This window comes from Littorina saxatilis, linkage group LG3, assembly GCF_037325665.1.
Source record: "Littorina saxatilis isolate snail1 linkage group LG3, US_GU_Lsax_2.0, whole genome shotgun sequence".
Classification (NCBI taxonomy): Eukaryota; Metazoa; Mollusca; class Gastropoda; order Littorinimorpha; family Littorinidae; genus Littorina; species Littorina saxatilis.
The window spans coordinates 51,678,394-51,750,482 of record NC_090247.1 but is presented as its reverse complement, the minus strand read 5'-3'; the positions used below and the strand labels follow the sequence as shown (position 1 = coordinate 51,750,482).

General features: G+C 43.5%; 1 protein-coding gene across 1 annotated transcript; it reads right to left on the bottom strand.

Moving 5' to 3' along the window:
- Nucleotides 1-15,726: 15,726 nt before the first annotated feature.
- On the bottom strand, nucleotides 15,727-65,239 carry LOC138962606 (molluscan insulin-related peptide 7-like). The gene is made up of 3 exons (XM_070334480.1): nucleotides 65,196-65,239; nucleotides 48,185-48,471; nucleotides 15,727-16,452 (listed from the first exon to the last, which is right to left on the bottom strand). Exons 1-3 carry the CDS (start codon nucleotides 65,222-65,224, stop codon nucleotides 16,190-16,192), a joined length of 579 nt encoding a protein of 192 aa, XP_070190581.1. The 5' UTR covers nucleotides 65,225-65,239; the 3' UTR covers nucleotides 15,727-16,189.
- Nucleotides 65,240-72,089: the final 6,850 nt, after the last annotated feature.

The window sequence follows — 72,089 nt, the reverse complement described above, 5'->3', positions numbered from 1 at the left end:
TTTGTTAGTGTGATAAACATTTTTTATTCAACAACAAAAATGATTCAGTATAAATTCAACAAAGACATTAAATACAAAACTGGACCATATTACAATCCAAAGACTATTTCTTTCCATGAGTTGGACTTTGCTGTAACAGAAACAGAATCCATTCGCGTTAAAGTGCCTGACCCATTCCATTCTTACCTAAATCCCCCAATCAAAAATGATAGTGTTCCAAAGATGTGGAACTCTCACCCAATGCAGTTCTATCAGAATCAGTTAAACTTTGCAATATTCTGTGCAACCACAGGATGTGGAGTGTCCTATGCAGACCACATGAATAATTCAAACTTACTGACAAAGTGTGTGTACACATTTCACGTTTACTATCAGTGCAGGAGAATCTTGTCTGAACTTCAGGCACCAATGCCGCATGAAAAGAGCTGGAACCCATTCAACAATAGGATAAACATGAAAGTGTATGAGCGTCTCTGCAATGAATTCAATATAGATTTTAAGACCGACTTTAGGCAAAAGCAAGACAAAAACCATGGCATGGGAACACTATATTTATGGGGTGTCCACAGGAGGTATAATTTTGATTACTGGCCAGGTCATACATCTTTTTCTTCAAATGTGCAGGTACAGTTAGGATCAATAGAACAACAGCACCACAATGCATGGACTACTTTTATATTAGACACCGGCAAAGGTTTCACTGGATCAGGTGTTGAAAGGATCAATGAATCTATCCGAACATATGCGTGGTGCTTGCTAGGCTCGCAGGCACAGACACGATCAAACATACTGAGAACAAGCACAGGGTTTGGTGCGCAGAAACAGTTGTTATCAAATTTAGAAGATGTCATAAACTCTGCAGTTGATCTGCCTTCCAGCATCAAAAGGTATCAAGACTCTCTCCGTTATGCAAGATCAAAAGTTGACTTTGCTGTTGGTAACGGCCTTTACATGTTACCTTCTGATCTCCAGCTGCAGATTGGAACAATAACAAATTATAACAATGAAATCATTATTGCTAGTGACACCCAGCCGCTTGGAAAGGGTGAAGAACTGAATTCAGAAATCAGAACGATGTTACAGCCATATCACAATGAACAGAAACAAAGCGTGACAAGTGAAGATCACGCTGCAGGTGAAGATCATTCTGTCACTAGTGATGATCAAGCTGTTAGTATTAGTGATGATCATGAATCGCAGAAGACTGCTCTAGTAATTGGTGGAGTGGGTGTAGGCTTACGTTTGCTTTATTCTCGTTAGCAGAACACCCGCAATTAAAACTATTAGAGTCCAGAGATGTTCAGCCATGAAACCAACAACTTTACCTGCAAAAGATAACAGCCAGCTAACAATTGAACCAATGATTCCTGGAAGTGCATCCAAAGCTTTTGCTGCTAGTTTCTTTAATAGTTCTGCAATGTGTTTGAGTTGTTTCTTTACCCATCCCGGATCAGATGGAGATGAAGGTGAAGGTGGAGGTGGAGGTGTGACAGTGCCACCTGTGAATGTTAACACTAATGTGCTTATTGCAAATCCTAACGCAGTTAGTATACTAGCTATTGTGATTCCCTGCTCTCTGAAAAGCGTTCTAATTCTTTCAGCAACTCAACTCAACTCAACTCAACTCAAATTTTATTGGCTTCAATTTTCAAAGAAGAATTTGTCTTGCGCTTGGGAGAAAGTAAGAGTATAACATATAAAAACAGCATTCATATCACATTTCATGTATCACACACAGTAATCACTAGTATAAGCCTACAATTATCACATTTGTACCTGTATCATACATGCAAATAAATAGTATCACATTTCCACGTATCACACACAATATATACATTACATAACATACAGCAAGCTTCCATCTCCCGCGCCCCCCCCCCCCTCCCACACATACACATCCTCGCACGCGCGTCGACTCCACACAAATGACACCATCAGTCCATTAACTAAAATGCACAATGACTAGCAGTGGGCACATGACACTCAATACGTGCTCAACTAGACCTGCTAACTAAAATAATAACAGAAACAAAAACAAGGACTGGGCACAACATTTACACGTGTGTGACCTACTTACATCAGGTGCCTGTGATCTATAAATAACAATGATTGCGTTTAAAGTAAAACATGAATAATGCCGATGTTTACTAACAATGAATACATAACAACTAAGATAAGAATGTAAGTGCTTTCATAATATGATTATTTTATAAAACACAGTGGGGAAATTTGGAAAATAATTTTTGAGTCACTTGAGAAAAAGTGACTCTATGTAATCGGTCAGTGTTAGTCTGTCCGGCCGGCCGGCCGGCCGGCCGTCCGTAGACACCACCTTAACGTTGGACTTTTCTCGGAAACTATCAAAGCGATCCGGCTCATATTTTGTTTAGTCGTGACCTCCAATGACCTCTACACTTTAACGATGGTTTCGTTGACCTTTGACCTTTTTCAAGGTCACAGGTCAGCGTCAAAGGAAAAATTAGACATTTTATATCTTTGACAAAGTTCATCGGATGTGATTGAAACTTTGTAGGATTATTCTTTACATCAAAGTATTTACATCTGTAGCCTTTTACGAACGTTATCAGAAAAACAAGGGAGATAACTAGCCTTTTCTGTTCGGCAACACACAACTTAACGTTGGGCTTTTCTCGGAAACTATAAAAGTGACCGGGCTCAAATTTTATGTGAACGTGACTCCCAGTGACCTCTACACTTTGACGTCTGCTTTGGTGACCTTTGACCTTTTTCAAGGTCACAGGTATGTCTTGAAGGAAAAAAATTGAAATATCATATCTCTGAAACTATTCATCGGATTTGATTCAAACTTTATAGGATTATTCTTTACATCAAATTATTTACATCTGTATTGTGTTGTGAATAGCAATTTCTTCCTGTCCATCTGATGCCTCATATAATATTCAGAACTGCGAAAGTGACTCGATCGAGCATTTGCTCTTCTTGTTATACGGAACTGCGCACATCGAGTCGAGCTCTGTAGCGTGTGTGTTCGGAGGCAGGAGACACACATGGCTGTGGATATTAATTGTTCGGTGGATTAAAAATGATACCCCGACTTCGGCAGGGCAGAAGGAGGTACAAGACGGTGTGCTGTATTGCTGTGTGTGTGTGTGTGCTGTGCAGACATTCTGTGTTATGTGCATGTTCTATTCTAGTCTGTCCGTAGGCTTCCTCTGAGGGCCTATTGTGTACAAGGGGAGGTCACTTCCGCCTTATAAACAAACACATGTGGAGACCCACAGAAATACCATAGCATCGTAATGAAAGAGGGCAAAAATACTGATAACAGCAGGTAAGACAGGTCTAGGACATTATTTCTAGGACTGACTAAGCAATAGAACAACATCATGATCTTCATAAGCAAATGATAGCAAGAGTTGTGTCTTCGTAAAGGATTCTTTGAATTGTATTTTTTATTCTGCTGACCTGTGTTCTCAGTTGTTCTCTATTGTTACTTAGAACTTCTAACCTTATGGCTTTCTCCTCCTGCAAATTTTTTAAACGCTTAGAAATTCTGTTTTTTACTTCTTGTTCTAGGTTCAAATCATCAGCATCAGCAAGTTTTTGTTTCTCTTTGTTTATATCTTCATCCAGCTGACCTAGTTTTGACAGATTATTTGCTATTTCACCTCTGATGGTTTGTAGTGATTGATTAAGGGCTTCTATTTCTCTCATAGGTAATAGTTCATGTGGAGTCTTCAGTGAAGTTTCCTCAGAAAAAGAAGTCTCTATCTCTTGTATAAGTTGATCAGCCTCATCTGCAAGTTTATTAAGATCTTGCAATGGAACAGATTCTATTTGAGTAGCAGTTGGTAGTCCTAGTTCTGCTTTTTGAAGTAAGGAAACAACATGGGAAGGTGATGACCGTGTGCTAGGCACAATATCTAATTGCCTAAGTCGATTAGCAGTAAGTTTTTGTTTTAGTGAAACTTTTGATAGAAACTTAGCAGGATTAGATTTATATGTAAGTTGGACTTTTTCTCCTTTATCGCTAGTTGTATATAAATGATTTGCTTCCATTTTGAACTGGTTTGGATCTAAAACATCAGGTTCTTCTCCTAAACTTTTGTAGAAATCTCTAACTTTACCTTCCAGAAGTTCATGTCGTGCCACCTCATAATGCAGTGAATGATGGTAGGGAACCAAAGGGATTGCTTCGCTCATGTCGTCCGCTGGCTCAAATAAATCTTCAAATCCACCTTCTGCCATTTGTAACTTATTTTTTATTTTGAAAATAAAAAAAGATGGCACAATCGTTCGGTTCTGTTCTTGATCCTTACAGAAGGCTGAAAGAGCCTCTCGGGGTAAAAGGAATAAGGCAAACAGTTATAGTTACAAATAATCCTTCTACTATTGATCAGAATGAAATACTTACTGTTAGGTTTCCTAATCTAGGTAAGAACGATGTTATTGTACCAGGCACTGTAAGACTATCATTCAAATTAGAATTAGAATCTGGCTCAGATGAAAATAGGACTTTGGCTTATAATGTAGGAAGAGCAATTGTGAGGAAGATTACTGTCAAACTGGAAGGGCGGGAAGTGATGTCATTGAATAATGCAGATGTTTTTTTAGTTTACGCAGATAATTGGTTGACTGACAATGAAAAGAAAAACAGAGTGTTTCAAGGGATTCAGTCAGACAATGGGATAAAAGTTAGAATAGGAGCAGGAGATAAAGCTGACAATAACAAAAAAGATAACGCTGTCAATGTTGCTTTTGGAAACAAATTTTGTATTCCACTTGACTTTGAACTCATAAATTCACATCCTCCCTTCTATCAAGGAGCATTGCGTGACAGGCTGTCATACGACCTGACTTTCAATAGTTATGATCGTGTTATGCTTTCACAAGACCCGGAAGCAAAGTATAAGGTGTCTGGAATTTCTTTAGAGTTTGATGTTGTAAACCATCCTGAACTGGCTAGACTTATAGAAAATCAGTACAGTTCTAAGCTGCCTATCTATTATGAAAGAGTGTTGAATCACAGTACACTTTCAAAAAGCCAGGCTGATCCAATCTGGAACATTAACTTGAATACACCAGCTAGGTCAATGAAGGGAATACTTATGTTGTTTGAGGAACCAAAAGATTCATATGAAAGGCAAATAGAAAAGTTTTACAATCCACTAATCAATAGAGTATATTGCACAATTGAAGGGCAGCCAAACCAAATATTTGCTGCCATACCAACACTATGATGAAGCAAGAAAGTACTTTACTGGAGGAAGATTGAAAGACCCAACATCTGATCTTGTGGCTAAAGATCTACATTTACACGGTGTTGGCGTAGAAGATTTCTTGACAAATAAATATGCGTTATGGCTGGATCTCAGAACAACTGACGACAACAAACTGCATGGAAGTGGAAGGCGAATTGAAAACGGATCAGAAGGAATCACAATACAAATTGAAAAGGAAGTAGGGAGTAGTAGTAAATCAGTTAAGATCTACGTGTTTGTTGTGTCAGATGCGCAGTTAAACATCTCTGAAAGCAGATTACAGGATATTGTTTATTGAACGTGTTAAAATGAAGTATCTAGATTTTCTTCCAAAAGATCCACACTGTTCTTTGATTTGTGGGGCAACAGGTTGCGGCAAAACAAGATATGTTTTGGATTTATTACAGACTGTTTACATAAATCACTTTGAACACATAGTCATATTCTGTCCAACCATAAAGCATAACAGAACATACAAGGAGAGAAAATTCATATGGTCTGATCAAAATATATTTATTGTAAATCCTTCTGATCGTCTAAATGTTTGCTTGGAGCATTATTTCGATCTTTTTCAGAACACGCCAACACTGTTTATTATTGATGACTGTGCAGCAGAACGTGACATTGTTAGAAAGAAAAGTGCACTAGCAAAGCTTGCATTCAGTGGACGACATGCATTAATATCAGTTTGGATATTAACACAAAAATACAATGCAGTTCTGAAAGACTTTAGAGAGCAACTCAAAACAATAACATTGTTCTATTCAAAGGACCGTGACAGTTTTGAAGAGTGTCTTCGAGAAAATGATGTCATTGAAAACAAACAGGAGAGAGAAAGAATAAAGAATAATCTGAAATCTTCTAAGCACTCGAAACTGGTTTTAAAAACTGATCAACCAGTTCAGTATGTATGTTTGTAGAAATCCTTGCTAAGTTCTTGTCAAGTTCTTGTCAAGTTCTTGTCAAGTTCTTACTCAAGTTCTTGTCAAGTTCTTGTCAAGTTCTTACTAAGTTCTTACTAAGTTCTTGTCAAGTTCTTACTCAAGTTCTTGTTAAGTTCCTACCTAAGTTCTTGTTAAGTTCCTACCTAAGTTCTTGTTAAGTTCCTACCTAAGTTCTTACTCAAGTTTAATTACTAGATTTTTATTTTATTCTGCATCAAAATAAAATGAACTGTGATGAATTGCTGATGCAGACTGCTACAGATATTGAAATCTGTGACAGTAGGACTATACCTGATAAAAAAGAAAGATTGTATTCACTTGCTGTTTGTGGAAAAACAAAACACTACCTTGGGCAGCAGTTAACTGTGGAAGAAGTACAACATCTTTCCTCAGAAGATATAGAAAAGTATCATGGACGGTATGAATCAGTGCTTGGTTCTAAGATGGTTAGAAGTATTGGACAGACTGTTATAGGTTTGTACACAAAGATTTTTGGACATTTTACACCTCTCGACTCGGAGGAAGACTTAACACATGATCTAACTCATGACCCTGTTGTTTCCAAGTCCCTCGAATCTCTTGCCTGTGACCTGTATTATCGATTTGGTGCTTTATTAGTACCATTTGTTGCTGGATTAATTACTTTCAAACACATTAATTTTCAGAATAAAAAAGATGACAGATCAGTTGAAGCAGACAGTGGAGCAGACGAAAATACCAGAAGTGAACACAGTGACAAAGAAACCTGGTAGAGTAGAAGCAGGAAAAAAACTAGCCGAATGGAACAGACAAAAAAAGTTAAATCAAAAGGCAAAGCAGAACATTATGTCTGAAGTTGAGCAGACACCAAACATTCCTGAAGTGACTAAGGTCACACAAACTGATCAAGAATTAAAATCTTCATTTCTATCATACAGAAAAGTAGCTGTAGCAGCTGTTGTTGGAGGAGGTGGATACTTGCTTTACAAACTTTGGCAAGGCAAATATAAAGTGTCAGAAAAACCAAAATCAGAAACACCAAAATCAGAAACACCAAAACCAACAAACAAAGCAGTACAAACAATAAAAAAGCCCACAGTAGTACCTGCAGTGGATTCATTTCATATGGAATAATTTTAATATTTTAATTTTGATAACATAAAAATGAGTTCTGAAAAGACAATAGTTAATCTAGTTTATCACGCTGCAGTGATTGGAGGCTTGAGTGTAGGTTACACAATGCTGGGTAAAAGTCTCCTCAGAATGAAACCAGCCGACTTGGGAAAGTTAGACTTCGAAGACGGTGCTAAACTAATTGGTGTTGTGACAGCTTCCTTTGCAACAAAAGACTTCCTGGTGAAGCAAGGAATTATTCCAGAAAATATAAACATGTAAGACAATAAAATGGCTAGCTTGGTTATGATGGTGGGAGGTGCGATTGTAAATGCGCTTGCATTTTCTGGCAGCAACTATTTGTTTTCTAAACTGCAAAATGGTGAAGAGAGGGAAAGGCACAACAAAGCCATGGAACAACTGGCGAAAGCACAGGATGAATACGAGAAGAAACGAATTGCGCAGTTAGACTTTATGAATGATAAACTCAGGCAGCAAGGACATGCAAACAAAACCTTTGCCAATGTTGATGCAGCCATTCAAGAATACTATCTTGTAACTGGAAAGAAAATGAAGACAAGTGCTCCTCCAAAACTGGGTGACTTTTATCAGCCTTCAGAAGAGCAGAAGGTGGGCGAGATTGTTTTCATTGTTATTGGTATGGCTGTTGTTTACTTTATTGCGCGTGCTGTCAAATCTTAATATTCTGTCATTTAAAAAACCATGAGTGATGCTTTGTTATCTAAAATATATTATTCCCCAAAAGGATACTGGAAAGGAAGAACTGCTATTGACAAGCTCAGTGACGCAGCAGGTGTTTCTCAAGATACAGCAAAGAAATGGTTGTCAAAGCAGGCAGTTTGGCAGATCTATTTACCTGCACCAAGAAAAATTACACGACCACACTTTGTTAACATTAAACCGAATGACACTCATCAAATAGACCTGCTGTATTTACCGCATGACACAGTCAGAAGGAAGAAATATAAGTATGCACTGACTGTAGTTGATGTTGCAACAAGATACAAAGATGCTGAACCGTTGACAGAGAAAAGTGCTATAGCTACAGCTGTTGCCCTGCAAGAAATTTACAGACGTGGACCACTAAAGTATCCCAGAATGATTCAGTGCGATGATGGTAAGGAGTTTAAAGGAGCTGTCAACCAGCTTCTGTTAAAACATCATGTTACAGTGAAGAGAGGTATTCCAGGAAACCACAGGTCACAGGCTATTGTTGAGAGCTTTAACAAACAGTTGGCAGAAAAACTGTTTTCATATCAGTACCATCAGGAATTTTTGGACACAGAAAGTAAATTGCGTAACACTGAATGGGTCAAAAGATTACCATCAGTACTTAGAGCAATGAATCTGGAGGTATTTAAAGCTACAGGGTTAAGACCAGTTGATGCAATCAAACAGAAAACAATACCTGTTGCTCCAAAGTCAACAACACCAGTGGCATTACTACCTTTCAATCAGAAAGTCAGATATTTATATGCACCCGGTGAAGCTGAGGGTGACAGCAGGAAGCGTGCAACGGATCCAATCTGGAGTATTGACATTCATGAAATCAAGAGAGTAGTAGAGACAAATCCACCTATATATTACTTGAGAGAACCAGCACCGCAAAGAGCCTTTGTAAAAGAGGAATTACAATTAGTTCCACGTGGTACAAATGTTAAATGATTTTTTATTTCAGATTTTATAGTGTTAACAAAAATGGAAGCTCTGAGAAAGAATTCTAAGCAACTTCATTTTTTTAATTTATATTTTTATTTTGAGTTATAAAATCAAACTCACAGCGATGGAAGACTCTGTATTAGAATCTTTATCGACAGTATTTGACACCGTTGAATTACAAGTAACGGATCCTCAAAATGTGCAGTCCAGTGTGCAAGACGCCATTGAACAAATTCCAAACAATTTGTTGATTGAACCTCCAGTAAAAGTGCAGATAGTCAGTTTAATAAAATACAAAACAGTCAGTGATGAGGTGCTAGAAGTTCATGTTTCAACCAGACAACTAGCACTTAATTCTATGGCAGAATTGAATGGAAACTGGGCAGATGAAATGATGAAACGGTTTGAGCAAGCTGCAGAGGATGCAAAGATGAAAGGATCCGGATGGTCAGAAGGTGAAATTCTAAAAATAGAATTGAAGCTAAGTAAATTTGCCCCCATCAGAGGTAGAAGTTACATACCTTTACCTCCTGCTCTTGTCAAAAAACGTGCTGTGCTGAACATAAAGAATGATGATGACAAATGTTTTATGTGGTGTGTTCTGGCAAGACTGTACAGTGTAAAGAAAAATGCAGAAAGAGTGTCTAACTATCATGCATACAGAAATAAACTAAACTTTACTGGTATTGAATTTCCTGTCAGCATTACAAGCATTGACAAATTTGAACAGCAAAACAAACCCATCACCGTAAATGTTTACACGTGGGATGAGGAAGATGAACTGAAACCAGTCAGAATATCAAAGAACTCACCAACGATTGGTGATTGTGATACTAACCATGTTGACATGTTACTAATGACTGATGGTGTAAAATATCATTACACTTTGATTCGTACAATGAGTAGACTGATGGCGAGCACAAGCAATCACAATAGTAAACAAGACTTTTGTAGGCGATGTCTCTTGCGTATTCCATCAATTCATGCAGCACTTATACACAAGCAACATTGTAAGAGCGTTGATGATGCGGTTGTGAAGTTAACAACACCACCGCCAGACAGCAAAGTGTATTTTAAGAATGTATGCAAACTACAGAAAAGTCCTTATGTTGTTTATGCTGACTTTGAATCTATCATTGTGCCATATGAAGGACCTTTACCAAAAGACCTACCTAAAACAGTAACTCTAAGTAATCATCAAGTCTGTTCATATGCATTTATTGTTGTTAGTTCAGATGGTAAACATTCTAAACCGCAATTGTACAGAGGACCTAATGCAGCAAAGAACTTCTTACAGCAAATGAACCAAGTGCGAAATGACTGCTCCAAACAACTGAATCTTTCAGACATTGTTATGAAACCTGAAGACCAAGAACAGTTTAACTCTACCACACAGTGTTGGATATGCGAACAAAGTCTAACACCAAACACAGACAATCCAATAGTAAGAGATCATGATCATGTAAGTGGGCAGTTCCGAGGAGCAGCACACAGCAAATGTAATCTACAATTAAAGTTTGATCCTAAGACTTGGAAGCTTCCAATCTTCTTCCATAACTTGCGCGGTTATGATTCACATCTGATCATGCAGGCAGTAACTGATGAATACAAAGCAAGATGCATTGCGCAGTCTTCAGAAAAGTACATGGCCTTTACTCTGAATAGTTTATACTTCTACGATTCTGCTCAACATCTGATGGGAACACTTGAGTCTTTATCTTCATCACTAACTGCTTTCCCAATCACATGTAAGTACTTTGACAGTGACTTAGTTAGAAAGGGAGTCTATCCATATGAATACATGGATTCGTGGGAGAGGTTTGATGAAGATGAGTTACCACCAAAGGATGCTTACTTCTCACGGCTGAAGGGTAAAGGTATAAGTGACGAAGACTATGAACACGCTAAGACTGCATGGAATAAATTAGGATGTAATACAATGGGTGATTATCATGATCAATATTTGTTGGCTGATGTTTGTTTACTTGCAGATATATTTGAGAATTACAGAAGAACATGTATGAAGCACTACAATCTAGATCCTTCACATTACATATCTGCACCAGGCATGAGCTGGGATGCATTTCTTAGATTTACAGGAGTAAAGATTGACTTGCTATCAGATCTACCTACACTTCAGATGATTGAAAATGGACTACGTGGAGGAATCAGTATGGCTTCACACAATTACTGCAAAGCCAACAACAAATACTTGGACGACTTTGATCCTATGAAACCTTCTAATTACATCATGTATCTAGATGCAAACAATTTGTATGGTTGGGCAATGTGTCAGACGCTTCCACTTCGGAACTTTAAGATCTATTCAGGACCATTTTCACAATGTGTTGTGCTGACAATATTAAAAGCAGGCCCAGACAGTCGAAAGGGATGGATACTAGAAGTTGACTTAGACTATCCACTATCACTTCATGATCTACATAATGATTATCCTTTAGCGGCTGAGAGGTTAAAAGTAAACCCAAGAGAACCTCCAAAGCTGGTGCCCAATCTGTTTCACAAAAAGAAGTATGTGTGTCACTACAGACTGTTACAGTTTTACATTAGACATGGATTGATTTTGAAGGCTGTTCATCGTATAATTTTATTTGATCAAGAACAGTTTATGAAACCTTACATCATGAAAAACACAGAACTGAGAACCAAAGCCGCTGATGCATCAGAGAAAGACTTTTTTAAACTGATGAACAACAGTTGCTTTGGTAAGACAATGGAAAACCCACACAAGAGAAAGGATGTTAGACTTGTTACAAGAGAAAATGAGGCCATCAAGCTGACATCCAAACCACAGTATCAAGACTTTAAATACTTTCATGAACAGCTGTATGGTATCTTAATGAAAAAACTTGTAGTCAAGCTTGACAAACCAGTATTCATAGGCTTTACTGTGCTAGAGTTGTCAAAACTGTTGATGCTTGAGTTTTTGTATGATTATTTGAAACCAAGATATCCCAAATCGAGAGTACTTTACACAGACACAGATTCATTCTTACTTGACATTCCAGCGGATGACGTTTACAAAGATCTAGAAGCTGAAAGTCCTGCAGTAAAAGGAAAAGATTCTTTTTATGACACTTGCGACTACCCTAAAGAATCACCATTGCACTCAAATGTTAACAAGAAGGTTATTGGAAAGATGAAAGATGAAATGAATGGGAAGATAATTAAGGAGTATGTTGGATTGCGTGCAAAGATGTACAGTGTTGCAAGTGAGAAAGGGGTGGTTAAAAAAGCAAAGGGTGTAAGCAAACAGGTTGTAAAGTCGAGCATATCGCATGATAACTACAAGGAAGCACTGTTTCAGAAGCGAGTGTTTCACCATGACAACCCTAAGATCAGTTCCGCGCTTCATCAGATCAACACAACTATTGTAAACAAGAAATCTTTAGATGCTAATGACACAAAGCGCGTTTATTCATCACCAGAATATTCTTATGCAATTGGGCACTGGAGGACAAACGCGGCTTCAAATAGTCTGAGTGTGTAATAAGAATTTGTCAATCGGGAAAACCCGCTATGACAGCTTTGTTTTGACTGCAGCGGGGAAAAGGACGTTGCTTGCGTTGGGGAAGTGTTTGTGAAAGGGGAGTAGGCTTTGTTGAGTTTCAAAGCAGCCACCAAGTACACTTATCAAAAGCTTGAATCAAATAAACAAGTCAATTGAATAAGTTAACACTCGGCGGCCGCCCGAAGGCAGCCTTTGAAGCGAAGTAGAGCAGTGAAGCACGGCACGTTTTCCCAGCCGGATCCACCGGTTATTCTGAAAACATAAACAAAAAGAATGAAAACTTGTAGCTAAGGAGGCAGGGATGTCGTTAGCGTCGGACATTGGACATTTATCGATGAAAATCCCCAAATGTCCGATTCACATTGCCGCATGTCGGTCAGATGTCCTATCGTTTTAGTCTGAGCGTGGTCATTGTCCGATATGTACTCCATTCCTTCGGACAGCGCGATATTCGTTAATTTTCATTTCAAGATACAAATCTTCTAAAAGACCGAACGCTCTCGTGTTCAGCTGACACTGGAGTTGCCAGTGCAGATCTTTTCTTTTGTCGGGAATTCCCGAACCGTTTGCGGTATGCGCCGTTTGGGTATAACCGTCTATTATAGTGGATTATTTTTAGATCAGTGCATGCTGCAGGAGTACGGGAGACAACTCCAACTGACTAAATTTGTCGTCTGCTTTTGTTTTCGATACGAGACGAAGCACTGAATTATGCCGCTGAAAAAAAACCCTAAAGCCTGCAAAAGATCAGCATTAGATCAAACCGATCATTTTGTTTTTCAACTTTTATCCAAATCATGCAGTTTGTAATCAAAGTAAGAGCTCTGAAGTTGTTCATGTTGGTTTCTTTGTTGTGGTTTCTTTGAAACTAAACAAATACAACATAACACACACACTGTGTTGATGTATTTACTATATTATGTATGTGTTCTACAGCGCGCGCGCGTGGGTGTGCGTGTGTGTGTGTGCGTGTGTGTGTGGGCACATGACTTTGGAACAATTCCATGGAATGTGTTATAAGCTGTTTGGCGCAAATTCATAATGTCCTATTAGACTTTCTGAAAGCGGTCAAATGTCCTATTGATGCTGAAGAACTCAGGACATTTGTCCTATAGGTATGGATTTGTAGCAACATCCCTGAGGAGGGGAAATGCAGTTCCTCTACTTAGTTACAGGTAAACAAATGTATGCTATAGAGAGAAATAACACTGACCAATCCAGCTCATCGTTGCTAAGGGGGGGAAATGCAGTTCCTCTACTTAGTTACAGGTAAACAAATACATATTTAATAGTGCTATGCTAAAAATAAACCATTATGCTCATCGTTACTAAGGAGGGGAACTGCAGATCCCCTCGTTGGTTACCAGTAAACAAATGTATGAAATAGAGAGAAATAACACTTACCAATCCAAAAAGCTGCTTCCTCTTCATTGTTTTCCAAGGCTTGATGGATGTGCTTGCGAAGAGACAACATTGTTTTTATTGGAAGATTTAGTTGTTGGAATTTGGGATATGTCTTGAGAAGAATGCTTATGTTAATGAGATCTCTCGCCCATCTAGGTGTTATACGTAACACTTCTAAACAAACACCCTTGAATCTTCCAAAATGTCTACTCCTCAGCACTTCTAAATATTGTCCATAAACAACCACAATTTTTAGGGTATCTGTTGCTTTACTTTTGTATTGTTTTTCACAAACAAGAAGCTTTTGTTTGAGTTCCTCAATATCTGTTGTTCGGCTTGTACTAAACAACAAAGATTCGCTTGTTGAACCATCATAGTACAGATGATTTTTTAGACCCTCTAGGAGCTCCGACCCTCTAAGTGAAGTCAAGACTTTTGATTTCTTTCCCCGTTTGTTTTGGAAGGTAACAGGTATTGGCTTTTTGGGGAGATTTGCTTTCAATTCAAACTCTTCTGCAGCCTTATGTCCTCTCTCTTGGAAAATTGAATCAAGTTGTTTGTAAAATTCAAGAAGTTTTGTATGGTACTCAATGTGTTTTTTTAAACTCTCTAGTTTTTCAGTGTCAACATTCGGTAAATCAATCACCTCAAAGTCTTGACTGAGCCCAGTATGAAGTCCATGATCATCCTGCTCCATACTAGAAGAAGTGTCTGACTGTGATAAATTCCTAACTTCTTGTTCTGTTTGCTGATTCATATTTTCAGGAAGAATTAAATAAGTTGATTGTCTAGAATAATCCAACAGAGCTTGTTGTGCAGCGTTTGCTTCTCTAACTTCCTGGAGCTAACTCTATAGATTCTTGAGACAGGCAAAACACTTTTCTCACAGAAAACACGTCTTCACACCACCACAGCACCAGGAAAAATGACAAAATCACTATGCTATGTTACTATCAACACCAAGTGTTGGGCGGACGTGACGTAACTGTTGCTATTACATGATTTAATCTTGTCTTGCCATTGGAGGAATATAGAAGACAAGCTTGCAGGCCTCGCAAAACACACGCTGGCTCAGTGTTTGTCTTTACCAGATCAATACGGTAGTGTTGGCGACGACGGGCAGATTGGATCAAAACACACGCTGGCTGTTTCAGTGGAGAGCGTGTAAAGTGGCTCAACCAGTTAATATTTCAATGGAAACTAAATTTAGCGTTGTATAAGAGAACGGGAGAATGTACGTTCTGGGTTACTGATTCCGACAGACCCGGCATTGGTTCAAAACAACCTTACTTTACTGTATTTTTTTTGGTATGGATTTATGCAGTATTTTTCTGATTTTGTCGCATGTTTCATTTTAGTAAAAGTTTAGTCCAGAAGCCTATTTTGCGTTAATATTTAGGGTCTGTCGGAATCGGTGAGCCAGAACGTACATTCCCCCTTTCTCTACTGTGTGATCATGAAAAGAACAAAACAAATTTCAAAAGTTAAAGAATGATGGGTGAAAAAACCGAAACTGTGTCTATTTCTTCTCTGATTTTCGTTGTACTGATAAAACATATGAAACCTTTTCAACAATAAAAATGGGTGAGTCTCCGTTTAAAGTTCATCGAGATTTTACATTTTTCGAACAAAATAATGAGTGTCGTTCACTAGTAACGTTTTCAAGGAACTCTTTCAAGCACAAAATAAAATAACCTGGATAATTTTGTGATTGAGTATAGTGTTGATATATAAAGTTGTAAGTGAACTTACAAGTTCTTCAGATTTAATAAGCTAAGCTTTAATTAACTGCAATATATCATGGATTTCACGTACATCATTCTCCTAAAAGTTTGATAAGCATTATATGCAATGAGAACAGGCGATCAAGACTGCTGATAGTAATTTGCAATAGAGAAACAGAAATAAAGGCGAGAAGAGAAGCGTTTGATTACTGCCATTTTTAATCGTTGGAAAAGGAAAAAAATCAACTTGCATACTCGCAGTAATGATAAGTGATAGAAATTTACAGGACAAACAACACACACATTTTCTTGACTTGTTTTGAAGCGGTTAGCAAAGGGACCAACAAAAATCAACACGAAGCATGTATACCGATATATAACGTCCATTCCCCACAACCGGCGCGCCAGTAATTAGACCAAAGTCAACTTCAGGCAGTTGAAGAGATAGGCCATGGCAGTAACAGCGATAACAACATCTGCAAAAGGTCCAGGCGACCTTGGAGGCCCTAGGAGACCAGAAGGAGGCCCCAAGGAGGCCATGAAGTAGGCCTTGGGAAGCCTAGACCTGGAGGTCTAGCAGTAGCGAGCCAGGACGCTGGGGCGGCACTTGTTGAAACAGCAGTCGCAGACCACTCCGCGTTTCTGAACGTGGGGAAGTTCGTCGTAGGCTCTCTTGGCAGCAATGGCCCCACCCCGGGTAGCGGCGGAGGGCAGAGGTCTGGGCAGGGTGGATTTCATGCCGGGTAGCATGGACATGTAGAGCTTGCTCTCTTCCGTCGGAGCGACGGCGCCATCAAAGCCGCTCTTTTCTCTCTCGTCCTCGACTTCGTTATTTTCTGCAAAACGACAGATAGAAAGTGATACACGGTGACTGACCCACAAACAAAAATGGCGCCCACAAAAATGCTGATAACTCGTCCTCGACTTCATCTTTTTCTGCAAAACGACAGATAGATTTTGGTTTGGGATTTTGGTAAGGAAAGCACTTAATGCGGTTTGGATATGACTTTACAACTGCTTGTCTATACGTTGAAGACAACGCTCAGGGTTCCACGTTATTGATACTCGAAAATTTTTAATTAAATTTTCATTTGATTAATATACTTACCCGAATCACATAATAGCATTGACGCAGTCGAGATGCTAAGGTGCCTGAAAACGCTATCCCGTCTATAGTCTGAGGGAAGCAACCCAAGCAAAAAAGTAGCAAGCTTGCTACCCAGGGTTGCCTCCCGTAGCGTGAGTCACGCCACAGATCTCGTATCCAATACGAGACACCCTCATTCGACTTCTAGAATACATAGAAACTAAAAGCGGGGAAGGTGGGAGGGAATTACCTATGTGATTCGGGTAAGTATATTAATCAAATGAAAATTTAATTACATATTCTTACTCCGAATCACATAATAGCAGATAACTCCAACAAGGTGGTGGGTAAGATCAAAAAAGTTCAAACTCACTCTAAAGTTCTGGAGAGACATAAACCAGCTGCCGCCCAGGAAGGAATGGACCGAGACCCATCCTGACCGAGGGCAGCAATGTCTGCAGAACCTGATAAGACAAAATCCTAACGCCAGAAACTGTGCGCAGGACATCATCCAACCTCCTAGACCAAGAAGGCCAAGGAGGAGGCCTAGGCCCTGGAAAAGAGCTCGGGCCGAGCCAAGGGAAAGATAGCATATAGCTATGACAAGGCGGAGGGAAAGAAAATCCCCTGCCAAGAAACTGGCCCACTGCCAAAAGTCAGGAAAGGATCCCGTGAGAAAGAAACCTCTGACTCACTTTAAACCCTTGCCAGGAACTGGCCCACTGCCAAAAGACAGAAAACGGACCGAGAACCAACCTGATTGACAGCCGAGATGTCTCTCAGGCAAGAAATGCGAAAGACAACATCAGAGAGCCAGTAAGCTGTGCCCAGCACTTCTTCCAATCTTCTGAACCGTAAAACAGTCCGGAAAAGGACCCCAGTCTTGGAAAAACCCGACCAAGTAGGGGGAAGGACAAGCTGCCCCCCCCCCCCCCCTTAAATGGAAGGAAATGCTAATGCCCTGGAAAAGATCCGTGCGTAAGGTTACGGCTAAGCCCTGAAAAGGACCGACCCTCACGGAGACCATAAGGCAAACATGCCAAAGTAAGAAAACTTTGGGATGGAGTGAGGCCCGAAAGGCCTTTGAGAGAACAGTCAGCTCCAGAAGAGTGACCAAACTCCAAAAGGGAAAGAGAGAGACGCCTGAGTACCAAGTACCAGAGTCCAACTCAATGAGCAAAACTCAAGGGAGACGGTCACCAGTCGTCCCCTACCCATCCCTGCAAAAGCAGAGAGAGGGGTAAAATGGGGGCGAAGCGACCTATGGTAGTGCGTAAGCACCGGAAATGCGGACCCGCAGTGGCCAAATCCTAATGTGACCGGAGACCGGAAACAAAATGACAAAAGCCAGAGTGTTCGCAGAGCAGGCTGCTTGTAGGTAATTGAAAATGAATCAAAAAACCCAAAACATAAAGAACGAGGCTGGTAAGAAAAACGGAAAACCGTGAAGCGAACCAGCCATCAGACTCCCGAGACCAGAGTTCTCAGGAGAAAAACGTAATAGTCATAGTTGCAAGTGATAATAGGGTGACCAGGCCGGAAGCCCAACCTAGCAGAAATCGTCCCAACTCACCTCATGCAAGCATGATGGAGAGGAGGAAGAGACGAAATCCGCCGTCACAAGAACCAAAATGCCAAAGTCGCAACACGACGGGCAGGAGACTATAACACAGGCTAAGGCCGAGAGCCTTGCTGCCCGTAGGCCGGCCATTGTACCAAAGTACCCAAAGTACACCGGTACAGTAAGAAACAAAAGTTTCGGCCGCCAAAAAAGATGCTGGCCTAGAGGCCGGCACCGAGAAAACTGGAACATTAACTAGACCTCTGCCCACAAGGGGAGGAGTAGCCAAAAAACCTGAGAAAAAATGACAAGCCAAGAATGACTTCTCAAACATGCATTGCCCAGACAATGCACCCTCAGGAAATTCTGAATGTTACTTCCGAGGCCAACTCAAGTGAACCCTAAGTTTGGACGAAACACCAGAACGCGTCTGATCGCTAGAGAAAGACAGAGTCAGACTCGGCGAAAGACAAACCAGGACCAAGTCCAGAAGCTCGTGGCAAAGAGAAAACGGGGAAGCCCAAAGGCAGAACCCCCCTTTCAACGGAAATCGACCTCTCAGCACCCATACGCTGGGAAAAAGAAAGAATGTCGAAGCCCGAAGCCACAAGCACAAGGAAAGCAACAACCATCACCGCCAACGGATGAAATGGCTGTTGCTCCAGCCGAGGCTACAAACCCCGAAGCCCTAAGGCCAGCTGTTGTTCCAAAAACCCAGCGTACCTATGACGGCTGTGAAAGAAACAATCTCCCCTGTTACACCTGAGCTGAGGACTTAGGCTGCTTAGGCTGAGTCCGCTTAGGTATAGCCTGCTTAGGAGCGGCCTGCTTTTGCTGCTTTCAGATTCTGAAGCTCAAAAGAAGAGCACCGCTGCTCTCTGTTGGTCTCAATCCCCTGCTTCTGTCCTGAGAGGCCAGGCTGCCGGAGAGAGACCATCCACCAAGTGTGGAGAGGAGTGAGAACACTTCCTCCACGTCCTGCTCTTTACTAAGAGTAAAGGGCGCCAAGGAACCTGCCAGAGCGCGAGACCGCGCCCGCAGGAGAGTCTCGGAAATAGAACTGAGTTCCAAAAGTTGTCAGCCCCCTTCTTCAGAGAATAGGAGAGTCTGCCCATAGCGGCAGAACAGAATCCTTCCTCAACGACTTCGTAAGAAGCGAAAGAAGTTCCGGCGTGACCGGAAACGGCGTACGCGGATGGGCAAAGGACAACAGAAGGTTCCGAAACGACCTTGGCCAAGGCAACTTCCTCTGAGCCGCTAAGGGCACGAAGGAGGAAGCCTGCGCAGGAGCGGCAAGGTATTCCAATGCCAGCTCCGTAGCTGAACCATGAGGAACCAGCAACGGAACAGACCCCGGAGGCAACCCCCTGCCGAAGAGGGGGGCTTGGCGAAGAGGCGAGAAAGGTGAAAAGCTACTAAAGGTGATTTTTCAAACCGGAAGTAGCTGTTCTCTCTTTGCCAACCGGAAATCAGCCATCGCTGACGGACCGGACGCCGAAGGTGTGGCCGAAGACGAAGCTTCTTCCAGAAAATAGCGTGAAGTGACTTTCGCGGCAGCTTCCAGCGCAACCCTGAAGCTGGCCGGAGCCCCCACGAGCGTCTGCTCATCATCAACGGACCTGGAGTCCGAAGCGACAATGGAAGGGGATGGCTCAAAGCCAAAGGAACCCGACAAAGACGCTAAGAGAGGAGGCCAGAAGCCTGAAGTCCTTCCTGCTGGCAATCGATTGTGCTCATTCCCTAACTGAGAGGAGGAAGAGAGGAATCCATAGGGCAAGCCTTGTTCGAAATTCACCGGCGACCAAACGGAAGCAGCGGGAACTGAACCGGAAAATCCGGGAGGAGCCGGAAGTGCGGCAGCAACAGCAGCGCTATCCAAAGCTGGTGCTGAGCCACCTGCGAGCTGAAGCTCGGAACCCAAAGGTAGGCCGTAGGCCAGAACCGGAAGTGACAGTAACCTGTGCACTACCCGCTTGACCTACACTTCCTGCCAAGGCCGGAAGCAAAGCTGCCGGAAACGGCTGCTGTGCAAAGGGCAAAGCTCAAACCGGAAAGGGCCATGGGCTGCCCACACACCGATGAACTAACATTTCCGGCCGGAGCCGGAAGAGAAGCCGTCACGGACGACTGCTTACGTATAGCGCAGCTCAAGCCGGATGGGATAATTGTCTGTCCGCTTTCCAACGAGGCACTACTTCCGTGAACCGGAAGCGCAGCTGTCGCGTACGACTGCCGACGTAAGGCAAGGCTCGAACCGGACGTGACAGTAGCCTGTGCACTAACCAGTGAACCTACACTTCCGGCGGGAACCGGAAGAACAGCTGTCGCGGGCGACTGCTGCCGTAGGACAAGGCTCGAACCGGACGTGACAGTAGTCTGTGCACTAGCCGGTGAACCTCTACTTCCGGCCGAAGCTGGAAGCAGCTGTCGCGAACGACTGCTGACGTAAGGCGAAGCTCGAACCGGACGTGACAGTAGCCTGTGCACTAGCCGGTGAACCTCTTACTTCCGGCCGAAGCCGGAAGCAGCTGTCGCGGACGACTGCTGACGTAAGTCGAAGCTCGAACCGGACATGACAGTAGCCTGTGCACTAGCCGGTGAACCTCTTACTTCCACCCGAAGCTGGAAGCAGCTGTCGCGGACGACTGCTGACGTAAGTCGAAGCTCGAACCGGACGTGACAGTAGCCTGTGCACTAGCCAGTGAACCTCTTACTTCCGGCCGAAGCCGGAAGCAGCTGTCGCGGACGACTGCTGACGTAAGTCGAAGCTCGAACCGGACGTGACAGTAGTCTGTGCACTAGCCGGTGAACCTCTTACTTCCGGCCTAAGCTGGAAGCAGCTGTCGCGAGCGACTGCTGACGTAAGTCGAGGCTCAGCCGGATGGGACCATGGTCTGTCCACATTCCAGCGAGTCTCTCCTTCCGGGAACCGGAAGAGCAGCTGCCGTAAACGGCTGCTGTGAGCACATACCTTGTACTGGCCGCATCCCCAAAGGGACATGCTCAGGCACACTCCCGCAAGCGGGAGCCACCGAGTGCCGGCCAAGGAGAGAAGAGAGTCCCAGCCGGAGGAGTCCAGAGACATCACGTCCGCCGGAAGACTTCAAAGCTCTGGTGCCGAAAAACGATCCCGGAAATAGAGAAGAAGAGGAACCGTAAGGCTAAAAAAGGGCGCTTGCCCTTACCCTCCCTCGCAAAACATTAACCTCACTATCAGCCAAGCTGACAAGTGGTTAACGCAAACTACTGAAAATTTAGCTAAGTCCAGAACGGACCCAAAATTCAGCAGAATAATCAACTAGCAAAATTATAATAGCTTACGCAAGGCAGCTAAATAACAGCCTACCAAGTTAGTTTACAGTCCGATTTTCTTTGAAAAGACGTAAACACCTCAATAGAACACAACATGCTAGGATAAAAAACGGCTGCCAAAAGGCGGCCAACAACAAAGACTACTGTAAAATTCAAGTCCAGAAACAGAGGAAGAATTCTAGTAGAATAATAAACTTAGCGCTAGTACAATAGCTACTGAAAGCAGCTAAAATTAACCGCCTACCAAGATAGTTAAGCGTCCGAGCACGGACGAAAACGACTCAGTAGAAACACAGCGTGCTAGCCGAAAAGAACAACTACTGTAATTCGAAGACCATAACGGACCCGAAATTCAGCAGAATAATAAACTAGCAATAGAACAATAGCTACAAAAAGCAGCTAAAACTAACTTCCTACCAAGCAAGTTCACAGTCCGAGCACGGACGAAAACAACTCAGTAGAAACACCACGTGCTAGCAAAAAATGGCCACCAAAATGGCGACCAACAACAACAGCTACTGGAAAATTACAAGTCCAAACGGACACAAACAATTTCAGTAGAGCAAAAGAGTGCTCGAGTGCACTGAGCAAACGTTCAAAGTCCGAGCACGGACCCAAACATGTCAGTGTAAACAACACGTGCTAGTACAAAAAATGGCGACCAAAATGGAGGCCACAACAAGAAACCACTGAAGAAACTTCTGAGTCCAAAGGACGTAAAAAATTTTTCAGTAGAATCAATACAATGGTAAAATAAGGAACAATCTCACCAACTGGAAACCAGCTAGGAGAGGACGGGGAGCCGAGGCCGGAGGGCGTCAGGCTGACGCTCAAAAACGGCCAAGGAGCAAAGCGAAAAGACGACCTGTCTCTCTGGCTGAAAGGAGTCGAATGAGGGTGTCTCGTATTGGATACGAGATCTGTGGCGTGACTCACGCTACGGGAGGCAACCCTGGGTAGCAAGCTTGCTACTTTTTTGCTTGGGTTGCTTCCCTCAGACTATAGACGGGATAGCGTTTTCAGGCACCTTAGCATCTCGACTGCGTCAATGCTATTATGTGATTCGGAGTAAGAATATGTAATTTAATGCTGATTACAACCCTTGCGCTGGCGTAATTCCTTATATATATACACTCGAGCCAGAAGGTTAAGCAACTACCGTAAAATCCCTAGCATAAGCCCACCATCTAGCAAACGCCCACCCCCCACTTTGGGCCAAAAGTTGTGCACAGGGGTAACTACCTAGCAAACGCCCACCCTGATTTTTTCAAAGAGACTATAGGCTCACTTTCACCAGGATTTGTGCAGACTGTTCTAAAAGTCATCTTTTTCCCCTTCTTTACCTTTTCGTGTTTCTTTCCTTTTTTTCTTATTCTTTGTCCCCTCTCCTCACTCCCACCCATCGTTCATGTTTTTTCGAGTTTCTCTTCTCTTTTTTTCCCTAAGTTTGTGGGTTTTTCTTTCTCAGAAAGATTGGGCCTTTTGAAGACAAAATCCAAGTTCAGTTAACGTTTCATTTCCAAAGACGATCGTGTAATTTCTTCCCTGTACAGAAAGAAAGGGCTTCATTGATGTTGACATTTCGACATTTCATCAAGTTTCTTTTTCCCGGAATTGTGTTGTTATTGTTTGTCCTTGCAAAGGTCTGGCGATTTTCTTTTTACTCATAAATTTATATGAATGACTATGCTCGTGTTGTTTTCAGAAGAGCCAGTCCTTTTCTCTCTCTCTCTCTCTCTCACTCTCTCTCTCTCTCTCTCTCTCTCTCTCTCTCTCCACCCTCTCTCTCTCTCTCTCTCTCTCTCTCTCTCTCTCTCTCTCTCTCTCATGGTTGGCCTTCTTTGCCTCAAAGTCCTTTTTTTTCTTTTTTCCTTCACTTCTACTCACACGACCTAACTCACATGCTTTCTGGGTTTGTATTTACTCAATTACACGGTTGAGCACAACACTTACTTTGTGCAAAGGGGTCTATCCCTAGCAAACGCCCACCCCCCAATTTTGCCCTAAATCTGTGCACAGGGGGGTGGGCTTATGCTAGGGATTTTACGGTACTATCATCGGAATATTCCCACGTGAATAACCACAACAACCGACTGCAAAATTGACAACAGAAGACATGGTCATAATGGGTGAAGTACGTCCTCACGATTACAAGAACATTGCAAATATCTCATTTTTGATGTTTTGTTCGAGAGATACTAGAAGTTGATAAAGTCAAATAATAGACTTGAAGTCTTCATATCATTTTGGCATTGATAGAACAAAAGTAGAGACTGCAATAACCTTCAAGGAAAGGCCTTCGGAGGCTTGAATTAAAATTAAAAAAATTGAGAAAAAGAAGAAGTTGATAAAGGCTCAAGTCAAATAAAAGACTTGAAGACAAAGTCTTCCTTCATATCATTTTGGCATTAGTAGAAACAAAAGTGAAGACTACAACTTTCAAATTAAGGCTTTTGGAGGCTTGTATTAAAATACCACGAGCAACACACTTTAAACAAATCACTAGACAACAGGATGATACTTGTAGAAACATAAAAACCTCCAGATTGTTCGTACCAGAGCAAATCTCCGGAAGTGTGACTTCCGTTGTGGGTGAGATTGGCAAGACAAATGCCTATCTCGCCTGTTTCGTTAGGTAACGTACTCTACTCCAAGAGAGGCCAATTATGCTGGTTTTGAACGTGACTTCTGCTCCCCTTACAAGTGATTGAAAACAATGGAATGGACTCTGCTGCAAACGCTGCCCATGAGTATGACGGCTTACTAGTGCCAAATCCTGGAGTTATCATTATCCCGTGAAACTGAATAGTAATGAACAATGTCAGTTAGCGTTTTCACGTGTTAATTACTCATTTTCACGTGACCATTATTGATTTTCAGTTTTGGCTCTAGCAATCCGTCAGGAAGCGAGCCAAAACTGAAAATGAGTAATTTTCACGTGAAAATGTAAGTTGTAATTTTCTCTTAAAAATTAGTAATTTTTCACGTGATAACTACAATAATGTGGTTCTGGCACTAGTAAGCCGTCATACGTTAGTTATGCAATTATGTTGTGACGACGTGATGTCTGATAGTCTTCCGCGCTTTTAACTCTACAGAAGGTCTTCCGCGCTTTTAACTCTACAGAAGGTCTTCCGCGCTTTTAACTCTACAGAAGGTCTTCCGCGCTTTTTACTCTACAGAAGGAGTCTTCCCGCGCTCCTCAGCCCACGCCTTCCGACTTCCGGGCAACAGTGAACTGGACAATTCAATTGTTAATCAGTCGTTGTGTTGATTGCCATGTCAGTCCATCCCTCTTTTGTCACGTTCAGCACTCGATGCCGTAATTTCAATGTATTTTCAGGCATCAGAAGAAAAAAAAATCCTCCATAGCAATATTCTTCAATAATTATTCCTTTGAACAGCAATTTTACAAGAGATTTAAACTATTCTTATGATTCACCCTGTGTCTAATGTGTCTGAAAACACCTCCGCGCGGAGGGGTTTTGCAGCCAGCGCAGTGAAGTTAAAGAGGCAACATTTTCTCGGCTCGCGCAACAGTAAGCAGGATGTCTCTCGACTGGATTGTGTCGTGTCCAAAAAGAAAAGCAACTGAGTTCAAAAAGGGTTTATTTCAGATATGAATAAGATGTGCAGAAGCCCTTGCTTTTGATGTTGCCAGGCCTGTGAGGCAGTGTTGTGCTCATCTTTTTCTAATCTTGTCTCAGGTTAATAATATTAAGAAACCGCGTGCAAACAAAAGGCATAAAAATAATGCCAGGAGTTGCTAAGTTTCAATGTTATTGTTATGAAAATCATGACTTTAGTTGTGCTCGAACTTAAAAGGCAGATTTCACTCTCTGCAACAGCCTAGGACCTATGATATACCAGGTATGGAACAATGCATAGGTTAAAAGGTATGCCGCATCTTCGTGGATCATACGCCCACTACCTATCCTCCTCCATTCCACCCCGGCAAAGGTCTACTTAAATATTAGAAAGAGACAGAGACACACTGAGAGAGAGAGAGAGAGAGACAGAGAGAGAGAGAGAGACAGAGAGAGAGAGACAGAGAGAGGGGGGATAGAGAGAGATAGAATGGAGGGGTGAGAGAGAGAGTACTAGAGAAAGAGGGGGAGAGAGAGAGAAATTGGAGGGAGGGAGAAAAAGAGGGAGAGAGTGAGAGAGAGAGAGAGAAAGTGGGGGGAGAGAGAGAAAGTGGGGAGAGAGAGAGACAGAGGCAAAGAGAGAAAGAGAGAGAAGAAGGAGATGACGAAGAAGATGACGAAAAAGAAGAAGAAAACAAGTCGCGCAAGGCAAAATTACTACATTTAGTCAAGCTGTGGAACTCACAGAATAGAATAGAAACTGAACGTAGTCCGCCGCTAGTGCAAAAGGCAGTGAAAGTGACGAGCCTGTTTGGCGCGGTAGCGGTTGCGCTGTGCTTCATATCACGCTTTACTGTACCTCTCTTCGTTTTAACTTTCTGAGCGTGTTTTTAATCCAAACATATCATATCTATATGTTTTTGGAATCAGGAACCGACAAGGAATAAGATGAAAGTGTTTTTAAATTGATTTTGAAAATTTTATTTTGATCAAAATTTTTATATTTTTAATTTTCAGAGCTTGTTTTTAATCCAAATATAACATGGGTCGCAGCCGGGGTGATTCGCGAGACAGAGACTGACAGCGTGGCGGTTCACCACAATCCAAAATTTTTGGTAACGCTGTACGCGTACCCTTGGTAACAAGGGAGACCACTCTAAAAAAGAAAGTGATCCATCCCATAATGCCAGACTATTGACAGTCTGACTTCCGTATGCGTGCGCATACGCCGCCATATTATCATTTCAAACGAAGCCCAACTCACTCTTTTTAGACCCCAGTACCAACCACAGCGGGGAGGCGGGAGGGAATAAACGTTGTGAGTTGGGTAAGTATATTAATTAAATGAAAATTTATTTATAAAATTTTGGATTAAATTACATATCTTTACCCAACTCACAAATAGCAGATTGCTACTATAGGTGGCGGGTACTCACCAAACATCAAAGTAGAAGGACTTGTCCTGCAGCCACCATAGAAGGTAGTGCAAAACTGCCGTCCTGTCTCAAGGAGGAGATGTCTCTGAGATAGTAGTTCATGAAGACATCCTCCGATTTCCAATAGGCCGCCTCCAATACATCGGCCAGGCGGAGGCGGCCTATTAGAAATCGGAGGATGTCTTCATGAACTACTATCTCAGAGGGCAGTTAACGATGTCAGGGTCTCCAGGAGCAAGAATGTTGCTCAAGGCAGGAATGTTAATGACAGGTGAAATTTGGCCTGGTTTCTGATTTTTAGCTAAAAATTCTGGCCTGAATTTGAGAGATATCGAACCATCCGCCTGCCAAACGGTTGTGTGATGTGTCTAGTGTGTTGGCGAAGTGTCTTGTGCTTGTCACTTCTCGCTTTCAGCCCTCACCGCTGGCTAGCACCGTCTGTCCTTTTTAGGACAATGCGAAAAGAGAGCAGAATGCGTCAATCTCTCCTGCCAGTACAATAACCTCTCCACAACAAGCCCTATGTAGTGCCTCCATCGCGGCGACAGGCGTAAACTGGGTACCGCAAGGCCCCAGGCTAGACTACAAGGACTCGGAGGAGGTTGGCCCCTAGACGTGCGGCATGCGGGCCCACCGGTGTGTGGAAATGCCCAGGTGCCCACGAACCAACCTCCAGCTATGGGTCAAATAGCCGGGCAGGATAGGCTCGTCAACCCTGGCAGGCAGCTATCCTAAGAGAAGACCACTCTGAATTCAAAACGAGGGTAGAGGAGACTCATCATCCATGGAAGGAAACTCGTCTAGAAGAAGGAAAACTCCGAAATGAAACCCACGCAGTCCCTCGAAGACGGAACGGCACTGGCCTTTTTTAGGCGGGGAGCAGACCGGGTGCCTACGCTACCCTCGACAAATGATTGTGTCATCAATGAATCAACGTGATGGTGTCGTCTTCATGGGTCGCAGCCAGGTGAAGACGGTGCCGGGCCCTCAGCCTCAAAGGGGCCCACCCAATGCGACTGGCGACTCCCACCCATCTGACGTGGCCGGGGATGGGCGGAGTAGAGCTACCGGCTACCAGATCAAAGTCATGCACTGGAATGCTGAGGGGGTGAGGAACAAGAAAATTGACCTTCAGAATTTTCTGAAGCAACAGAATATTGATGTTTGCTGCATGCAGGAAACACATCTGAACAGCAGTCACCGTTTCTCCATTCGAGGGTATGAAACTTTTCGACATGACAGAGCATCAGGACACAAAGGTGGTGTTATCATTCTCGTCAAGAACTCGATGGCCGCAGCGGAGATTTATCGATCCCAGGATGGTGCCACAGAGTGCCTAGGAGTCTGTCTCCTTGCCGGGAAGAAGCCCCTTGCCATCTTCAACGTCTATTCCCCACCAGCCAAGCAGCTTGATCCTCACAACATACCGATTCTCCCCGATCGTTGTCTCATCACGGGCGACTTCAACAGTCACTCCCCGAGTTGGGGCTATCGACAGATCGACAGTAAGGGTGAGGAGGTAGAAGACTGGATGCTCACCAACCAACTGACTCTTCTCAACCAACCAGATGACCCATGCACTTACTACTCCAGAGCTTGGCGAACCACTAGTAGCCCTGATCTTGCCATCGCCACGGACGATGTTGCCCAGATCACCACACGGGAAGTGAGTTCGCAGTTGGGGGGAAGTGACCACAAGCCTGTCATTCTCAACATGAACGAAGAGAGAAACACCACCACCCAAAAGCAAACACCAAGATGGAACTACAAGAAGGCCAAATGGGGGATGTTCCAACAACTACTGGACAAAAACTGCAGGAAACTGGACTTCAAAGACCAGAACCTGAACCAACATGCTGAACTCTTCTGTCAAGCTGTCTTGAAGGCAGCGAAAAACTCCATTCCGAGAGGCTCCAGAAATAATTACAAACCAGGATGGAACTCCCACCTACAACAACTCCATGACATGCTCAGCTCCACCAGAGAAGCCATGGAACTCAACCCTACTGATGAAAACGTCACAGCCCACAACAGAGCCAGAGCAGAATTCACCAGAGAGAAGCTCCAGCAGCTTCGCAACAGTTGGCACGAGAAAACCCAGTCTCTCAACATGGAAAAGGACACAACAAAACTGTGGCAGCTCGCACACACTCTCAACGATGATGTCCAGGAAAGAAAACAAACAGTCCTAGAACTCGATGGAGAGCTTCAAACAGGGAAAAAAGCAGCCAACACTCTTGCCAACATGTACCAGGAAACCAGTACAGTCAAGTTGCCAAGAGACAGAACAAAAGCAGTCCGAGAAGCCATCCGACAACCCTCAGAGAAGGGCGCCAACAGCAGCTGCATGTACGATCCCATCCGTCTGGACGAGCTGGAAGCCGCCATCAAGGCGCTGAAATGCAAGAAGGCCCCAGGCCCTGATGGAATCAGCAATGACATGCTTAAACACATGGGAACCATCGCCAAGAAAACCCTTTTGCTGCTCTTCAACGAGTCCTGGAAATCAACAACAGTACCAGCCATGTGGAAGAAAGCCCACATAGTCCCTATCCACAAGAAGGAAAAGAACAAGAAAGACCCCAAGAGCTACAGACCCATCAGCTTGATCAGCTGCCTCGGTAAGCTGATGGAGAGAATCCTCAACAGAAGACTGATCTGGCACCTCGAGACAAACAGCATGTTGACCCCAACCCAAACAGGCTACCGAAAGAATCGAAGCACGGAAGACCAGCTGGCTCTCCTAGCGCAGGAAATCGAGACTGCCTTCCAGGAGAAGAAGAAAGTTGTGAGCGTGTTCTTCGATTTATCGGCTGCGTTTGACAAAGTGTGGCGAGAGGGCTTGCTCCTGAAGATACACCAAGCTGGAATCACAGGGCGGATGTTCGGATGGATCAAGTCGTTCCTCCACGAGAGATCGGCAAAGGTACAGAACCTTGGTCTCAGAACTATACTTGGTGCAATGAAGACGACAACCATTACAGAAATGGAAAAGACTGCGTCAGTTCAGCCCCTGGAAGCCAGAAGAGAAGAAAAACTCTTCATCCAAGGAGAAAAGATGAAACGTCTCGAGAGCCACCCACTCCATGACAAGCTCCAAGCACTTACCAAAAACCGCCTCAAGCGCCAAAGCCTGAATCATCAGATAAAGGAGCAGCAGAGAAACAATGCTGACATTCTGACTCCAAGCCCGACCCAGTGTGAGCCTCTGACCAGCACAGATTGGACTCCACAACGCCTAGGAGCGGAAATCAGAACAAGCATTCCAGGCGTCACCTCCAAACAGAACCAAAGTGACGCCGCTCTGAGAGCCCTGGCGCTGGACGAAATCCACCAACGCTATCCAGCCAGCAAGTGGACTCTTGCCTACACTGATGGCTCAGCAGAGAATGCAACGAGGAATGGAGGTAGCGGAGCATACATCTTGCAGCCCAAGAAGCCCCCAACAACACTGTCAGCTCCAAGCGGAGCCCTCAGCTCCAATTTCAAAGCTGAGGTCAACGCAGCAAGCTTCCTCAACTCAGTGGAAGAAACACCAAAGAACACTGTCTTCCTGACCGACTCAGTCTCTGCACTACAAGCCCTCGAATCCAGCAACACAGACCAGAGCTTGGAAGAGCTGAAGCACCAGATCAGCACCCTCGCCAGGAAGTCCACAGTCGTCCTTCAGTGGATACCAGTGGATACCAGCACACTGCGGAATCTCTGGTAACGAGAAGGCAGACGAGCTCGCCAAGAATGGCAGCAAGATGGAACAGCCAAACCACTGCCAGTCATATCGAGAGGCAAAGACCCTCATAAAGCACAGCTGGAAAGAGAAATTTACCAACAAAACCTCTGGCTACAAGCCACACCAAGACCCCCTCCATCTCCTAAGCCGTGCTGAGCAGGCTATCATCTTCCGCCTCCGCACTGGACACTGCTGCCTCAAAGCACACCTAAGGAGGATAGGTGTAGCAGAGTCTGCCACATGTGACTGTGGAGAGGGAGATCAGACTCCAGAACATGTTCTCCAAGCATGTCCCCTCCTCGACCAACTGCGGATCCAGACATGGCCTGACCAAACAGATCTGAGGACCAAAATGTGGGGAGCACTGGAGGACCTGGAAAGAACGTCCATGTTCATGGCATCCTCCAGATTCCGAGTCTGACACAACCGTCGTACGAAGAAGAAGAAGAAGAAGAACCATCCTTTTCGGTTGAAATATCTTTAGCTAAGCCGGATAATGCATGAACCTCACTTCCTCTACGAGACGTAGCGAGCAAAGTTAGAAAAACTGCCTTGCGTGTCAAGTTAGCCAAACTATAGTTGACTGTAACGGTTCAAAGTCGTTAGAAGCCAAATATCTCAACACAAGCAACAAATCCCAGGCAGGGAGCGGAGACTTCTCGCGCGCGGCCTTAAGGGAGGTGCCCTTAATAACACTAGCGACAACCCCATCGAGAGTGATCTTATGGCCTAGCTGCCTTAGTGTTGACGAAATCGCGGACCTTCTAACACGAAGGGAAGATGCCGACCCCCCCTGTTCAGCTAGCCAGGCTAAATGATTGGCTACCTGCATAGATCTTGGTGCCAAGGGCTTAACTCTGTTAAGAACACACCATTTCACCCAGGAGGCCCAGTGAGACGAGTAGACCGAGCTGGTCGACTTTCTATGGGCATGCTTCACGAAGTTTATAGTGGCAGAAGAGGCCCCTGCCTTGAGCATAGAGCTTCTGACAGAATCCAACCGTGAAGGTTGAGGGCCTGAGGGTTCTCGTGAGGGATGCCTGACCTGGGTTGTAAGAGTTCTCCCTTTCTTACTGCGATGGGGATAGGCGGTCGAACCGCCAGTCGCAGCAAGTCCGGGAACCAGTGCTGGCTTGGCCAAAATGGGGCAACCAGAACCAGCGCTGGCCTCTCCAGGTCGACCTTCCTGAGAACTTTGCCCAACAGACAAAACGGAGGGAAGGCGTAGGCTGTCAGCCCTGTCCAGTCCAATTCTAGAGCATTCACGCCCCACGCCAGAGGATCCGGGAAGGGGGATACAAACAGAGGAAGCCTCGGCGAATACCGAGTTGCGAACAAGTCGATTAGAGGCTTCTCTATCTGCTCCCAAAGACGGTGCAGGGACTGGTGAGACAGAGTCCACTCTGAATGGACCACCTTGTCTCCCCTGCTCAGCGCATCTGCAAGGACGTTCAAGCTGCCCTTCAGGAAGATGGCTGACAGCAGTATGTGATGCGAAGCGCACCACTTTAGGATGAGGCACGCACTGTCTGAGAGACTGCGAGATCTCGTTCCGCCCTGCCTGTTCACGTAAGCCGCAACAGTCCTGTTGTCGGTGTGCAGCCTGACCTGGCTGTTCTGAACGAACGGCAGGAAAGCTTGGAGGGCCAACGAAACGGCCTCCAACTCCAGAGCATTGATATGGCGTGTGGGCTGAGACAGGTCCCACACCCCCGACGCCACATGCTCCCCCAGGTGAGCCCCCCACCCCGTCAGAGAAGCATCGGTGAACAGCTCGTTCTCTGGCGACGGGCAAACTATCGGGACTCCCTGTGAAACCCAGGGAAGGAGCCAGACCTGTGTGGTCACGAAAAACCAGGTCTCTAGATTTTAATTGTGTTCTTGACAATGAGTTAGACATAGTGAGCGGAGAAAGGCAAACTGAAAGAGCAGTGTCACAACTGAATGAAATGTTTATCGCATGTGATTTGTTTGATGTATGGAGATTATTTAACCCTGGTATTAAAGAATTTTCTTGGTCAAAGAAGAATCCGTTTATTGCTAGGAGAATTGCATGTGCAACACTTTTTGATAGAACTACGGAATGTTGTTTATTGTCTGTTCCCTTTTCCGACCACAGAGGCTGTTCTGTGCAACTCAAATTATCTGAGATTGACAGAGGCCCGAGTTACTGGAAATTCAATAATTCTCTCCTCCAGGATAAAGATTTCATTGATGGTATGAATAGAATGATTGAAAATCACGCATACGATTTTATAAACGATACTGATTATCAAACCGTATGGGAACTGTTAAAATGTGAAATAAGAGATTATGCAATGCAGTACGCGCAGAAGAAAAGCGTTGAAAGAAGAAACGGTATTGTTTTGTTGTATGCTGAATTAAATGATTTGGATGCAAGGTTAGCGAATGACCCAGATAACTGTGGAATGCAGTGCGAGCGTGAGAACCTTAAGTTAAAAATAGAATTAGTTGAACAGTGTAAAGCTCGCGCAGCCCAAGTACGCGCCCGTGCGAAGTGGGTAGAACAGGGAGAAAAGAACACAAAGTATTTTCTCAACCTTGAAAAAGCCCGAGCAAATGCGAAGATAATGGACAGTATACAGTGTGAATCTGGAGAAGTGATAACTGACCAGCGTGAAATCTTGAACGCGCAAAAGAATTACTATGCTGATTTGTACCAAAAAAAAGTAAACGTTGAAAACATGGACGAGAAGGTGGATCAGTTTTTATCTGATGTGACAACATTACAGATTTCAGATTTTCAGAGAAATGAGTGTGAAGGGTTAATAACTGAAAACGAAGCTCTCGCTGCACTTAAACAAATGAAATCTGGGTCGGCCCCTGGGGTTGATGGTATTACTGTAGAATTTTTGAAAGTGTTTTGGACCCGCATCAGAACATTGTTAATTGCGTCTTTAAATGCAAGTTTTGACGATGGAAAATTGTCCTCCACGCAGCGCAAAGCTGTCATTACCCTTATACACAAGGGAAAGGATTTGCCTAAAAATGAATTAAAGAACTGGAGACCCATCTCCCTTACAAACAGCGATTATAAACTGATAGCCAAGTGTTTGGCAAAAAGGTTAGGAAGCGTTATTTGTTTGTTTGTTTATTTGTTGCTTAACGTCCAGCCGACTACGCAGAGCCATATCAGGACGAGGAAGGGGGGATGAAGGGGGCCACTTGTCAAGCGATTCCTGTTTACAAATGCACTAACCCATTACTTGTGTCCCAGCAGGCTTTAGTAAAACTAAATCAATACCTACTGGAAGATTACCAGTTTCCAGTATGTTAAAATAGGCTTAACCTATCTACTGCTGGACTTACATCAGAACACTAACAGATTAAACTATACATGAATCGCGAAACAAGCGGCAAGAGAAGAGATTTTTGGAAAAAATACAGGTGAATGAGCAAGAAGGCAGAAAAAAGAAAAGAATTCATGAAGAAAAAGAGAGCATGACAGGAAAGAGGAACCAAAAATCTACCTAACAGCAAGGAAGCGTTATTGGTGATATTGTTCAGAAAGATCAAGTCGGTTACATTAAAGGCAGAAAAGTATCTACAATATTAAGGCTAATTGATGATGTAATCGAACAGTCACACGAGTTAAATCAACCTGGTCTGTTGGTCGCAATTGACTGTGTTCAAGCGTACGATAGTATTTCAAAAGAGTTTATTATTAAAGCCTTTCAAAAATTCGGGTTTGGGCCAGAATTTGTTCAATGGGTGACTGTGTTAATGAACGACACGGTTAGCTCAGTGCAGTATTGTGGATGGTTGTCTGATTTTTTTGATGTGAAAGCCGGGATTCGTCAAGGGTGCCCGTTTTCATGTTTGGCCTTTGTACTAGCCATTGAATTGTTGGCATCAAAAATAAGACAGTGTAGACGTATTAAAGGAATTTCGTTATGGAATAATGCTGATATTGCAACCGTTATTAAAATTGCTCTGTATGCAGACGATATCACCCTTTTTTTAAAGGATGAGATTGATATGTATTATGCACTTGAAATAATGAATGACTTTTCTAGCTTTTCAGGCTTAAGGATACATAAGAGAAAGTCTGAGGCGATGTGGTTGGGTAGTAGGAAACATTGTGATGAAACATTTTATAATTTTGTTTGGAAGAAGAAGTTGAAGATTTTGGGTGTATATTTTTGTAATGATAAGAGTGCTTCTTTGGTAGAAGATAACTGGACTGGAAGAATAAGGAATATTAAGCGATTGATTTGTGCATGGGAGAAGCGAAATTTGAGCATTGTAGGGAAAATATGTATTGTGAAAACGTTTTTAATTTCACAATTTGTGTATATTATGCAAGCGTTAGTATTACCTGACTGTGTTTTGAATGAAGTCAATACCTTATTGTTTAGATTTTTGTGGCGAAAAAGAGATTGTAATCGGAAGGCCTTTGAAAAGGTGAAAAGAAGCGTTGTATGTTTTGAAATTGAAAAAGGTGGTTTAAAAATGATCGATATTAGGCAAATGCAAATCTCTTTTTTATTACAATGGGTTTCACAACTTACTACATCAAATGAAAATGATAATTGGAGTTTCACTCCAAAGATGATGTATTTGCGTTTTGGAAAACATTTTGAATGTTTCTTATCGAATGTAAACAGTGCAAGATTTAAAGGGTTAGACCTAGTGAAATCACACTTTTGGAAAGCAGTATTAAAATATTGGCTGGATAATAACCATTACGATCGTGGGACAATCGGGCCGATTTTATTATGGAATAATGCATGCATAACGTATAGTGGTAAAGTTTTATTTTTTGAGAGTTGGATACAACGAGGTGTATTGGTATTAACTGACATTGTACGTTCGGGAGATATATTATCATATCAAGATATATGTGATTTGATTGGATATTCGCCAAACCGAATTCTTGAATATAATGTTGTAAAAGCTGCTGTGTCATTATTTATGAGGAAAAATGCTGTAAATATGACTGATGATGTTTGTATTACCTTACCACTGTTTAACGGCAAAAATGTGTTAAGTGCCAGCGAATACAGGAAAGAGATTATTAATATGAAAACAGATGTACCATGTTCCGGAGGATTTTGGAAGAGAAAGTTTAATGTAGAAATTGATGAACGATCCTGGATAGTTGCCTATCAGTCAACACAAGAGACTAGATTAAGAGTTTTACACTGGAAAATTATGCACAACATTTATCCGACCAACATTCTCCTGTGTAAAATGAAAGTAACGGAAACTAATAAATGTAATTACTGCTGTGATGTAACTGATTTCATTGAACACTTCTTTTTTGAATGCCCGGTTGTATACAAATTCTGGAAGTTTATTGAAGAATTTATTTTTCGTACTTTAGAAATTAAGATTATTTTGAATGTTAGTGATGTTTTATTTGGTATGCATTTTGTAATGGTGAGAAAGGCAACTATGTATAAATTGAACCACATTATCTTAATCGGAAAGATGTGCGTTAGTATATATAAAAAAACAAATTCGTTTTTACCGTTGGAAAGTATTTTTAATAGGCAGTTACAGATAAGAAGCATTTTTGTGTGAGTGTTCGAAGAACAAAACGTTAAAAAAGTTAGCTTGCTGTTCTCGATAAGTTGTATTTAATTCATTGTATGAGATATTGTTAATTGTTGTTATTTATGTGAATAAAATTGTTTGAAAAAAAAAAAAAGAAAGCGCGTATATCCCGGGTAAAATAATGTGGATAACCTAAAGGAAGATAACCTAAAAACCTTTTCTCAAAGTGCTGTACAATCATTGGGTAAAAAAAACCCACAACAATAACATAACATTATTAACAGTACAGTCACTCACATATCAATGAATAACACATAGCACTATGATGATGTGCAAAACGCATGCTTCACGTGCCTGAGTCCCGTTGAAAAAAAGGGTCCGCACTCAACTGTTCACTAGTTTTGTTCCTGACCCTTCTGATTTATTGTCTGCTGAATTTTGAAATACTGATGTCTAAAAGAAATAAAAATAAGGAATTCAGGTATTTAAAAAAAAAAAAAAAAAAAAAAAGGTCTCTAGAGAAATCTGAGTGTCCCACCCCTGGGTTGACTGATCCCACCGGGACTGAAGGGCAGCCTGAAAAGGCCTTTTGTGTACCCTGCCCAGTGGGATAAGAGTAGCCATAGACTCCATCTGGCCAAGTACTGATGTCAGAACCCGTACACTGGCCAGATTCTCTCCGTGAAGCGCACGGAGCAAGTCTTGAAGTTTGGCCACCCTCTTCTGAGACGGGCGGACAGTCCAACTGAGAGTGTCGAACTCCATCCCTAAGTAAGTGAACTTCTGGGATGGAATCAGTTCCGATTTGACCAGGGTAATCACAGAAAAACCGAGCTGAGCGGCCTGACTGAGCACCGTGCGAGTATGAACGTGGCAAAGATCCCTGTTCTGATGGAGGATTAGCCAATCGTCCAAGTAAGCTCGCAGACGAATGCCCTCTTTTCCCAACAGAGCGCAGAGTTGACGTACCACGATGGTGAAAATCCATGGCGCGAGAGAAAGGCCAAACGGGAGAGCCCTGAACTGATAGGCCTTGTCTCCCCAGCGGAAGCGCAACCACTTCCTGTCCGTGACATGCATCATGACATGGAAGTACGCGTCCGTAAGGTCCACTGAGGTAGCCCAATTGCCTGGACGAAGCGCCTCTCGCACAGAGGTCGGCGTTTCCATCGTGAACTTCACAGTCCGGAGATACTTGTTCAGCGTCGACAGATCCAGAACCGGTCTCCAAGCCCCCGAGGCTTTCGGTACAACAAACAGTCTGCCGTAAAACCCCGGGGACCGTAAGTCCAAGACTTCCTCTATCGCCCCTTTCGAGAGAAGGGCTGTCACCTCTCCCTGAACTGCGGCTCTCGCCTCTGGATCTCTTGGAGGTTTGCAAGGCGGGATTATCCTGGTCAGAGGTGCCTTTTCCCCTGACCAGAGAAGTCTGAACCCCGAACGAACGATCCCGGTAACCCACTTGCTCTCCACTAGCTGCAGCCAGGAAGTGGGGACCCTGGACGGGCCGCCCGCCTCAACCAGTGCGGGGGCTACCGGGAAGGCCTGTTCGGGGGAGTTTCATTGGGGGTGGGGCTTGCGCCCCGACCCCCTAAAACCACCAAAAGATTGTCCCCTCTTAGGGTAGGGTGCACCACGACCTCTAGCCGCCGAGAAGAAGGACTGCTTCCGTGCTTTACCACCACCACCACCAGACGAGGACGTCTGAGGCTTGGCAGAAGACTGAGTCTGTGTCCGTGTCTGAGACTGAGAGTGAGGTTTGCCCTGAGCCTTAGGCAAACCTTGAAAGGCAATGCGGGCTATGGCGAGATCCCTCGCGTCTGCTGTCTCCTTCTGGAGTGCGTCCAAAGAGGCCTGACCCAACAAAGATCCTTCTGAAAAAGGCAAAACTTTCAAGGTCTCAATCGTGGTCTTGTCACGAATCCTCGAGCCCGCCAAGAAAGCCGACCTCCTCGAATGCACAGCATGTGCGTAGAGGTTAGCTGAAATTGACATCTGTTCCCTTGTCACCTTAGCCAAAGTGGCCAAAAGGGAAGACACGTCAAGCGCCGAAGCGTCGAACCGAAATTCGAATGGATCCAAAGAAGTCGCAATCGACCTCGAAAGAGACCGTTGCAAAGATTCTGACACTGACGTCAGTTCAAGCAAAGATCTCCCTGCATCCTCCAGCGCCACCATGGAAGCCTCGGTACACGGAACCATAGAGTTCGAACCGTATCCGTCTTCCCGCAGCGAAGCAAGCTCAGGCGTCACCGGCAGAACAGCCGTAGGCAACGCGAAAGGCTCGATCAGCTTCACAGGTCGAGGTGCAAGCTTGAGTTTCTGAATACCAGACACAGCTCGCTCCCCCGCCTTAGCCAGCCAAGGCAGAACGTCCTCAGGTGCATCACCTCGTTGCGTCAACAACGGCACCGCCTGACCGTTCCTCCCTTTAGACACATTTGCCATAACATAGGCAACCGAAGATGACTCTTTAAACCGGAACTGACCAGAGACATTCTTGGCAGACCGGAAGTCATCGAAAGCAGACATGTGTGGCGGAAGTCTCTCCTTACTTCTCACCACCCCTTCCAGAAAGTATTTGAACGCCGTCTCGGCTGCCGAAGCCACCGCGCTCGACAGCTTCGCCGGTAGGTTGAGTAGGGCGTCATCCACCGCCGTGGAAATACCCTCGTCCAACCCTCCTTCCTGCTCGCTATCGCAGGCAGGTGGGTGCACACCAGAGAGACTTGCAAAGTCCTCGGAGTCACACCCGACATCCGGCCCCCAGGGCGGAAGTAGAACCGGCATACCCGACACTGAATCGGAGGTATATGCAGAATTCTTACGATTCACAGGGCTCCCTGCCACCGCTGACCGAGCACAATGCAAATGGCCAGAGATGACAGGCGGGCTTTCACCACACACGTGGCTTACTCTCTCCTGTGATCGCACCCCACTGTCACCAGAGAACCTGGCAACTTGTGGAGAAGACATACCTTTAGAGAGCCCCGGCTCATGCAGAAGGGACACCAGCCGACCACCAGCATGCTGAGAAGCATGCACTTCCGCCCGAACCACGGAAGAAGCAGCCACAGCGGAAACCGCAGCGGAAGCTGAAGCGGAACCGGAAGTGGAAGGAGTAGGTGAAGACCTGATTCTCCCCAACGAAGTTACATCAAAGACGCCAGTCGGAAGTGCGCGGATCTCTGCTTTCGTCGACATCAAATCGGCCGCCAAAGTTGAAACCTGCGTACTTAACGTAAGAAGCAAGGAAGCAATGTCGGAGGGCGACACACCTGAATCTCCAGGAGCCCCCGACGAAACAACATGTTTAACAACATCTTTATCTTTGTCACTACGAGTGACTTTGTCCTTCTTCACGGACAAAATGGCGGACGACGGCTTGTCAACAACAACATCATCACATCCTACATTTTTCGGTTCTACCAGAGAAGTGGCGGAATGTCCATCACTCTTCCTTCTAGACGAAGAACTTCTCTTAGACGAAGTAGTACTAGCAGCCGGAGAAGCTGGAGCAGCAGCCTGTCTCGAACTAGTTCTATTCTTGGCGCTCTCCGCCATGACAAAGCAAACTCACAAAAACATTTTCGTAACTGAAAAATGTTACAAGTTCACAAACACGCGACAAAACGTCGCCAAAGTTTTCGTAAAACAAGAAAGCTATCACCCAAAAACAGCCATGGTACCAACAAAGCTCGGCGGCAGACCAAGGGGCGAAGTCAAAGTCGGGAGACAATGAAACAAGGCTGAAAACAGCCGGAGCGTACTAGAGAAGCGACCAGTCTTGTTGACGTTGAGTTTTGGAATGATAATATGCCGGCGTATGCGCACGCATACGGAAGTCAGACTGTCAATAGTCTGGCATAATGGGATGGATCACTTTCTTTTTTAGAGTGGTCTCCCTTGTTACCAAGGGGACGCGTACAGCGTTACCAGCACTGAACTAGAGTTAATTGCTATTTGTGAGTTGGGAAAGATATGTAATTTAATCACCTTTGAAGGCGAAGTCCTGTCAAACGGGATTGAGAATTTTAGAGCTTATTTTTTAGCCCTATATTATCTGTTATGGCTTCTCAAATGCCAGAACATACAGACAGACAAAAGCCGCCAGACCCCATCACAAACAGAACTCTACAATCCACAGGTGTTGCCTCCACACACACACACACACATAGACACAGACACAGAAGCCGTATATATCTATCTATATATATAAATATATAGAGATAGATGACAGTGGATTTTTCGATAAATAGATTCGACCTTTGCACTTTTACAGTGAGGACAACTTACGGGTACATGCAAGGAAAGCCCACAACTTCTAAGGCGAACAACTCTGCAGAGTCTGTTGTGAAGGGCGATGGTAGTCTCCCTGTCACACTCGACCCCCTTTGAATGAACTTAGGTCCCTCCCAGGTGGAATGGGAACAGCACGAAAATGATTCAGTGGCCTGAACATTTCATGTCGAGTCCCATCGCTGTCGACGACGCCAAATGTAACCGAGTGCCAAAACACCACAATCACCTTTGAAGGCGAAGTCCACTCAAACGGGATTGAGAATAACTCTTATGGCTTCTCGAAGGAAGGCCTGAACATCTTTCTTTCTTTCTTTATTTGGTGTTTAACGTCGTTTTCAACCACGAAGGTTATATCGCGACGGAGGCCTGAACATACAGACACACCAAAGCCGCTAGACCACATCACAAACAGAACTCTACAATCCTCAGGTGTTGCCCCCACACACACACAAACACACATACACACACACACAGAAGCCGTCGAAGATTGCTTGGCCAAAATTTCAATCAATTTGATTGAAAAATGAGGGTGTGACAGTGCCGCCTCAACTTTTACAAAAAGCCGGATATGACGTCATCAAAGACATTTATCGAAAAAAAGAAAAAAAAGTCCGGGAATATCATTCCCAGGAACTCTCATGTCAAATTTCATAAAGATCGGTCCAGTAGTTTAGTCTGAATCGCTCTACACACACACACGCACAGACAGACAGACAGACACACACACACACACACACATACACCACGACCCTCGTCTCGATTCCCCCTCTATGTTAAAACATTTAGTCAAAACTTGACTAAATGTAAAAACACAAGACATTGACAGGCATGAACAAAAAGGAGCAAAAAAGAGGTTAGAATTAGAGGGAGATGGACGAAGCCGACACACACACACACAGGCACGCACGCACACACGCACACACACACACACCAGTCTCTCTCCCCCCCACCCACACACACACTAGTCTCTCTCCCCCCCACACACACACACACCAGTCTCTCCCCCCCACACTCACACACATACGCCCCCTACACACACACACACACACCGTGGCACACACACACTTAAGCCGGAGGTGTCTTCATTAAGAGCCAGAACCGCAAACGGATGTCGCCAAGGAATAACAATGAGGGATGATTATCTTCATTTGAACAACGAACTCTTGAGATAAATCAACCTTCTGGGGCCGGTTTCAGGGACTCGCGGCGGTCACAATAGCAAGATCTAGACAGAGGTAGCTGGATGAGGCACTTTTCAGGACGTGTTTTTGTTTGTTTGTTTGTTTGTTTGCTTAACGCCCAGCCGACCACGAAGGGCCATATCAGGGTGCTGCTTTGACATATAACGTGCGCCACACACAAAACAGAAGTCGCAGCACAGGCTTCATGTCTCACCCAGTCACATTATTCTGACACCGGACCAACCAGTCCTAGCACTAACCCCATAATGCCAGACGCCAGGCGGAGCAGCCACTAGAATGCCAATTTTAAAGTCTTATGTATGACCCGGCCGGGGTTCGAACCCACGACCTCCCGATCACGGGCCCGGGGCGGACGCTTTACCACTAGGCCAACCGTGCCGGTTTCAGGACGTGTACGGGTAACGTCATCAAATCTAGTTTTTACGTCACGCGTTTGCCAAGATCTGCAATCCTGATTGGAGCAAAACATTGAACGAATTTAACGAATTCAAACGTGAGAAATCAGCAGTTTGTATACTGTTCAAAAAAAGAAACGCATAGCTTGTAATATTTGGTTAATTTAGTTATATGGCTACAAGGATATCCACCAAACTGCAGAAAATGTTTATCTGGTCGTCGACCTTTCGTCCATTGCCACAAGTGAGCTCTGCACGTGACGCATGCGTTATCAGTGGCTACAATGTCAAAATTGCTCATTTGGCATGACCACTCGTCATGCTTCAGTGTAATCTCGTGAAACTCGGGGAATATTGAGCTCTCACCATGTCTTCCAAAACCCATAAAAGCGGATTGTTCGCCACAAAGAAATCAGACGACAATTCAGCGACGAAAGATGGCCCGATTGAGCAGAGAAGACCGCCAAATTGCATTGGGTCGTTTACAAGCAGGCCAAAGTCAAAGTGCAATCGCCAGGCACTTCCACGTGTCCCAGAGCACCATCAGTAGACTGTGGGTCAGGTTTCAAGCCACTGGCTCCGTTGCTGACTTGCCACGAGCGGGAAGACCAAGGGCGACAACTGCTGCTCACGACCGCTTCATACGGCTCCGCCACCTCCGGAATCGTTTCCTGTCGGCCTCATCTTCTGTCCAGGCTCTCCCCGGGCCACACCGATTATCGGACCAGACCGTGCGGAACCGCCTGCATGAAGCTGGTTTGGGAGCTCGCAGACCTCACAGAGGAGCTGTCCTCACCCGCCGCCATCGCCAGAACCGAGTGCAGTGGGGCAACCAGCACCTTCGCTGGACCGTCCGGAATCACTGGAGACACGTGTGGTTCAGCGACGAGTCCTACTTCCTGCTCCAGCGACATGATGGTCGGAGGAGGGTCTACCGGAGAGTAAACGAACGTTACGCGCCCAACTGTGTGGATGAGGCACCCGTTCATGGTGGTGGAGGCGTCATGGTGTGGGGGGCGATCAATACCGCTGGAAGGAGCACCCTGGTGCACGTCCAAGGGCGCATAACTGCCCAGCGATACGTGGAGGAAATTCTGCGCCCACACGCCCTTCCTCTTCTGGCTGACCAGGATGCCATATTCCAGCAGGACAACGCTCGCCCGCACACAGCACGACTCACCACCCAGTTCCTCACCGACCACCATGTCCAGGTGCTTCCCTGGCCATCCATGTCGCCAGACATGAACCCGATAGAACACCTCTGGGATGAATTGGACAGACGTGTGCGCAGGCGAGAAGAAGCGCCGGCAAATCACCGCGATCTATTGCAGGCACTTCAGGAGGAGTGGGACACCATCCCACAGCAAGATATCCGGCATCTGATCCAGTCCATGCCCAGAAGGTGCCGGGCAGTTGTTGCTGCTCAAGGCAGTCACACCCCCTACTGACTTGACAGCCTCGGCACCCAATCGTATTGATTGACTGATTGATTTGAAGATGCAAATGAACTGTGTGTGCATTCAACTGTGTCCATACCAAATTTCAAACAAATAATCTAAATATTGGATTTTCTGTTAATTTTTTCGAAAAATAAAACAAATTTGGCAAGTAGTAACTATGCGTTTCTTTTTTTGAACAGTATAGAATGTTACTGGTGTTTTGTGCATTTATTTTCGACCTTGTCTTATATTTTGTCCCACATCGTGTCTAAAAAGTTTTTCTTTTTTTTCTTTATTTGGTGTTTTAACGTCGTTTCCCCCCTTTCCCCGTCGCGATATAACCTTCGTGGTTGAAAACGACGTTAAACACATCTGGTTAAAGGAAGATTTCTTCTTCTCTTTAAAATCTTCCTTTAACCAGATGAAGGTTGATCGCTTGTTGACTTTCTTTCTTTATTTGGTGTTTAACGTCGTTTTCAACCATTCAAGGTTATATCGCGACGGGGAAAGGGGGGAGATGGGATAGGGGAAAGGGGGAGATGGGATAGAGCCACTTGTTAATTGTTTCTTGTTCACAAAAGCACTATTAAATCAAAAAATTGCTCCAGGGGCTTGCAACGTAGTACAATATATGACCTTACTGGGAGAATGCAAGTTTCCAGTACAAAGGTCTAAACATTTCTTACATACTGCTTGACTAAAATCTTTACAAACATTGACTATATTCTATACAAGAAACACTTAACAAGGGTAAAAGGAGAAACAGAACCGTTAGTCGCCTCTTACGACATGCTGGGTAGCATCGGGTAAATTCTTTCTCGTCCCAACCAATATGGGACTCCCCCTAACCCGCGGGGGGTGCTTGTTGACTTCATTGAACAGTCCTGGGGATGTTTGGAATGTAGTTCGAAAATGTAAACGTAAGACATACAGTGCGTCGTCGATTGATAATGAAACATAGTTTACACACTTTCAACAAGTTTTTAATGCTGATTTTGATGACGGAAGTGAGGTTTTAAATGCCGAAAGAGGGACTTCATATTCGGATGAATTTCTTGATGGGGAAATTACTGTTGATGAGATCAGTCATGCAATTAAACATCTTAGTAAAGGTAAGGCTGCAGGAACTGATGGGATTATGAATGAAATGTTACAGTGTGTTTGTGAAGTTATTCTTCCGTTTTTGTTTGTGTTGTTTAATCCCTTGTTCCAAAAAGGTGTATACCCTGAAGAGTGGACCAAAGCAATAATTATTCCACTTCACAAGAAAGGTGACAGGAACTTACCAGACAATTATCGAGGTATATACCTGTTAAATATTTTTGAGTAAACGTTTTACATCTATATTAAATCGCAGACTTAAGCTCTGGACCGAGGAAAACTGTGCTTAATAATGCACAGATTGGTTTTCGAAAGGGCAGGCCGACTGTCGACCACATTTACACGTTGAATGCTCTAGTTGAAAAGTATTTATGTTGTCAATCTAAACTGTACGTTGCATTCATCGATTTTCACAAAGCGTTCGACAAGAAGGCCATGTATAAGAAAATCCAAGCCTGTGTCAGAAACAACTCCTCATATACCCAGTATTTTGAGTGTTTTCAAGGCCAGAAACAAGGTTGTTTGGCTAGTCCGATTTTGTTTTCAATCTTAATTAATGTGGAATGGTCCTTATTTTCTAGGTGCTTGAGTAGATCTGTGATAGTCTGTTAATACTGTTGTTTTAAACTGTCTAACTGACTAGATTATGATTATATAATTTTATGTGATGATCTGACTAAATGATAATAATTACGTGTACTACTTACTTTTAAATGGATTATAATTTTTAGGTATTGTTCTAGTATTCACTAATGTTGCATTGATATTACTGGCACCCCCTTTTAAACTGATATGGTTCTTACGTTTACAAGGCGACGATGTGAATTTGTGATGTAGATATGTGGCTGGTTATGTGTGAGTATGTAAATAATTGTGTGTGTGTGTGTGAGTTGTGTCTGTGTGTGCATGACAGTGTAATGTACGTATGTATGCATGCATGGTGATGTGTGTCTGCATATGTGTCTGGTTGGTTTTTATTTTATTTTTACCGTGCCGTGCCAAGATGAAATCCTTTTGCAAAATTGGTGAATAAATATCTTGTATCTTGTATCTTGTATCTTAATGAGCTGGAAAATGATATCATATTGCGGGGGAGACATGGGGCCACCCATTTGAGTGATGAGATCGAGATTTTCTTGTAACTTTTTGCTGATGACTTAACCTTGTTATCCGCAACAGTGATAGGACTACAGTCACAATTACACGCCCTATACGAGTCTGCGCAACGTTTGAAATTGATTGTTTATTTTGAAAAATCAAAAGTGATTGTCTTTCGGAAGGGTGGGTTTCCTTCCAAACACAAGAAATGGTGCTATGGTTTACACCAACTGGAGGTAGTAAACACATATAAATACCTTGGTCTGACGGTTTCCACTCGTTTGAGTTTCCGAAGTGCTCTAGAGGACATAGCAGTAAAAGCCAAAAGATGTGTGATTGAGATACTTATTACTTTGAGAAAAATTAGTTGATACTCTCCCACTGTGTGTTTTTTTAAATTATTCGATGCCCAAGTGGTGCCGATGTTGCTCTATTCCTCTGAAATAGGAACCCCACCCTCAAATAGAGAAAGTTCACACGTTTGCCTGTAAACGATTTTTGAATGTTTCTGTGAAAACTCCCAATGATTGTGTTTATGGTGAACTTGGCCGTTACCCTTTGTATATATTGTCAATGATAAGATGCATTAAATATTGGTTCAGACTTCTTAAACAACCTGATACTATGTTTTCCAAGAAAGCTTATCGAGCACTCCTATTGCTAGATGGAAAGGGTAAAAACACCTGGGTATCCAAAATAAGAATGCTTTTGTGTCGTTTTGGCTTTGGTTATGTCTGGTTTTATGGGTGTGGACATAAACAGGCTTTTTTGAAAGTGTTAAAAGTGAGATTGATTAATTGTTTTCGCTAAGAATGGTGGGATCACTTGCAAAATAGTGATCGGTTTGTCATGTACAGTTCCTTTAACACTTGTATTAAACGAGAAAAGTATTTTGACTGTATAACCTCAGATGTGTGTTTAGATGTGCCTTAGCTTGTTTTAGATTAGGTGTTTCCCCAATTAACAGTCACAAATTCCGTTATGCTCCAGCATAAGAAAGTAAATTGTGCCCTTTTTGTTAAGAAATAAAAGGAGACGAAAACCATTTCTTATTTGATTGTCCAACTTATGTTAAACATCGTGTGAAGTACCTAACACAGTCGCACAAATTCAATATAGCCCAATTGTTGAAATCCAAAAATGACGATTTAATTGTTAACACTGCAAAATATTTGTTTACTTCCTTTCAGTTGAGATAATTATTCTCTCCTAGAAAACTACAGTTCTTGATTCGTATGATTGTTTATGCATTTACATATGATATCCTTATTTGACTGTTTCCCACTATAACTGTTTGATTATATTAAGTATTGTGTACAATGTGTTCGCCCTTGGAAAGGGCCCTAATGAGCGCTTCTGGGGTGATACCGCGAGACAACTCCTGTGATCTTACCGCGAGGTGGCGCCAGTTACCAGCCGAAAGAAAGAAGGGGCATAACCTCACCAGAACCGACCATTCCAATAAAAAACGCTCGCGCTGGACCCGAGTACTCTTCAGACTGGCTCGCTCCCCCAATAGGAAAGTTTTTGTCTTGTGCACGTGGATTTAAAAAAAAAAAATATTCATTTATTTTACACAATTAAAAAATGTATTAGAGTAAAATAAAACATTAAAACGTTCATAATAAACAATAGTAAACAAGAATAAAAAAAATTAAAAAAAAGACCGCTCATGCCGGGAATCGAACCCTGATCACTTTGGCCATAGGCGGACGTGCTTTCCACCAAGCCACCAACTCTGACAATTTTGCCAGTGAACTCAAATGCCCAGAGTGCTAACTTTGCTCGTTCAGGTCGCGTAGCACGCGAACTGTGAGTGGCACACGCACGCAAAGTCGCTGGCTGTTCTATTAGCCGAACAGCAGTTCTATCCCACCGCGAATTGCGCCCACCGCCAAGAGTCGTTTTTGTGGATTATTTCGCATTTAGGTCCCAGGTAACATTATGAAGTTTTAATACGATCAATCGGACCTATTATCAAGTTAGTGTATCAACTTTTGAACGAACTGCGCCCAGTAGTTTCCCAGCAATAAGCTGTTAAGTCGAGACAGACAGACACACAATTAAAGTCTGTTGGACCCTAGTACTGCGTACTCGGGGATAAACATTCCGTATTCCGTTTTCTCTCTCTCCCTCGCTCTCACTCTCACCCTCGCTCTCACTCTCTCTCTCCCTCGCTCTCTCTCTCTCTCTCTCCCCCCTCTCTCTCTCTCTCTCTTCTTTGTCAAAGCGATCTCGAGCTTTTACGCATGCAGTCACCGCGCGTCCTTCAAAATAAATCCGGTAGCTGGAAAAGTTGTGCAGAGATATTCTTTCGGCCAGATCTGTTGATAATGTATATTATTTCGAGAAAAGGTTTGAGCTATTGTCGGTTGCCGCGCGATTCGTCTGAAATTTGGCATGAGACCTGCAAATCACCACAGAATATAAACGCCCAAACTATTTAAACGAAAGAAAGCGCGTGTGGGCACTTTGTCGCTTTCACCTCAGGCGTTTCTTGACCGATTCGCCTGACATACATTCTTGCTACTCGTATCTTTAGACTGACTCTAAACTGCAGGCGGTGTTGCAAAATGCCATGTGAAACGCGAACTGCCATTTCCTGATTTAGCATCTGAGTCAGACGCGTAACGAACGATGCAATATTCTGTTGTCTTTTTTGTGTTCAAGAAAATCGCGGAGTTCGACTACTCCTTCCCATTTCCTCCCCTCTTGAAATGAACAACCGTGTGTTTATTCAAAAACATGTCCAACATCATATGTCTTACTCGCATCTTTCGACCTCAGTATGCACTCACCATGTCCTAGATAGTCCATCTTGACGAAGGCGTCCATAGGGTAGGTGTAAACGTCGTGGACAGATCTTTTGTTGGGACGCAGGTGCTCGGGGAAGTGCTCTGGGTAGTCGTGGTAAAGGAGGAAGCATAGGTTGTTGCGTGCCCTTATCAAGGCGTCCCCACAAATTCCCTCCCGGTGGGGGACGGCGTCCACCCCACACTGTCGACCGTGACGTGGCATCCCCGCCACCTGTCCCAACATGCACAGCACAGCGACAACCACCGACGTCACTTCCGTCATAGCAAGCCTGAAAAGTTAAAACAAAAAGTTAAACTAATGAGGGTAAAAGTTACATGAATTATTGAATGTGGAACATTTATGGAATGCTGGTTTGATGACATTATTGGTGTCTTTCCCAGGATGCAATTTACGGCTACAACCACTGACGTCTCATCCGTTACGACAAGCCTGCAAAACCACAAAATTAATACTGCAAGAAAGATTGTACAGGGCATTGAATAGCGCTGTTGTTGGCAACATTTCTGATACATTTTCCTAGCACGCACATCATTGCTTGACGTCACTTCCGTCATAGGAAGCTTGCAAAAACAGAGATGATACTGAAAAATAATGAGAAAGAATATACAGAGCATTGAGGAGTGCTGTCGTTTGCGAAATTCCTGCTACATTTTCCTAGCACGCAAAGCATTGCTAAAACCCATTACGTCACTTTCGTCATATCAAGCCTGTAAAATATAGAATTCGAAGCATACAGACTGGAATGAGGAGCACTTAGCATTGCTGTTGTTGTGGTGGTCGTCGTGGTGATGGCTGTAGTTTATAAGTTGTTCTCAATATGTACACTATACTTTCTTTCTTTATTTGGTGTTTAACGTCGTTTTCAACCACGAAGGTTATATCGCGACGGGGAAAGGGGGGGGGGGGGTGGGGGGGGGGGAGATGGGATAGAGCCACTTGTCAATTGTTTCTTGTTCACAAAAGCACTAATAAAAAAATTGCTCCAGGGGCTTGCAACGTAGTACAATATATTACCTTACTGGGAGAATGCAAGTTTTCAGTACAAAGGACTTAACATTTCTTACATACTGCTTGACTAAAATCTTTACAAACATTGACTATATTCTATACAAGAAACACTCAACAAAGGGTAAAAGGAGAAACATAATCCGTTAGTCGCCTCTTACGACATGCTGGGGAGCATCGGGTAAATTCTTCCCCCTAATCCCCGGGGGGTATTAGTCTGTTTACGGTATCCCGACCGACCCTATTTTTTTCGCGCGACCCTAGACTTTTTTTTTGGCATTTGGGGGAGAGAAAAAAAGAAGTCTTTGTTTGTTGGGAAAATAACTTAAAAATATGTTTGTTTTTTTGGAAAGAAAAAACAAATCCCGACCTACCGACCCTATTTTTTGTGTGCCTATGTTACCGTAAACAGAATTTTTTTTGTTTTTTTGGGGGGGCCTAATAATGGATGCGCAGGGTATGGTGTTGGCGGTGGTGCTAGGAGCGGTGGCAATTAATTCCCAACACGACCAGCACAACTACAACCACTGACTTATATCATTTTCGTCCAGGCGGAAGATGAAGGGGGAAAAGTGGGTGAATCACACCCGTTCAAAATGAAAGATGTGTAGTGTACTATGAAGTGCTTGCAACGACGCTTTTCGAGTCAAACAAGTTTAGCATGGACGATGTTCGGAAATAAATAACTCAGTGAAGTTTGTATAGGTTGTGAAAAAGTTGCCTCGCCTTGCTTTTTTGCTTTAATCGGAAACACCGAGGCAAGCTAAACGTGAGAGTATAGGCCGATCATCAACGGGCGGCGTGTCTCCGCACGTGATCGGCTATCTGTGCATGCCAGTGAAATCATGTGAACGACTGGCATATATCTTTGTAATCTGTACTGTCCGGAGCTGACGATCGGCGTTACAGATGTGCACGAGTCCCTCAGTGCACGGAGACACGTCCCTGGCTAGTGATTGGCCCACAATGTCACGTGTAGCTTGCCTTCGTGTTTCCAAGGAAAAGCAACTCTGTCACAACCTATAAACATTGCTGAGGTGTTTTTTTTTTTCTCTCCGGATTTCCTCTATTGCAGAAGGTGAGAATGTTTAATAATGAGTACACGAATTACACGCATACTTGTGAATAAACTTCCACAAAGACGTGTGCTCTAAAAGAAAACCGCAAACGCCTGAAAGAATGCACAGCTAGATATGTGTGACTTTCTTTCTGTCTTTATTTGGTTTATTTGTTTGTTTATTTGTTGCTTAACGTCCAGCCGACTACGCAGAGCCATATCAGGACGAAGAAGGGGGGATGAAGGGGGCCACTTGTCAAGCGATTCCTGTTTACAAATGCACTAACCCATTACTTGTGTCCCAGCAGGCTTTAGTAAAACTAAATTAATACCTACTGGAAGATTACCAGTTTCCAGTATGTTAAAATAGGCTTAACCTATCTACTGCTGGACTTACATCAGAACACTAACAGATTAAACTATACATGAATCGCGAGACAAGCGGCAAGAGAAGAGATTTTTGGAAAAAATACAGGTGAATGAGCAAGAAGGCAGAAAAAAGAAAAGAATTCATGAAGAAAAAGAGAGCATGACAGGAAAGAGGAACCAAAAATCTACCTAACAGCAAACTAGAAAGCTCCTGCGGTTCCAAAAACAGGAGGGGCCTTTAATTTCATAACCGCAGTGCCCCACTGCGGGAGCCATTTTGTTGTGAAATACGTCATCAGTTTGTGTACACAGAAAGTTGTGACATCCGTCACCCTATGGGAGGCGTGGAGGCAAAATTGGTCATCACTGAGTTTGTGTAACACAGGAAGTTGTGAAATACGTCATCCTATGGGAGGGGTGACGGCAAAATTGTTCAACAAAAACATCACAGGCCGAAATGTGCAGGTTTAACCGCAACAAACTCAAACCATTCATACTACCCTGCATTTGAGTGACTTATATACAAACATTTTAATGTCTTATTTTCAGCACAGGTGTAGGAAAAATCATGAACCAAAATGTTATTTATTTTCTAATTTAACATTTGTTTTACAAATGTGACCATGGTCTTTCAAACATACAGTGACATTAAACATTGTTATGTTAGAAAAAAAAAGAAGCTTTTGTGCACAAATCAGAAAATACATTGTACATTTTACCTACAGGCCAAACAAGAGATCCAAGCAAGTTGCACTGATCTAAAAATATAAGTTGTCAAGAACAGGCGCTTGCATTTGGATGTGTCCAATGATAGTAGGTTTGGTTGTGATCAATCAGAATAATGTAGGAATACAAATGTATGACAGTTTGGTATGATGACATGTAATTCACATATGCTGAAATATAAAATTATACATCATATAATATTAATATGGCTGTTGCCATGACCATGAACCCCAAGAAAGGTTTAATGTTATGTAAATCAAAATACCAAAATCAAGCACCTATTAATCTGGTCTTCGGCGCGGGAAGATTGAGGCCTTCGTAAACGTTCAACGTTGGCCAATAATTTTTGTTTGTTTATTTGTTGCTTGACGTCCAGCCGACTACGCAGAGCCATATCAGGACGAGGAAGGGGGGGATGAAGGGGGCCACTTGTCAAGCGATTCCTGTTTACAAATGCACTAACCCATTACTTGTGTCCCAGCAGGCTTTAGTAAAACTAAATTAATACCTGCTGGAAGATTACCAGTTTCCAGTATGTTAAAATAGGCTTAACCTATCTACTGCTGGACTTACATCAGAACACTAACAGATTAAACTATACATGAATCGCGAGACAAGCGGCAAGAGAAGAGATTTTTGGAAAAAATACAGGTGAATGAGCAAGAAGGCAGAAAAAAGAAAAGAATTCATGAAGAAAAAGGGAGCATGACAGGAAAGAGGAACCAAAAATCTACCTAACAGCAAACTAGAAAGCTCCTGCGGTTCCAAAAACAGGAGGGGCCTTTAATTTCATAACCGCAGTGCCCCACTGCGGGATTGGCCAAAAATGATTTTAACAATGTTGTGTCGTTTTGTATTATGTTGTATTTTGTTGATCAATTGATAAGTATGTCTTCCCAACATATTACAAATCAAACAGAAATAAAGTCTTGGAAAACTACAATAATTATTGTTGCCGTCAAAACCTTGCAAGGCCTCAACCGTTCTCACGAGATCAGTCTCTCTCTCTCTCTCTCTCTCTCTCTCTCTCTCTCTCTCTCTCTCCCTCTCTCTCTCTCTCCCTCTCTCTCTCTCTCCCTCTCTCTCCCTCTCCCTCTCTCTCCCTCTCTCTCTCTCTCTCCCTCTCTCTCTCTCTCTCTCTCTCTCTCTCTCTCTCTATGTTGTCTTTGTCTGTGTCTCCCTCTGAGTCTCTCCGCTTCTGTCTTTCTATGTCTGTCTCTGTCTATGTGTGTGTGTGACAGTGTGTGTGTGTGTCTCTCTCTCTCTCTCTCTCTCTCTCTTTCTCTCTCTCTCATCTGACTCTTGGCACACAGGTCAAAGCAAAGGTTAACTTGAGTGCACGTGTACCTGTTGGGCGCAAAGTAAGAATCCGGGGCAGAGTTGGAATAATCGGGATTTCCCGAAACCTCATTTGATTTCCAACAAAGCGCCGCATTTCTGGAAACGAGCTGCCTCGTTCTAGAAATGGCAACCCTTCGACTGGCACAAAAAAGTATACCCTTTTCACAGGTCATGAATAAGGTATATGAAAAAGCAAGGTCTTATACAGGGGAAGTCTTGAATTGGGGGTGTGGGGGTACACTGTGTAACAATTATCTCAGTGACACTCAGCGCATGCAGCTAGCTTGTTGCTGCTGTCTCGATCTATTTTGAACACAATGATTTTTTTTTCTCAGAGTAGAGTGTTAGTTTGTTACAACAGGCTAAAATCATCTTTAATTTGAATCAACATTTTGCAACAATCAATCAGGTCAATATAGCCGCGCACAGACGTGACATTACGTTTCAAGAGCCTAGATTACCATGCATGCAGTGACAAGAGCCTACTCAATAAAGGGACGTAATGCTGTCTCTGCAGCCCAGAGAGACTGTGAGTTTAATATATAATCAGTTAAGACTGAGTAAAAAAATATTACAATCGATAGTTACCAGTGAAACTGAAGTTATATCGGAACACTCTTGTTGTGTTTTTGTTGTTGTAAAATGTAAGATCTGAAACGTTAAAAATTACGTAAAATTGGTGCGTTTTGGTCGAGCGGGATGGGTCGTTGAACTGTGTTGTTACAACCCGCCGAAGTTATCAAAAGTGTTTTTGCTTTTTGTAATTCGGTTGGTTTGGTGCGTTATACAATGCATCTGCTTTTTCAAGACTAAGCATTGATCACATAGGCCATCATGACTTGTATCATTTTACATCGCATTCTAAGAAAGAGCAGAATTCTCACTATGCGCGCGATACATTTCTAGAATCGCGTAGCGCAAAGTTGGAATTCCTACAATGGCGGCCATTGTTAGAATTCCAACAAAGCGCAGGTCATTTCCGGAAAAGCGCCGATGACGAGATGGGTCGCAACATACCTAGGAGGGGGGTGATTTCTTGAATTAGCTGAGGGCGGAAGGAAATCGCTCACCTTCCACGTCCAAAACGTAGTGATATTGACACGCCAGATTAGTGCGGTAGCGTATTGTGCTAAGCAGGAAAGCGCGCTTTTCTGCCGGTATTCTTGTTAACTTCGCAATTTCCGGGAAACATCCACTTTCATTTTGAGACTGTTCTGTTTACATTCGACACTATCAAAACCACTTTGCAATACTGAAATAATGTTTTATGTGTTCGAAAGCTACAGCCAATCGTTATTATGTCCCCTTAGGTACAGTTTTATAACATTATTGGCACATGTAAACAATAGGAATTAATTAATGAACGCTACGAAAAGGGCAGCCTTTAACCTCCCTGTTGTCACTCAGCATTTTTTTTTAATTCTCATCCACACTTTCAGCACTTCCCCCACCCGCCCTCCCTACTATCTCAGATGTAATTTGTAAATGACGTTTTCAGCCTTCAATCCACTATTTAACATAGTAAGTCAAGCTAACCTCACTGATGTGAACTCCATTATTACTGTCACATCTGTTTTACAAATTACACCCATAATCCAAACCAACGCGCAAACACACACACACACCACAAGTACACACATATGTACTCGTTACCATTAGCCAACGCTCGTCACAACACTGTCAGTCTCAAGTCTAAATAATAATAGTATAAATCATAACTAATTTTCTTCACACCATCATAGACATAATGTTGCTTCACATGTTCTTTGTACAATCGTTGGTTTTCACAATAGATATTGCATTACTGTAATTGTCTTCTTTTTCTTTTACAATATCTTTCCAAAAACAAAACTCAAAGACCACACAAGCTATTGCAACCTACTCCTATCTCTAGTCTCTCTTCTTGGGTACAATGGTACCTAACACTTACATTCAAATGCTTACATTTCCATGCTACCCACATTGTCAAAATACCAATAATTATTCAAAACAAATGTTAACTACTACCTAACTTCATTTCAGACCCACACCCATTATTATACACACATTTCACATTTAAACCATTAGTCGGCCCCCTGTCGATATTTATCGACTAAGTTCCTTGTTTTTTTCTGTGAAGGAATCACATCCTTCTGTAGCCATGTTCCAGGGTTCCTCTGCCCAAGCCAACAAAAAAGGGTCGATATGGAAAGAACACAAGAAATTCCTCCGAGGTAGGAAAAACACCCCCGTCCTTACCATTCTCACTGCCACCAACTGAGAAGGTTATTTCCCTTTGACCATTAATATGTCCCTCTATAAGTCCTTGTAGAATCTTAATCCACCAATAACTCCCTAACCGTGTGTTTGACTGGTCCCAATTTTTGTAAGGACCGTCTCAGGAATGTTCACCTGTTCACCAAGTTTGGTGACGATCGGTCCGTTCATTCTTGAGATCTATATGCGAACACAAACACACAAACACACAAACACATCGACCGAAACCTATACACACCCCTATACCGGGGGTGTAAAAAGTGAGAGAAAGAGAGATAGACAGACAGCAATAGAGAAAGAAGGAAAGTACGAAAAAGAAAGAAAATGTCAAACAACGGAAAGAATATTTTAGAAATGAACCAAGATCGATATGTGGGCCACATAGGTTGCAGCTCACATGAAGGGGGGGTTGGGAATCATCACGCAAACACCAGTTGTCCTTTCACAACTTTATTTCACCACCTAGAACCTAAATGATATAATATATACGATATAAGTACACACGTCATAAAACAATAACATACACAATTTATCAATTGCATTAGAGCATAATTATAAACATTAAAATGACAAGCGATACTTCAAACAATGTTAACCGGAACAAAAGAAATATGAAGGTAGTAAGGTATCCTACATGTGTCAAAAAAGGAAAGTATTAAGAAGTCAGCATTTCAGGGAAAAGTTTATGAACCGAGTCATAGTTATGAGTCCCTTGCTGCCATGGTTTAGGTTTAAGCACGCTCGACCAAAATTCACGTCCAAAATTACCAGGGGACAGAAATAGTTTGCGGTCGCATAAAGCATGTGACTGTGTACTTCCCTACCATCGCCGGACTTTATACCTAGCATGTTATGTGATGGGGACAAGGGTACAAGTCAAACCAACAATGCATTAGAATGATAATATAATTTCAGGGTCACCATGAGTACTTCATTTGGGGAAATTATGAGACTAATGAGCGGGTAATAAAAACCAATAACTGCATGAAAGGACGCAGCGAGTGCACAATAGTACAAGGCATAACCAATAACAGGAAAAAGAATAAAGCTCTCATTACATTGTTTCGTAAGAAGCAGACAAAAAAAAAGTTAGAGTCCATTGGAGTTACCAAGGGCACATAACCATTGCATGGAAAGGGGAATAACTCATGGACGAATAACCAGAACGCAATAACTGCATGAACGGATGCAGTGATTACATAATATTACAGGACATAATCAATACAAGGTAGTAGAACAATTAAGCTCTCATTACATTATTACGTAGAAAACAGAAGAAAAATGTTAGAGTCCATTGGAGCTATCAAGGACATATAACCATTGCATGGAAAGGGGAATAACATGGACGAATAACCAAAACGCAATAACTGCATGAACGGATGCAGTGATTACATGGTAGTACAAGGCATACTTAATAAAAGAAAACAGGAACAAAAAACCTCATTACATTGTTACATAACCAAACAACAACCAACAAAAATAGAGTCCATCAAATACAGAGTGTGCTAAACCTATCAAGGGCATGTGTCATGTAACTATTTCATAAAAAGGGGAATAACTCATGGGCGACTAAGAAGAAAGCAATAAATGCCTGAATGGGGTTAGCGATCACACCATAGCCTGAAGCCTAATCAATAACGGGGATAAAAAACAACATAATTATAGTCACTAACTAATAAAATACATGTACACAAAAAATACAACGAACCTCGGAGAAAAGGGGATTTGGCCTTTGCTCATGTCATCACTGGCCGCTGTTACTCCCACGTATCCACCATCTGTGGTATAATTATAAGTTCTCATGAAAATCGGGTTCAAACCACCAAACGCCTATTCTTCATGGCCTACCACATTCTCCAACCGAAATTCAGCTTTCCAACCCAATATTATGAATGTACTGCTGGATCTCTTTTCTTTAATCATAATACCCTTCACTTTCACGGCATTCCTAGTCTAAACTCTTCTGCCTTCACTATCCTGTCTTCTCCACAACTTCAATCATTATCCGGACTGGCGCTGGTACATGTATGTAATGTACAGATCTCTCGCACATACCTTGTGCTCTGAAGTCAGCAAAATACACTTAGTTTGGCTCCACTATTACCCCAACCAAAACAACGATTTCTTCGGCAAACTGACGAGGATTAGTACGTTCAATTATATTTACAGTAATCCCGCCGACTGACGTACACAGTGTTGGGTCCTGGCTTCATCAGCCTTTATCCCATTATGACAACAAACAAAAAGAAGGTTTTTCGTCAGCAAACTGGTAATTCTTAGCACGTCCCATAATATACATTAGTAGCGAAAATGAAAGCATCCAGTGTTCTAAATTTAACTTCATGGGCCTTTGTCCCGTTATGCCAACAGCCAAATGAAATAATAGCTTATTTATGTAACACGTGGTCTCTGCCAACCACGCGGTCCCTTTGCGTTAATTCCAACACAATTTACCTCACAGTCTCGACCTTAACTCCATTATTGTATCCTCACAAATCTTAGCATCGTTATACGGCCCTTGTAAAAATACCCACTACATAGAAATATAAACTTGTCTTTCTTCCAGTAAAATCGCCGATCATTGTCTACACAAAAGTCTGGAAACAACATTATAAGATATGTAATTTATTGAAATGCATTATTGTTGGTAGAAAAATGCGTGTAGACAATTACGTGTACACTGGATGCTTGCTAACTACATTGCACACCCTGCCTTTTCAAATAAAGTACGAAACCGGTTTGTGCCTACCATGTGGTTCCTGGAGCTCAGCTGCACACCCACGTCTTTCCTCTCTAAAGTCGTGGAACCAAAAGAACGCACGCTACCGAGTTTGGCGGGACTGCGCCGGCACTGACCACTAGTGGCCAATGGGCAGGCAGTGATTTCAAAGCTCGCTGCGTGTGTGGCAAACAGGTCACTAACTGGGATGGGCGATCGGGGTGCAGCCCGAATTAACTATGGTACCAGCGTGGATGCTCTTTTAAAGGGGCACTCCTGGGGAAATGTTTATAATTTTAAAAACAATAGTAACATAGATAAATTGCATTCCTTACAATGGCCTGTGGCCACAAATCTCCCCCGCCGAAAATTCCTGGTCCCCAGGAATCACACATTGACGCCTGAGTGACTTCCGAAAAAAATACAAGTCACCATTTCAAAAACAAAATGTATGAAAAATTGGCGGTACCAACAACAGCCGGGCCGGGCAGAATAAAAAAAACTGATGGGTGTACATTCCATGAGCATGGGTAGATAATGGAGTTGCCGCTGATGTGATGAAAACAAATTGAAATAGATGCGATTCCATATTACAACAGCAAAAAATATAAAAGGGCTTTGAAATCCCTAACATGAAAAAACTAAAGCAGTTGATTCTGGCAGTATGTACAGAGCCGGGGCAGTATTACACATTGACCAATTCAGGGCATTATGTGTGCATCTCATGGGGTAGCAGTATATTTGGGGTATCTAGGCATTTTCTGTCAGCCCTATCATCTGGGTGGTGGACTACCTCCTCTCTAAGGCTCCTATCCAAACCCTTTCTAACCTTTCAGCAAAATGTTAAGTTGCTTTTTTAAGCGCTGGTACATCAATCTTATTCCCCGGTGCACCAGGACTGACTTAGCATTGCTAGGAGATGATTCTTTCCTTAATCCATCCCCCTTTTTCGTTTGGCTACCCTCCCTTATTCACGGTCTACTGAGCCTTAAGCAAATGGACTGTAGTGGGGACAATTAAGTTTACCAACCCAGCTCCCAAGTAGATGTTAAGGTGGGTTACCCTCTTCCCCTAGGTACCTCCCAGGCCTAGTGAGACTGTCATCGCTGCAGAAAGATTACCCAAGAATACACCCTGTTACCGTCACACCTTAGCCCGCAGTGGGGTTGGGAAATCTGGAGCTAATATACACATTATTATACAAGACGACACCTCCCTCACACGCAGGCTGTCATGGGTACAATGTCAACACGGGTCACAGTCATTGTCATGTCAGGGTCATTTACACTCACTCAGTAGCGCCGTGGTCTAACACCTTTGTTGTCGCGCGTTGACCTACGTGGTCCTGACGCGGGTGTTGGTTGCGGCTGTTCCACAGGTGGGGGAGGGGAGTGTCCTCTTGCCATGTTGGGGTTCCCCGGACGTCTTGGCAGCATGACTCGCCAATCCACGTAGCGTGCAACTCTCGGCTCAACGTCGGGATGGGGAAGTGCAGCTTCTGGCACACCCATGGGGTGGGTCCAGATGGGTGGGTAAAACTTCCGGATTTCCTTGCGCGTCACCCGTTTGGGTGCATCCCCCCCATCTCAGCATCTGTGGGACGAATGGTGTAGGGCCCTCCACTGGGTCCTGGCACCGCTGTGACGCTGAAAGTTCTCTCTCCCCAGACATCCTGTATCTTGCACCTGCCCTGTTGATGCAGCCTGGTAACCACCACATCACCAGTTCTGAGGTCTGGCTTGGTCGATCCTTGATCCTGCGCTTCTTTCCTCTTCGCCGCGCTTCGACGCAAACTCTCCCCCGCCTTGTCATGAGCTAGTCGCAGGCAATGAAGATGGTCCCGCAACCAGCCACTTGGGGTTTGGTTGACCCATTCGGGGCTGTGTTCTGGAAGGAACACGTCTATCGGCAGCCGAGGTTCCCGTCCAAACATCAAGTAGAACGGCGAAAATCCTGTGGAGCTGTGAGGTGTGCAGTTGTAGACATATGCTACCTCATCCAAATGCTGCGTCCAACGATACTTGTGCTCTTGTGTCAACGTCTTGAGTCGGTCATGCATTGTTCTGTTGAAGCGCTCACACTGCCCGTTGCCAGCTGGGTTGTAGGATGTGGTACGGGACTTTTCAATTCCGTAATGTAGACACAGCTGCCGCACTATGTCGGACTCGAAGCATCGGCCCTTGTCGGAATGGATTCTCTGTGGAATGCCGTAGTGCACAAACCACTGCTTGACGAGCGCCTTGGCCACTGTCTCAGCTGTTTGGTCGCGGGTGGGCACTGCAATGGTGTACTTGGTGAATACGTCGGTCATCACTAACACATTTTCTCTTCCATCGCTGGCAGGTTCCAGTTGCGTGAAGTCTATGCAGACGACCTCCAATGGTTTTGATGCAAGCAGGCTTCCCATTGGAGTGTGTGTAGTTGTTGGGGGCTTCTTCGCATGCTGACACCTGTCACACCGACGACACCACTGGTCAACATCAAGATGCATGTGGGGCCAATAAACACGTTGTCTGAGCAGTTGGAGTGTTCTTTCCGCACCCTGGTGTCCACACTGGTCATGGATCAGATGAAGAAGAGTGGCCTGCAGGGCTTCAGGCACTACAACCTGTGTCATTGGGCCGGTCGACGGGTCGATTCTCTCCCTTAGCAAGATTCCTCCATCTACCTTCAGCCTCTTCCGCTGTCCAGCCAACACTCCTGCCTTTGGTGGAAAGTTCCTTATCTCTTTCTTTGTTGGCGCCCTCTTCTGCATGACCAGTGGCCACACAGCTGCAAGTGCCTCATCCTCTTGCTGTGTGCGGCTCAGCTGCTCTAGGTCCAGAGAGGGGAAAGGACTGGCTACTCCCTTCCATTCTTCTGGCATCTCTGCCGGCGTCACCTTTTCAGCGATTTCTCCCAGCTCTGGTACCGTGTCTCGGCACACTGAGGTCTCTCCGCTGAACACCGGTTGTATCGCCTGGGCGCAGGAGACAGCTGTCCACTCCTCTGGGCACCCCTGTGGTTTCTCTACAGGCTGTCTTGACAGTGCATCGGCATTGGCGTTTGACTTCCCTGACCTGTATTTCACTGTGAAGTTGAAACCGGCTAGCTCAGCAGCCCAGCGTTGCTCCACTGCTCCCAACTTGGCGTTTTGAAGATGGCTTAATGGGTTGTTGTCTGTGTATACTACTGTTGATGCTCCCAATAGGTAGTGGCGAAACTTTTCACTCATTGCCCACTTCAGGGCCAGTAACTCCAGTTTCATGCTACTGTAGTTCTTCATGTTCTTTTCGGTTGGTCTCAACGATCTACTGGCATAAGCAATGACTCTCATCCCTCCATCCTGCTGCTGTGAGAGAACTGCTCCCAACCCACTCATGCTGGCGTCGGTCTCCAGAATGAAGGGCAGGGTGAAATCAGCATAGCCCAGTATTGGGGCTGTCGTCAGTGCTTCCTGCAGTCGTTTCATCGCCTCACTGCAGTTATCATCCCACATTGCCCTGATGTCCGCTGTCTTTGACTTCCTCTTGCTGGTAGCGCCTTGTTGATATGCCTTCGAAACCAACTCATGCAGGGGTCTGGCAAGCTTGGCAAAGTCCTTCACAAAGCGTCTGTAGTAACTTGCAAACCCCAGGAAAGAACGGACATCCCTCAGAGTCGTTGGTGTTGGCCAACAGCGTACTGCCTTGATCTTCTCCTCTGATGTCGCGATGCCTTTTCCTGATACTGTGTAGCCCAGATACTCAACCTTCCTTCTGGCAAAGTGACACTTCTGTGGGTTTAGCTTCAGCCCTACCTCCCTCAATCTGTTGAAGACCCTCTGTAGACGCTCGAGGTGCTCATCAAAGGTCTTGCTGTAAACCAGTAAATCATCCAGGTACACCAAGAGGATTTGGAACGCCATGTCATTCATTGTGGTCTGCATCAGGCGTTGGAAGGTTGCTGGTGCTGTCGACAATCCCATAGGCATGCGCCTGTATTCATATAATCCAAAGGGTGTGATGAATGCTGTTTTTTCGCGATCTTCTTCCTTCATGGCCACCTGATAGTATCCACTTGCCAGATCAAGCGTGGAGAACAACTGTGCCCCCCCCAACGCATCCAGGGAGTCATCGATGCGTGGCAGTGGATATGCATCTGGAATGGTCTTAGCGTTGATTCCGCGGTAATCACAACATAGGCGAATCTCGTTGTTTTTCTTGCGCACGACGACTACTGGTGCGGCATAGGGACTCTGACTCGGCTGAATGATGTTTTTCGCAAGCAAAGTCTGGATGTGCTCCTTGACCTCTTGAAGTTGTGTAGGTGGAACCCGCCGAAATGTTGAAGCCACTGGCTTGTCGTCGCGCAGCCTCATTCCATGGCGTACACGCTCAGTGTACCCCAAGTCATGGTCGTCTTGAAGAAACATGTCTGAGTTGGCTCGGACTAGTGCTTCTAGTTGCTGTCTCTCTCTAGCACTACACTCACTCTGACTCACGTCAACAGGGCATGTCAACGTTGCTGGTCCGTGGGAGGGGAAGGGGTCATTTATACGGTTTACTGTGACATGGATGCGGTTGCATTGTACATCTACCCCTACCCTCCCATGGGAAACTTCTGCCTTCACCCCCTGTACCGTCCCTACCCTGGTACCCGGTCTTAGTGTCACAGGTTCGTCTGTCAGGTTGGCCATTTTGACTAAAAGGGTGCCCCCCCGTGTGTGACTCAAAGTGTTGGCCACAATCAAACCCCTTGGTATGGCGTCAGTCAGACCCTCTACCAGTACTGTCGTAGGATTCTCTCCCCTTCCCGGATTACCCACTCCCGTAACCCGGACTGCCATGGCTGATTTTGGAGGTATGTATGCTGGTTGACCCCTGGCTACTCTGGCGAACCCACTTATCTTTCTCTTCAGTAGGCCTGGGAGGTCTCGTACATGGTCTAGTACATTCATGCCCAGCAGGATTGGTTCTGGACTGGGGGTACCTGTCGTTTTGGATACCAAAATGCCCCGATTTGAGATTGTCTGCCCCCCAACTTCAACGTCGGCCTCAAAGTACCCCACATACGGCACTTCTGGCTGTCACCCGGAGTATCTGGTCGGCTGCCACTAACGTTGGACCCCCATCCCCACACAACTGACGGAACGTTCCTTCGTCAACTATCGATATGGGTGATCCTGTATCCAATAGTGCCTCTACCTTCCTCCCGTTAATCTTTACCTCTGCTCGTGGACATGTCCCCACTAACCCTCCCATGGAGTCTTCAGCTCTCATCCCCGCAGTCTGACTCACGGCTGCTGGGGTCGCCCGTTTCCCGAACAAAATCGACTGATATGGCCTGACTTTCTACATTTAAAACAAATGGGTTGTCCGTCCTCTGTAAATTCTGGTTTTCTTCGGTGATTTTGTACTCCCCGCCACCCTGAAACATCTGCTCCTGCACTAGGGTTCGGGCCCTCACTCAGTCTTTTCTCCAGAGAGGCTACTACTTGTCGCAGCTCATCCAGGGAGCGCATCATCTCCCTCATTTCTAACTGTGATGCGGCTACAGTTACCTGTGTGTTTTGCCCCCCTGCTTCCCTCTCTCCCTCGGCCCACCGTAAGGCTTCCTCCCTCACCTCAAAAAAAGTTCTGTCGGGATTCTGGTGTATACCTTCCCTTAGTTGCCTGGCCAGAATGGCCTCGCTCAGCCCTTGGAGAAACTGGTCCCTAAGAACCTTGGGCTCCAGTGGCTGCTGCCGGTCGGCTTCCTGTTTGGATGTCAGGTCCCTAAAGGTTTTGTTGAGTCGATTTGCATATTGCCGAATCGGCTCTCCAGCCCTCTGTACCACCCGGTTGAAGGCTGCCAGAAGTTGGCAGACACTTCTTTTGTCCCCATAAACCGTGGATAAAATGGTCAGCACTTGGTCAGGGTACCTACGTGTTGCTTCTGGGTGGCACCGGAGCTCATCCTTGACCTCCCCCCCTAGGTGATCCCAAATTACCTTCACTCTCTCAGGGTCCCCAGTGATGGCTCTGGTCTCCCAGGTTTCCTTCAATGCACTCTCAAATGCCTCTAACGCTCCTGGGCTTCCCGAGAAAATGGGGATGGTTCTCTCGCTGGGGACTACAACTATTCTGAGGCCCTCGCGGGGTTCTTCATTCTCTCCCTCCATTGTTTGTTTGCCAAGTTAGATTCAATAAACAAATAGGGTTGGCTAGTAATATACGTTTTGGGGGTCAACACATCCAACAAAAAACAAGCTTTTGGCGGAGAGAATCACAGTGTTTACAATGTCATAAGCACTCAAATAAGGGTTTCAAACACTATAGTACCTTCTCTAAAAAAACAACAACATGGGAACAGGAAGCTGTACCGATTACAGTATACACAAAAACGAAAGTCTCGGCGTACAACATCAAAATTATGTCTGGGCGATTCTTGAATACAGTCTACTTTTTCCGTGTGGCAGTTCCATCACACCTCCATATGCTCTGGCCAACGTGGGTGGACAAAACAATTGTCTTTCTGCTGAGGAGTGGTTTTGTTTTTGAGTGTGTAGCAGTCCCCTCTCATATCGGCTGCCCGTCAACTCCGTCGGTGGCTTGGTATCTTGTTAGCCTCCAGCAGCTCTCATCAAGGACGTACAAAAAGATCAAAGGTCTGTACTTTACCCCATTTGCGTTGCGCAGATATCTCCGAGGTTCTAGTCAGTGGTGGTGTTTGGTGATGTGGTAGGATCCTGTCGGCGACGCCATGTTATGTGGGCCACATAGGTTGCAGCTCACATGAAGGGGGGGTTGGGAACCATCACGCAAACACCAGTTGTCCTTTCACAACTTTATTCCACTACCTAGAACCTAAATGACATAAGATATACGATATAAGTACACACGTGCCTACCATGTGGTTCCTGGAGCTCAGCTGCACACACGCGTCTTTCCTCTCTCAAGTCGTGGAACCAAAAGAACGCACGCTACCGAGTTTGGCGGGACTGCGCCGGCACTGACCACTAGTGGCCAATGGGCAGGCAGTGATTTCAAAGTTCGCTGCGTGTGTGGCAAACAGGTCACTAACTGGGATGGGCGATCGGGGTGCAGCCCGAATTAACTATGGTACCAGCGTGGATGCTCGTTTAAAGGGGCACTCCTGGGGAAATGTTTATAATTTTAAAAACAATAGTAACATAGGTAAATTGCATTCCTTACAATGGCCGGCGGCCACAGATAGGAAAGCAGAAAAAGAAAAAGAAAGGAAATTAAAAAAAACTAATCAAATGGACAGAAATTATTCAAACAAATGCACATCCTCCTACCCCTCATTTACTTTCTCGAAAACAGTCAAACAAAACGGAAAGTGGAGTGAAGGACACAAATAATTCAATTCAATGAAACATCGTTAACACAAAGATAAAATCACTTTAAAAATCATGAAAGGCAAAGAATATAAGAAGGAGAAACAGGGAGAAGGAGAAACAGGGGAAAAAAGAAACATTGCAGGTAAAAATGAAAGAAAAAGGAATCAATAACGACAATATAGAAATTAACGTGAAAACAAAGTATTTGTTACCGACCTTTCTATTAAAGCGCGAACAACTCCCATCGGTACTTTGGTGAAGGCAATAGGCAGGAAAAAGTCAATGTTCCGCTCAGAATTGAACGAAGATCACGCAGTCGTTGGAATTTGTGACACTCGTTTTTGCAGCAGCTTTGCACAAGGCAAATAAGTGTCTACTTTTGTCGTCAAAAATGAAGCAGGAATCAAGTTCTTAAAAACTTGTTGGACGTGTTCTTTGCTGTAACACTTTGTAGACTTTCGTTTGACGGAAGTTCAAAGTGCTTCGTTTCTTACTGATACCGATGAACTTTCCCTTTATTGGAAATAGTTTTCTTCTGGACACCGGTTCTTTCTGAGTTTTTAACTTTCTCCTTTTCAGTTCCTTTCTTCTCAGTTTTCTTGATAGAGTTTTGTTTCAGCTTATCAAATTAATTCAGTCTGCATTACAGAATCAGCAAAGCAGCAGCAGCTAAACTAACTTTAGTCTCGTGGTATCAATCAAAAACCAACAAAATCTCCAAATCCTTCAGTCTTCAAGTTCTTCTTTCTTCCTTCCTTCTTGCCCTCAAAGTCTCGTCTCCCTGTGAGCTCCCTCAAATCTTGCTTCCCGCCAACTCAGACAAGCGTTTGGTGCAACTCCTGAAGCGGGTGATGACGGCAGCCGTGGTTTATTGCTTGCGAAGTCTCGTCTCGGCAACACAAGCGAGTGGTGTCCACTTGCTGTCTCGGCGGCGAGCGGGGACGGAAAAGGAACGAAGACGTGGGAGCTGGGAACTTTGTAGGCGGAAGAAGACTCGATAGCCAAAGACTTTTGCGCTGCTGTCGAGCTAGCCCCCGAAGGCAGATGTTCTCAGTCTTGTCTTGCCTTGGCGTCGCTGCGACCAGTCCCCGTCTCTCTTCCTGTCTCTTGATCAGATCTGTTCCTACCTGTCTCTTTTCTCACTCTCTTCTGCTCCTGTATAGCACGCCGCATTAAGTTCGCTCTCTGCTGTAGTTCTTTCTTCCGCTCTCCCTGTCTCTCTCAGATTCTGCCTCGCACTCTCACTTTCTCTCGCCGTCTCACCTTTCCTGTCAGTCGCGCGGTGCGTGATGTTCGGGTGGCAACCAAATAGGAAACTAAACTTGAAGAGACTGAGATCTCGATGCACGTTTTATTTATATGTAAGGGTTACGCTACGGTGAATCGATTCATCACACAAACCCGCTCGCTCACGCAGTACTGACGGGGACCGTGAGTTTAACAGTGTTCATGGACTGACCATGCGGCACGCAGTTGTTTGTTTATTTGCGTGAGGTTGTCTGTGGCGGAAGAGAGTGGGAGGTGTTTATTTGCGTGAAATATTCTGCGGGGCAAAAAAGTGGGAGGTATTTATTTGCGCGGGATGTTCTGTGGCGTACAAGGATGGGAGGTAAATATCAGTTGTGTGAGATATTCTCTTGTATAAGAGAATGGTAGGCATCAAAGTTCATTTACATACAAAAGAATGACTCAAAGGGAAAAGGAAGAAAGAAAGAAACAAACAAACAAACAAACAAACACAGGTAGAAACCCGCGGGGAAAAGCAACAACCAACAAACTAAAGAACAAGCAACAAACAAACAACAGACCAATCAAACAACAAAACAAAACTGATAGACAATTACAGAAAACAAACAAAGAAACAGCAACAACAACAACACAATTAACAACAACAACACAATTAACAACAGCAACATGAAACGCGATTGCATTAATGGACAAGTTAGCGAGAGAAAAGAGATGAGAAATGACAAAATCATTAAAAAAAAAAGAAAAAAAGAGAGAGAGAATAACACTATAATCGGGCAACAGGTTCATGGGTAATGATATGAAACAGGTGAAACAGTGAAACACAAAAACCGATAAACAGATCTCGTCACCGAAAAATGCGTGAATTAGCGGACCGGGAGAAGACGCAGAAGAAGATCGAATAACTTATTCTGTTTTAGGGAGCAACTGACAAAGGGTAAGCGGATCAGTGAGTGAAAACCACATCATGTTTAACAGGCATGAAAACTGAAGAAAAAAAAAATACTGAAAACAAAATTCGAAGGCGCGTAGCGCCAAGTTTCACAGGCGCGTCGTAGCGCCAAGTTTCGAAGGCGCGTAGCGCCAAGTTTCACAGGCGCGTCGTAGCGCCAAGTTTCGCAGGCGCGAAGCGCCAAGACTTCTAGGAGGGTCCGGGGGCATGCCTCCCCGGAAATTTTTTTTTTCAAGGGTGCAATTTGGTGCAATCTGGGGCTATCTGAGCCTTAAAATTGGATTCAAACATGGCCCCAAAACTATTTTACTATAACTATGACTAGGGGGAAAAAAGACACACAAAAAAGGAAAAATACGGAAAAGAAAAAAAAATACGGTTTATTTTTTTCAAAAATATGAAAAATACGGAGAATTTTCATGCCTGGTTTAAAGAAAACTATTTCATTTACAAACGAAATAAAGTCATCGTTATCATATCCTTAATCATCTTTAGCAGCGGCAATATCATCATCATCATAATCATCATCATCATCATCATCATCATCATCATAATCATCATCATCATCATCATCATTGTGCCTGCCCGTGCAGGGCCTCTTTTTTAAATCGGGTTTTGAACTCTCTTTTTACATTTAGTCAAGTTTTGACTAAATGTTTTAACATCGAGGGGGAATCGAAACGAGGGTCGTGGTGTATGTGTGTGCGTGTGTGCGTGCGTGTGTGCGTGCGTGCGTGCGTGTAGAGCGATTCAGACCAAACTACTGGACCGATCTTTATGAAATTTGACATGAGAGTTCCTGGGTATGATATCCCCGAACTTTTTTTCATTTTTTTGATAAATGTCTTTGATGACGTCATATCCGGCTTTTCGTGAAAGTTGAGGCGGCACTGTCACGCTCTCATTTTTCAACCAAATTGGTTGAAATTTTGGTCAAGTAGTCTTCGACGAAGCCCGGACTTCGGTATTGCATTTCAGCTTGGTGGCTTAAAAATTAATTAATGACTTTGGTCATTAAAAATCGGAAAATTGTAAAAAAAACAAAAATTTCTAAAACGATCCAAATTTACGTTCATCTTATTCTCCATCATTTGCTGATTCCAAAAACATATAAATATGTTATATTCGGATTAAAAACAAGCTCTGAAAATTAAATATATAAAAATAATTATCAAAATTAAATTGTTGAAATCAATTTAAAAACACTTTCATCTTATTCCTTGTCGGTTCCTGATTCCAAAAACATATAGATATGATATGTTTGGATTAAAAACACGCTCAGAAAGTTAACACAAAGAGAGGTACAGAAAAGCGTGCTATCCTTCTCAGCGCAAGTACTACGTACCCCGCTCTTCCTGTCAATTTCACTGCCTTTGCCGTGCGCGGTGGATGGACTGACGATGCTACGAGTATACGGTCTTGCTGCGTTGCATTGCGTTCAGTTTCATTCTGTGAGTTCGACAGCTACTTGACAAAATGTTGTATTTTCGCCTTACGCGACTTGTTTTGTATTCGGTTGTACTGTTTGTTTAAGTGATTCATGACATGTGGACAAGTTTGTTGTTTGTTGCTCGTGAAACGTCCCTTACTTTCGTGTTTTGTGTGTGTTTTGTGTGTGTCTCAGCTTGGCGAGTTCAGCCTTGATCAAGCAGCCTCGTGAAGTTGTTTGTTTGTTTAGTGTTTCACGAAAAACGTGTTTTTGCGTGTGCTTTGCAGTTTCTTATTTTTATATGGTGAGAGAGAAAGGGAGAATGTACGTTCTGGCTCACCGATTCCGACAGACCCTAAATATTAACGCAAAATAGGCTTCTGGACTAAACTTTTACTAAAATGAAACATGCGACAAAATCAGAAAAATACTGCATAAATCCATACAAAAAAAATACAGTAAAGTAAGGTTGTTTTGAACCAATGCCGGGTCTGTCGGAATCAGTAACCCAGAACGTACATTCTCCCTTTCTCTGATACAACATTCTTAAGCTCAATACGCTCTCTCATTTACAAACTTTACTTCATATGTTCTTTCACTGTTAGAATTATATCTGATACATGCAATGTGACTGTCTAAACGAATAGTTAACTCTTTACAAGTGATTCTATTTTTACTTTTTCTTCCCGTCCTATTTGAATCCCCTTTTTTAAAAACTGCTTTTTCAGATCTTCTATATCGAGTGGCTTGTTATATTCAGCTCGTGTTTTTGTTTGAATACTTGCTTTCTTACTTTTGTAGTCATCAAAGTCTGTTTGTATCTGTTTGAATTCTTCGTCAGAAACTTTTGAATCTTCAAGTGCTTTACTGATAGACAGTTTTAGGCTAGACAATTTTGATGATGCAAGAGTGGAAATGGATTCGTGTTTTTCAAGCTTTTTTACAATTTTTTTCATTATAGCTGATGCTATAAATGATAAACCACCAACTGCTGCTGCGACACCACCTAGGATTAGAGAAACTGGAGTCCCTACTCCGGTAGCTAACAGAATTGTTCCCGTTACACCTGCAGCTGATGCAAGGATAGTAGAACCAGTGCTGGCATTAGAAAGGCTGTTGTAAGTTGTTGAGTACTTACGTCTAGCGCGAGAATATTTTTCTAATTCATCTTCTAGTTGTTTTTGTATATTACTAATGTGTGCCAGTCTGAATTGTTGACTTTCTGCTGCACTTTCATCAATATTAGGATAAAGCTTCACACTGCTAGTCATCTTTTAATGCAAAATATAAAATATTTATCTTAATTCTCACTGGCCAGTGTTTCTGCTAAGCTTTGAAGCTGTTCATTGCTTAACACCTTATCTGTATAGTAGAAAGCAATCAAATCAAGATAAGTAAGATTAATACTTCTTATTTCTGTTAAATTATTTATATCTGCGTTAACAACAACATTTTGGTTTGACGTCTGTTTTTTTATTGTGTTAGAATCCTTTTGAACAGCAATAAATACTCTGACTTCTTCAACATTTAATGGTCTCCAGTTGAGATTTATTCCTCTCATTAGAACAGTGTTTGTGGTTTCTTCCCTTTTCCTGACAACTATATCAAATATCATAGTTGCATTCTGCCCTATTGGAAGCTTGGGTATAAAATCGACAATGGTGTCAGCGTCCTTTTCAACACTTTGTTTTCTGTGAATGAGATAGTTGTTCTTATGGAAAGGTTTAACTGCAACTTCTCCCCTGCTGTTAATCGCAGGAACAAGGCTAACAATTAGTGGTCCAGCATTGATTGACTTACGGAATGTGTCGTCTTTTCCAACAAGAGTGTATGGACTCACAAGTTCAAACTTCATTTCCCAGTCAATCTTTTTCATAACAGGACTAAGTACCCATTTTTTATTCTGATGTTTCCACATGTAGAATGTGTCATCGACAATTGGATCAGGTACATTAACATCACGGATTTGACCTAGTTTGAGGAATCTTGGTTTCTTTTCATCGTCGATTTCCTTTCTCTTGTAATGACCAGTGTCTGTAAACTCGAATGCATACACTGCACCAACTTCAGCATTGCTCTCAAAGTCGATAGCGTCTGCTAAATCTTTCAACTCTATAGTTGAACATGCAACAGGATAAGCTATTGTAGGTCCACTCGACATTTTAATACTCAATATTTTATAGAACTATTTCCAATGTAATGTTAAACAAACAATCAACTGGTTGTCCACTTTGATTTTTCAGATCAATGTGTAGGAATTCATGACACCCTTCCTCCAAGTCCTTGAACTGAAGTGTCTTAAATGTTGGCACGTGCATTTTACAAAAAGAGGCATCACTCGGTGGAAGAATCCTAAGCAGATCAGAACGCTGATCATTAAACAGATTATAGGATGTGTTAAGCTCTCTCATGTGAACAAACAGTACACTGTTAACATCCATGTCAATGGGACGTGTTCCCTTGTATATTTTTGTAATTCCAAGCATATCAAGGAGTTTGGTTGGAAACTCAATGTTTACTTCTCTAGTTTTGGGCATAGTAAGAGTAGCAATGAGACTTGCATGATTTAAACTCGCTGTAATACCTACTGGAGCAAACAATTCTTTCTCTAAAGTGCAGAAGTCATAGTAACCATCTTCTACAGAATGTGTTTTACCATTAATTCTAACCCAGTTGTTAGCCTTTTTTTTACTGATATTATACCAAGTAACCTTGTACATAATTTCATGCAGTGCAACTTTCATTCCTCCATTTTGATTGTTGATAGGGTTTGCAAGTTTAACTGGCACACTAGTCTTCACATTTGTTAGTGTGATAAACATTTTTTATTCAACAACAAAAATGATTCAGTATAAATTCAACAAAGACATTAAATACAAAACTGGACCATATTACAATCCAAAGACTATTTCTTTCCATGAGTTGGACTTTGCTGTAACAGAAACAGAATCCATTCGCGTTAAAGTGCCTGACCCATTCCATTCTTACCTAAATCCCCCAATCAAAAATGATAGTGTTCCAAAGATGTGGAACTCTCACCCAATTCAGTTCTATCAGAATCAGTTAAACTTTGCAATATTCTGTGCAACCACAGGATGTGGAGTGTCCTATGCAGACCACATGAATAATTCAAACTTACTGACAAAGTGTGTGTACACATTTCACGTTTACTATCAGTGCAGGAGAATCTTGTCTGAACTTCAGGCACCAATGCCGCATGAAAAGAGCTGGAACCCATTCAACAATAGGATAAACATGAAAGTGTATGAGCGTCTCTGCAATGAATTCAATATAGATTTTAAGACCGACTTTAGGCAAAAGCAAGACAAAAACCATGGCATGGGAACACTATATTTATGGGGTGTCCACAGGAGGTATAATTTTGATTACTGGCCAGGTCATACATCTTTTTCTTCAAATGTGCAGGTACAGTTAGGATCAATAGAACAACAGCACCACAATGCATGGACTACTTTTATAT

Bases quoted from the DNA above. Each gene is read 5' to 3' on its own strand.
- LOC138962606 (XM_070334480.1), bottom strand. From the start codon at position 65,224: ATGGGAGTTGTTCGCGCTTTAATAGAAAG. The intron at 48,472-65,195 runs GTCGGTAACAAA...TTAACTTTTCAG, and splicing joins GTTCGCGCTTTAATAGAAAG to GCTTGCTATGACGGAAGTGA. The intron at 16,453-48,184 runs GTGAGTGCATAC...GTCGTTTTGCAG, and splicing joins GATGGACTATCTAGGACATG to AAAATAACGAAGTCGAGGAC.